Source organism: Emys orbicularis, chromosome 1 (genome assembly GCF_028017835.1).
Source record: "Emys orbicularis isolate rEmyOrb1 chromosome 1, rEmyOrb1.hap1, whole genome shotgun sequence".
NCBI lineage: Eukaryota > Metazoa > Chordata > Testudines > Emydidae > Emys > Emys orbicularis.
This window is the reverse complement of record NC_088683.1, coordinates 208,265,680-208,326,104: the sequence shown is the minus strand read 5'-3', so window position 1 is coordinate 208,326,104 and position 60,425 is coordinate 208,265,680. Positions and strand designations below refer to the sequence as shown.

At 45.9% G+C, this 60,425-nt stretch overlaps 1 protein-coding gene across 1 annotated transcript; it reads left to right on the top strand.

The window, feature by feature from the left end:
• Positions 1–38,023: 38,023 nt before the first annotated feature.
• On the top strand, positions 38,024–58,490 carry LOC135894795 (histone H4 transcription factor-like). Its single transcript, XM_065422930.1, has 9 exons — positions 38,024–38,174; positions 40,175–40,398; positions 47,174–47,288; positions 48,403–48,555; positions 49,546–49,617; positions 50,684–50,804; positions 53,269–53,407; positions 55,428–55,543; positions 57,926–58,490. The coding sequence occupies exons 1-9, from the start codon at positions 38,024–38,026 to the stop codon at positions 58,323–58,325; spliced, it is 1,491 nt and encodes a 496-aa protein (XP_065279002.1). The 3' UTR covers positions 58,326–58,490.
• Positions 58,491–60,425: the final 1,935 nt, after the last annotated feature.

Below are 60,425 nucleotides of genomic sequence, written 5' to 3'. Positions count from 1 at the left end.
GGCAAGCGTCGACATTGGAAGCGGTGCACTGTGGGCAGCTATCCCACAGTTCCCGCAGTCCCCCCCTGCCCATTGGAATTCTGGGTCGAGCCCCAAATGCCTTCTGGGTAAAAAAATGTGTCGAGGGTGCTTTTGGGCGCCTGTCGTCATCCGTCCGTCACTCAAGCCCTCCCTCCCTCCCTCCCTGAAAGCGCCGGCGGGAAATCAGTTCGCGCGCTTTTCTGATTACTGACAGCGCGGACGCCACAGCAGTGCGAGCATGGATCCCGCTGCGACCATCGCTGCAGTTGTGGCAGTTCTCAACGCCTCGCAGCTTCTCCTCCACCTGTACCAGAGGCAGCTGCAGATCAATCATGAGAGGAGGCTACGGCACTACCGTGACGGCATGAAGTCGGACACTAGCTCCGACCTCTCTGAGAACATGAGACCCAGCGCCCAGGACATCTCGCTGTCACTGGGTCTTGTTGATACTGTTGAACGGCGATTCTGGGCCCGTGAAACCAGCACGGAATGGTGGGACCGCATAGTGCTGCAGGTCTGGGATGAATCCCAGTGGCTGCGCAACTTTCGCATGCGGAAGGGGACTTTCCTCGAACTGTGTGAGTTGCTGTCCCCTGCCCTGAAGCGAAAGGACACCCGGATGCGGGCAGCCCTGACTGTCCAGAAGCGAGTGGCCATAGCCCTCTGGAAGCTCGCAACGCCAGACAGCTACCGGTCCGTCGCTAACCAGTTTGGCGTGGGCAAGTCTACCGTGGGGGTTGCTGTTATGCAAGTAGCCAGGGCAATCGTCAAGCTACTGCTATCTAAGGTAGTGACCCTGGGAAACGTGGAGCTCATCAGAGATGGCTTTGCCGAGATGGGATTCCCAAACTGCGGTGGGGCTATAGATGGGACTCACATCCCTATCCTGGCACCGGACCACCAGGCTAGCCAGTACATCAACCGGAAGGGCTACTTTTCCATGGTGCTGCAAGCACTGGTGGACCATCGGGGACGTTTTACCAATATCTACGTTGGATGGCCTGGCAAGGTTCATGACGCTAGGGTGTTCAGGAACTCTGGTCTGTGTAGACGGCTGCAGGAAGGTATTTACTTCCCGGACCACAAAGTAACTGTTGGGGATGTGGAGATGCCTACAGTCATCCTCGGGGACCCTGCATACCCGCTAATGCCCTGGCTCATGAAGCCCTACACTGGCGCACTGGACTCAGGGAAAGAACTATTCAACTACCGGCTCAGCAAGTGCAGAATGGTGGTGGAGTGTGCTTTTGGCCGTCTCAAGGGCAGATGGAGAAGCCTACTCACTCGCTGTGATCTCAGCGAGACCAATATCCCCATTGTGATAGCTGCTTGCTGTGTGCTCCACAATTTGTGTGAGAGCAAGGGGGAGACCTATATGTCGGGGTGGGAGGTTGAGGCAAATAGCCTGGCTTCTGATTACGTCCAGCCAGACAGCAGGGCGATTAGAAGATCACAGCGGGACGCACTGTGCATCAGGGAGGCTTTGAAAGCCAGGTTCCTGACTGAACAGGGTCTCCAGTGACTTTTTACTTTGTGGACAGAGATGCTGAACCTGCCCCCGTTTCTTTACCCAGTTACTGTTGACTATCCTTCCAAGTTACATACCCCCTTCCCCACCTTCCCAACAAATAAAATCTGTTCTGTTCTGTTAATGAAGAAGGTTCTCTTTTTTACTGTTTTCGCGGGAATGTTTTAAACCGGGGACGCAGACTGTGGCGGGGGGCGGGCTTACTGTTTTGATGCAAATGATGCTTCTAAAGTCCGGGAATGACAGGCTCCGCAGTGCTGCATTGGTTGTTTCAACGCAGCCTGCCAGCAGTCCTGGGCGGGACTGGATGTATGTGTCGGCCAAGTGACTTTCTGGCAGGGGGCGGAGGGTAACAGATCCCCTGCTGCGTGGCTCTGTGATCCAGGATAAGGACCGCGGCATAGGATCTCTAACTGCCCTCCCCCGACACAAAGTCACAGATCAATCCCCCTCGCACCCCAGAACAAGAAAACCGCCTCCCAGACTGACCAGGGTAACTGGTGACTGTGCTGTGTATGTGTCCTGATGCTGGACCTGCCCCCGCCTCTGTAGCCTGCTACAGGTGACTGTCCTGTCCAAGTAACAAACCCCTTCCCCCCCTTCAGACAGAATCCCCTCCAAAAGACACTCTCGGAAACAGTACTTAACAGAAACCGATGTTTTATTACGAACCGCACATGAAAAGGGGGGGGGGAAGGAAACTTGGACATGGGCTAGTGTGAGATGGGTAGGAAAGGACTTTTCAAACTTTGTGGAACGAGAGCCTTCCAGTGCTGCAGCAGTGTGCAGGGGCCGACTGAAAGTTTTAACGGCCCTTGCCGCCCCTCCTTCTTTGTACTTTTGGTGAGGGGGGTGTGGGACTTGGTGGCGGGGGAGGGCGGTTAGAGATAGACAGCAGCAGTGCTCTGTCCTCCTGCCTCCGGTCTTGCAGAACATCCACTAGGCGCCGGAGCGTCTCCGTTTGCTCCCTCATTAGTCCAAGCAGGGTTTGAGTAGCCTGCTGGTCCTCCTGGCGCCACCTCTCCTCCCGTTCCATGACTGCTCTGTGCATTTGTGACAAGTTCTCCCTCCACTGTGTCGTCTGGGCTGCCTGCTCTCGTGAGCACTCCATAAGTTCATAAAACATGTCTTCACGAGTTTTTCTCTTCCTTCTTCTAATCTGCGCTAGCCTCTGGGAGTGTGATGCCAGGCTGGGTTGGGAGACAGTCGCAGATGTGTCTGTTGGAATGGGAAAAAGGGAGTAAATTCCTGAGACAGATAAATGAAGTTGCTAACAAAGAGCATAGTCTTTCTCTGTGAACAACACCATGCACTGCACCTTTCACATGCGCACTCAGGACAAGGTCGAATTTTCGGCCCTCGCCTTATGTGTCTGGGGTCCTGCAGTTGCGATCAGAGAAGCGTTGCAAGACACCTCTACTTCTGCTGCGGGAAAACATGGTAAGCCGTAGACTTGTGGCAGCTTAAACATGTAATAGTAGCACTGGGCTCCTTTCGCACTGAATGCAAGGCCACTCTCTGCTGGCAGCAATCAGGGAAGCATGAGCTCTGCCCCTGTCCCACCACCTCGCGGCTGTCCCCGGGAAAGATCCCTGTATGCTGCCCCTCTGCCGCCTCCACCGCGTGGCTGTAAAGCAGTCCAAATACTAACATTCCCCTCCCTAATTTAAAGCAGGGCGTCATGTGTGACATAACCCTCATGAGGCTCTCGGAGACCGAGAGGGGAAGGATGCTGCGTGAATGCATGCAGAGGCCTGGGCCATATGCCGCCATGCTGTGCCGCGCACTGATCCCCGACTACCTCATGGACTCATGGCGTGGGAACGTGTGCTACCACGGGGGACCAAACAAGATTGCCCTGCCGTTGAACCTCGTGCGCATGCTGGAGCGGTACCTCCAGGAGAGCTATGCGGAGCTATCACAGGAGGACTGTCTGTCCATTCCCGGGCACATTGACCGCCTTTTCCTTTAAGTTGAGCATAACGGACTACAGAGTGGAGGGGCCGTGTTGTGGACTAATCATGAATATCCGGACAGTACTTGATTTTCTATACATAGTTAGTAGAAAAAAGTTTACTAAGCCAACTAAATCATGAACAACAAATTACTGATATAGTTATTATTCCTGTTTTGTTATTAATAAAAGTTTCTATGTTTAACTGAGTGACTGAAAAGCCCATTCTTAACAATATAAATATTCCACTTATGTTAAAATGAAATGTTTAGATGTTTAAAGCACTCACTGCTTGATCCTTCCCCTGATTCGGTGTCCGGAGTAAGGGCTGTGGACGGTTGGTAGGGGATCTCGGTAAGGGTGATGAAGAGCTCCTGGCTGTCGTTGAAATCAGCGGTGCAAGCGCTGTCGACTGCCTCGTCCTCCTCATCTCCTTCCTCATCTTCCCCGTCACCTAACATTTCCGAGGAGGAACCGGCCGTGGACAATATCCCATCCTCGGAGTCCACGGTCAGTGGTGGGGTAGTGGTGGCGGCCGCACCTAGGATGGAATGCAGTGCCTCGTAGAAACGTGATGTGTGGGGCTGGGATCCGGAGCGTCGGTTTGCCTCTTTGGTTTTTTGGTAGCCTTGTCTCAGCTCCTTGATTTTCACGCGGCACTGCGTTGCATCCCGGCTGTATCCTCTCTCTGCCATGGCTTTAGAGATCTTCTCATAGATCTTTGCATTCCTTCTTTTGGAGCGCAGCTCTGAAAGCACGGACTCATCGCCCCACACAGCGATGAGATCCAAGACCTCCCGATCAGTCCATGCTGGGGCCCTCTTTCTATTAGATTGCACGGCCAACTCTGCTGGAGAGCTCTGCATCGTTGCTAGTGCTGCTGAGCTCTCCACGCTGTCCAAACAGAAAATGAGATTCAAAGTGGCCAGACAGGAAAAGGAATTCAAATTTTCCCGGGGCTTTTCCTGTGTGGCTGGTCAGAGCATCCGAGCTCAGACTGCTGTCCAGAGCGTCAACAGAGTGGTGCACTGTGGGATAGCTCCCGGAGCTATTACCGTCGATTTCCATCCACACCTAGCCTAATTCGATATTGCCATTTCGAATTTAGCGCTACTCCTCTCGTTTTCGAGGATTACAGAAGTCGAATTTAAAAGAGCTCTATTTCGAACTAAGTAGCTTCCTGGTGTGGACGGGTGCAGGGTTAATTCGATGTAACGGCGCTAAATTCGATATAAGCTCCTAGTGTAGACCAGGCCTTAGGCAAGTGAGGTAAAGTACTCCTGGGGGAATTCTGCACCACTGCGCAAGCACAGAATTAATGACCCCCACAGATTTTTTCCCTCCTGCAGAATAATTGTTTCTGACAGGGAGGTGAAGGGAAGCCGCAAGAGGGGTCACACACCTCTCCTAGGCAGCAGTCCTGAGTGAGTGCGTCGGTTTGGGTGTCCTGAGCAGCCGGGGGAGATATAAATCACTCCCTCTGTTGGGGGGGACGGGGTAGGCGGGGCTGGGTGTGCGTGCGAGACTCTGTCCCTTTTGCTTGCTATCATCAGGGCCGGCCCACAACATTTTGGCACCAGAGGCGAGGAGCTCAAAGGACGCCCCAATCCCCCTTGCTTGGGCCAAAACTTTGAAAGGTCTCAATTCTGCCTTCTTCCTGTTCTACTCCTCTCATGGTACTGCTCTGCTACCTACCCCAATAAAGGAGAACTAACAACTTAAAATGCCTTGTTCAAAAAATTTTAAGTAACACTTAACTTTCAAATGCCTGAACAGCAAATGTAACTTTTCTTGTCTGCATAGTAAACACTGGCATTTTATCTGTTTGAATAATCAAAGTGATGCTTTCCGTGCCTTCTTGGTTGCAAAGCTTTGAACTGCTTCCTGCCGAAGGTCCACAGTCTGGGCCAGCTCATGCTCTACTGAGATGGTTGCAAGGCCGACCAGCCTCTCCTGTGTCATTGTGGAGCGTAGATATGTTTATATTAACTTCTGCTTGGAGAAGCTGCATTCTCCACTGGCAACTGTTACAGAAAGTGTTAGAAATATACACAGAGCAACAAAAGCATTTGGAAAGAGGGTGGTCATCTTATTTGTGCACATATATTCCAGAACAGCCTTTAGAGTTGATCCTGCTCAAATGTATCTTGAAAGGGCTTTCAGTTCATCACCTAAATCACTAGCATCAATATTGCGCATGTCATCATGTGTCAACACTGTCTCTAGTGCCCTGCATTGCTGGTGTAGGTCTTCTTCAGGTATAGTGAGGAGTTTGGGAATATCATACAATATCCCAAATATACTGCTGTGTTCCTTGAGCTGCATGAAACATTCAACTGACTGTATTGCACAATCTAGCACCTGGTTAAAGAATTCAACTTTGAATTGTTGTTTGGGGTCTCTTATGGGATTATCCCGTCTTCTTCTTCGGTGACTCTTGTATTCTTGAATAGGTGGGAAAATAACTTAAGTGTGAAGTTCCTCTGCCAACTTCTGTGTACTCTTCAGAACGTTTTGAAATCCCTCATCTGACCGGTAAGACTGTAGGTATGACTTTGCTTTGTCCAGTTGTTCCATTGCTCCAGATATATCAAGGTCAACACCTTGGAGTCTCTTGCTTACAACATTTATTTCAAACAGTATGTCATGCCACAACACTAAGCCACACAGAAATTTGAAGTTATGTATGTTTCTGGTGATTCCATTTCCCTCTGCCACTGTTCTCCCACGAACAGTTCCTGTCATAGCATTATCCTCCATAATGGCAACTATGGCATCATCTATCTTCCCAATTTGGTGTTTGATAGGCTTTATCGCCTCCATTCGACTTTCCCATCAGTGGTTTCAGTGTCAGAGAGGATGTTCCCAGATGTTGCTTCAAAATTTGCCATTGATGAGTTGATGCAGAGAAAAATACAGAGATGCTTTGAATTACATTAAAAAATTCAGCAGCCTCTCTAGAAGCTGATGCTGCATCACTGACCACCAAGTTCAATGAATGAGAACTGCATGGGACAAAAAAAGCTCAAGGGTTTAATTCTCGGATCCGTGTCTGCACTCCTCTGTTCTTTCCTCTCATGTTGGCACCATTATCATAGCCCTGACCTCTCATGTCAGCTATCGCAATTCCAGTATCTTCCAGCTTTTTAAGAAGCACATTTGTCATACCAGCTCCTGTAGTATCATCAATGTCAATAAATTCTAGAGAATGCTCTCTGACAGTCACCATTGCAGGGACATTTTCACTAGGTTCTGTTGTTGTTACAAAACGCACCATTCAAGTCATTTGTTCCGTATGGCTGATGTCAGGTGTGCAGTCCAGAATAACAGAGTAATAGCTTGCTGACTTCAGATCTGCCACAATCTTCTGTTTGAACGGTATGATCTCATTTTGAATTGTTTTTCCAAGGTCGTGGTGGGTGTACATTTCTTGGGTGGTGACTCTTCTTAGATGCTCCTGGAGTACAGCATCAAACTCAGCAATCAGCTCCACAATTTTAAGGAAGTTTCCATTGTTTGGCACATACAGCTGACTCCATGAGTCAGTATATAATGCCTGCATCTGTAACTTTCACTCTATGCATCTGAAGAAGTGAGGTTTTTACCCACGAAAGCTTATGCCCAAATAAATCTGTTAGTCGTTAAGATGCCACCAGACTCCTTGTTGTTTTTTTAGCTGAGATGAAGTGCCACGCAGTTCTAGGTTTTGGGTAGCAAGCATTCTCACAATGGCAATGAGCCTTTTCAGAACATTTTGCCAGTAAAGAGACTCTGATGCAATCTTCTCTTGATGCTGATCATCTATGGTGGCCTTTAACCTTAGTCTCATCTCAAGCTCTTTCCACCTATGGAATGCTCTCTGGTGATTTGCTGCCTTCTCGTGGCAGGCCAGATTTCTAGCCAGATTTTTCCAGTCCTTTGTTCCTGTAGAACCCAATGTGGCTGGGACATTAGACTGGAAGAGTTTGCAACAAAAACAGTAGGCAGCATTCTGGGTTTTTGAGTACATAAGCCATGGCCTGTCCACTTTATCACCACTGGGGATTTCACACCAGTAATGTGTTGGATGGAAACTTCTATTTTCATTGTCTTTGGGGGACATGAAGTTTTTCACTTGCTGTGGCCCATGCAGTACAAGGAAGTCCCTCAGGCTACTGCTCAAGTGGGTCCACAGTCCTGGATCATCTAGACCAGGGGTCTCCAAACTGCGGCCCGCGGGCCGGATCCGGCCCGAGGCTTCCCTTTGTCCGGCCCTCCAACGAACAGGGTAGAAGCGAACAGCTGAGTAGGCACGCAGAGCAGGCAGGGGGAGGGGCTGCCGGCAGCAGCTCACTCGGGGCGGCAGCACAGCTGAGCTGTGCAGAGAGGTGAGTGCCCCCGGGAGCCAGTGTCCCCCCAAAAAGGGGAGCCAACTTAGGGGAGAGTTGCTGCTGCAGCCGAGCAGGTACAGGGAGAAGCAAACAGGCAGGCTGCAGCTGAGTAGGCACGGGGAGCAGGCAGGGGGAGGGGCTGCCGGCAGCAGCTCGTGCGGGTGGGGGAGATAGCTCAGCTGAGCTGTGCAGAGAGGTGAGTGCCCCCGGGAGCCAGTGTCCCCCCAAAAGGGGAGCCAACTTAGGGGAGAGTTGCTGCTGCAGCCAAGCAGGCACGGACCCCTGCCTTAGAGTAAAAATACAAGCCAGATGCTTAATTACATCTCCAATAAATGGAGTAAAGAAGATGGAAATTAACAATTTCATAATGGTTAAATGTTAACTACAGCACTAATAGAACCAAACAGTATTTGTGTGATACAAATGTGTGAGTTTTTAGAAATAAAATAAAAAAAATTATGTGAAATGATTTTTAATGTATTGACAAATATTTTGTGTGATTTCACAGTACCTGGATCGATTAACTTTTATACCTGATTTAGAATTTAATGCAACACTGACACAGTAGAGTAGTGTTGTTTTTTTAACGATTTTGCATATATTTGCATATATTTAATTTCTTTCACCGTCACTTCGGCCCGCGAAGCCCCTTCAAAAATCTAATATGGCCCTCGTCTCATAACGTTTGGAGACCCCTGATCTAGACTTAAGGAACTAAACTCAGCAGCAGCTGTTTCTTGCCCCTCCACCACACTCTTCTCTGATCTACACTTTTCTTCAGGAATGTGCATGGTTACATCCATTTGAGATGGAGATATGGATGCTGCAGTAGCTGCCAGGTCACCTGCACTCTGACTAATTGGGAGATCAGGCATCTCCTCACCACTCACATCCTCACTGGGGCCGGAAGGCTCACCGTGAACATTTGTGTCTATGTATCTCAGGAGAGCTCCTTCCTGCTTAGACAGAAAAGCTTCCTTTGCTTTCTTTCTTTTTCTGAATGCTGCCCCAAAGGGGCATTTTCTTCTTTCACTCATGACTGCTGTTCTGTGCCAGCTATAGTGGCTCTCAACACTCAATTGAAGGGGACAAATAAGCAGGCTGGTAGCAGGGCCTTAGTGAGAGAAGATATCAGCGTCTTAAGGGCCAGTTTTCAGAGTAGCAGCCGTGTTAGTCTGTATCCGCAAAAATAACAGGAGTACTTGTGGCACCTTAGAGACTAACAAATTTATTAGAGCATAAGCTTTCGTGGAAGAAGTGGGTTGTAGCCCACGAAAGCTTATGCTCTAATAAATTTGTTAGTCTCTAAGGTGCCACAAGTACTCCTGTTATTTTTTAAGGGCCAGTGATTTCCCTACACACCCCCTGAAATCCCCCCCGTCCCCCCAGTTTTGTGAACTAGTTACATGCCAATTTAGTGACTGTTTGGACATTTCAATTGAAATTGAAACATTACTACACACTTTAAAAGCATATACAGTGTATGATAAAATACATGTATCTGAAAAAGTATAATAGATTTGAAAAGTATGAACATAGACTAGCTTCCTTATACAGCTGTTGTTTTTTAGGACAATGTCAGTGCATTCATTTCGGTGATGTTGGCCAACTAATAATTTCAAATGATGATTTGTAAGCAAAGTCTAAATGAGCTCTCCCTGACAGCTAGTGATGAGCTGGGGCTGTGGGGAAAGGCTTCAGGACCGGATTGTATTTACATTCACACCTAATCTACCGAAGTATCCAGCAAACAGAGCTGTGTTGCCCAAGTGATAGATTTTGGCTGGGGTTGGGTTACAAACACTAGAATGCAGGCGGGGGGGATGAAATGTTGTTGTTCTTATTGTATGAGTAAAGGGCAGTAGCACTGTACTTAGCTTGTGCTGATTGAGGGCATCAAGAGAGAGGGTGGGGACCTGTCCCTCTCCACTGTTTAAAGACAGAGCTGATTAGGCTCCATAGATAGTCTTTTGTTCTGTTAAGTGACCACTGGACTGATAATCAGGTCTAAGTGCTTAGTCCTGCTGTGGGGACAGTGTTTCTGTGGAAGAGACGGCCCAGACTGCACTAGCAGCGAGGTTCCCCCACTGAGAGCTCAGCTGAAATCACTGAGAGCTGGGTGGAACCTCAAGAGACCAACTCGCAGAGATCACAGTGGAAGGTGGCAGCAGAAGGTGACTGTGCAGGGCCATTGGCAACAGAGTGATGGAGTGAATGGTGGCACAACGAACAATAGTGGCCAGAGCGAACAGCGAGCAGCTGGAGGAACGAGCAAGGTGCCTTCTTGCCCCCCACCTGGGAGGTGTACTCACGTGAAAGCACCTCTGAACTCTGAGTCTCCACTGACCAAGGACAACACTGGTGAGTGGGGTGCGGTGGAGGGAAAAGTGTTAAATAAACATTTGTTTGTTGGACTATATTTTAGTGACTTTGCTCCAGAATGCTAGATTTGTGACTGGGAATGGAAACTTATATAAATATGTTTCCTAGTAGGCCAAGATTTTTAAAATGCATTATTTGCCAAGGTTGTTATCTCACATCGTTGCTATCTTGAGAGGTCATTATGATGGGGAGTTTCTGTACTAAACATTTTTATTATTATAATTAATTTTTACATAAGAATGGTCATACTGGGTCAGACCAATGGTCCATATAGCTCAGTATCCTGTCTTCCGACAGTGGTCAAGGCCAGGTGCTTCAGAGGGAATGAACAGAACAGGTAATCATCAAGTGATCCATCCCCTGTTGCCCATTCCCAGCTTCTGGCAAACAGGCTAGGGACACTGAGGCCTTGGCTACACTTGCGAGTTGCAGCACTGTAAAGCCGCCCCCAGCACTGTAACTCACTCCCCGTCCACACTGGCAAGGCATTTGCAGCGCTGTATCTCCGTGGTTGCAGCGCTGCATGTACTCCACCTCTCCGAGAGGAATAGCGAGTATTGCGCTGCCACTGCAGCGCTGCGGCGCCAGTGTGGCCGCCCAATGCGCTGTGAATGGCCTCCAGAATTATTCGGCAGTATCCCACAAAGCCTGTTCTAGCCACTCTGGTCATCAGTTCAAACTCTACTGCCCTGGCCTCAGGTAACCAACCATGTGACCCACCCTTTACATTCCCCGGGAATTTTAAAAATCCCCTTCCTGTTTGCTCAGCCCGGCGTGGTGTGGAGTGCTATCAGCGAATCTTTCCAGGTGACCATGCCTCCACGCGCCAAGCGAGCCCCAGCATGGAGCAATGGCGAGTTGCTGGACCTCATCAGTGTTTGGGGGGATGAAGCTGTCCAGTCCCAGCTGCGCTCCAGCCGTAGGAATTACGATACCTTCGTAATTCCTACGGCTGGTATCAAAGGACATGATGGAAAGGAGTCATGACCGGGACTCCCTCCAGTGCAGGATTAAAGTGAAGGACCTGCGGAGTGCCTACCGCAAAGCCCGCGACGCAAACGGCCGCTCGGGTGCTCCCCCCGCAACCTGCCGATTCTACAAAGAGCTGGATGCAATACTTGGGGTTAACCCCACCTTCACTCCGAGCACCACCATGGACACTTCAGAGCCGGTGTGGGGGGGGAAGGAGGAGGAGGAGGAAAACGGGAGAGATGGTGGTGGGCCGGATGGAGACACCCCGGAATCCCTGGAGCCATGCGGCCAGGAGCTCTTCTCGAGCCAGGAGGAAGGTAGCCAGTCGCAGCGGCCGGTACTTGGTGGAGGACAAACAGAAGAGCAGGTTCCCGGTAAGCGTTTTTTTTGGGGGGGGAAGGAATTTTTTCGGTGCGGGCTCTTTGGGAGAGGAGGGTTAGGCATGCATGCCTAGATGCGGAATAGTGCATTGATGTGGTTTATCACATTGCGGTAATCGGCCTCGGTAATCTCCTCGAATGTCTCATCCAGAACGTGTGCAATGCGCTTGCGCAGGTTTATCGGGAGAGCCACTGTGGTCCTTGTCCCAGGCTAACGTGTCTGCGCCACTGTGCCGTGAGGGGCGGGGGGACCATTGCTGCACACAGGCAAGCTGCATATGGGCCAGGGCGGAAGCCGCATTGCAGCAGAAGACCCTCCCTTGCTTCCCAGGTCACCCTCAACAGCGAGATATTGTCCAGGACGAACTCCTGTGGAAAATGTTGGGACAGTGTTCAGTGTAGGTGCCCCCTGAAGCTGTTGGCTCTCCCCAAGGCACAGAAACCCAGAGGACAGTGCAGCCCTGAAACAATCAGTCCCCCTTACTCACCATTTTGAGGCTCCCGTGGGATATGTGTGCTCTGTTTCAGACGGGAAAATTATGCTATTGTGTAGACCCTGTGTGTTTTCTACTCCTTAAGTGCGGGGGGAATCATTACTCTGTCTGCTATAAACAATGCTGCCTCTGTTAAATGTTGCATTTTGTCTGTACAGCTGCATCAACCTTGAGACCTCAGACGTCCCTCTTATCGCCTGCTCAGAGACTGCAAAGACTCAGGAAGAGACCGCGAAAAAGCAAAGAAGACATGCTGCAAGAAGTGATGCGGGAATCTATTAAAGAGAATGAGAAAGCACAGGACTGGAGGGAGAGAGAAAGCAGGATCCGCCAGGAAAACGCAGCGCACCGGCGGCAAAGCACCGCGCACCGGCAGGCTCTGATAGGCTCATAAGCATCCTGGAGCGCCAAGCAGACGCTATCCAGGAGCTGGTAGCCATGCAGAAAGAGGAGCAGTACCGCAAACACCCCCCCCCCTACAGCCCTTGTCCCAAAACTCTTTCTGTTGTGCCCCACTGTCACCTCCAACCCACTTTCCCCAACTTCCGTGTTCTTCACGCCACCCGCTGCCTCCAACACCAGTATCTTCACCACCAGCCCTGAAAACCACAACCCTTACCCTCTGCACTCAACCCCCATCACCATGCAATATAGCTGTCCTGAAGTGCAGCACTCACTGCACAGCACACCAGACAGGACATACGCGAATCTGTGATTGTACCGTTCCCCACTCCACCCCCTTGTTTCTTTTCAATAAATAATTTTTTTTCTTTTCAATAAATGGATTTTTTGGCTTTGAAAACATTCTTTATTATTGCATGAAGTAAAAGACTCCTTAGCCCAGGAAATAAACAGGCACTGCAAGTCTGCTTGTCTGCTTAGCAAACACTGATTCCTAAAGATTGGAACTACTGCACTTCACTCCCGTGCAGGGCACCAGATATCACTGCTGGTTTTCAGCCTCAAATTGCTCCCTCAAGGCATCCCTAATCCTTGCAGCCCCGCGCTGGGTCCCTGTAATAGCCCTGCTCTCTAGCTGTGCAAATTCAGCCTCCAGGTGTTCAACCTCAGAGGTCCATGCCTGAGTGAAGCTTTCATCCTTCCCTTCACAAATATTATGGAGGGCACAGCACACGGATATAACCGCGGGGATGATGTTTTCGGCCAAGTCCAGCTTCCCCTACAGAGATCGCCAGCGGCCCTTTTAACGGCCAAAGGCACACTCCACAGTCATTCAGCACCGGCTCAGCCTGTAGTTGAACCATTCCTTGCTGCTGTCAAGGCTCCCTGTGTAGGGTTTCATGAGCCACGGCATTAACGGGTAAGCGGGATCTCCAAGGATCACAATGGGCATTTCAACTTCCCCTGCCATGATCTTCCGCTCTGGGAAAAAAGTCCCGGCCTGCATCTTTCTGAACAGCCAAGTGTTCCGAAAGATGCGTGCATCATGCACCTTTCCGGGCCAGCCTGTGTTAATGTCAATGAAACGCCCACGGTGATCCACAAGCGCCTGGAGAACCATAGAGAAATACCCCTTCCGATTAACGTACTCGGATCGTAGGTGGGGTGGTGCCAGAATAGGAATGTGCGTCCCATCTATCGCCCCTCCACAGTTAGGGAACCCCATTTGTGCAAAGCCATCCACTATTTCCTGCACGTTACCCAAAGTCACGATTCTTCTGAGTAGGATGCGATTAATGGCCTTGCAAACTTGCATCAACACGATTCCAACGGTTGACTTTCCCATTCCAAACTGGTTTGCGACCGACCGGTAGCTGCCTGGAGTTGCCAGCTTCCAGATTGCAATAGCCACCCGCTTCTCCACTGGCAGGGCAGCTTTCAATCTCATGTCCTTGCGCCGCAGGGTGGGGGCGAGCTCCTCACACAGTCCCATGAAAGTGGCTTTTCTCATCCGAAAGTTCTGCAGCCACTGCTCGTCATCCCAGACTTCCATGACGATGTGATCCCACCACTCGGTGCTTGTTTCCCGAGCCCAAAAGCGGCGTTCCACAGTGCTGAGCATGTCCGTGAATTCCACAAGCAATTTCGTGTCGTACGCGTTACGCGGCTCGATAGCATCGTCGGACTCCTCACTGTCACTTTGGATCTTAAGGAATAGTTCGACAACCAAACGTGACGTGCTGGCGAGATAAGTCAGCATACGCCTCAGCAGTTCGGGCTCCATTTCCCGCAGATAGATCACGCTGCACAGAAACCGTTGAAAGATGGCGCCAAAGGTGAACGGAAACAAAGGGATTTCTGGGATGCGAAGTGATGCATCACGGGGCGTTGGGACAGGACCCAGAATGCCCCGCACCCACGTCCCCTTCCCACAACCCACAGCGCCAGAATGGGAAGAGGTGCTCTGTGGGATAGCTGCCCATAATGCACCGCTCCCAATGGCGCAGCAAATGCTGCAAATGTGGCCACAACAGTGCACTGGGAAGCTGTCAGTGTGGACAGACTGCAGCCCTTTCCCTACTCAGCTGCACGAAGTCAGGTTTAACTCACAGCGCTGTACATCTGCAAGTGTAGCCAAGGCCTCAGAGCATGGTGTTGCATCCCTCCCCATCCTGGCTAATAGCCACTGATGGACCTATTCTCCAGGAATTTATCTAGTTCTTTTTTTAATCCTGTTATAGTTTTGGTCTTCACAGCATCCCCTGGCAAAGAGTTCCACGGGTTGACTTTATGTTGTGTGAAGAAGTACTTCCTTTTGTTTTTTTAAAACCTGCTGCCTATTTATTTCATTGGGTGACTGCTAGTTCTTGTGTTATGTGAAGGATTAAATAACATTTCCTTATTCACTTTCTTCACACCAGTCAAGATTTTATAGATCTCTATCATATCCCCCCTTAGTTGTCTCTTTTCTAAGCTGAAAATTCCCAGTCATTGTAATCTCTCCTCCTGTTTCATACCCCTAATCATTTTAGTTGCCCATCTCTGTCCCTTTTCCAATTCCAATATATCTTTTTGGGGATGGGGTGACCAGATCTGCACACAGTATTCAAAGTGTGCATGTACCATGGATTTATATAGAGGCAATATGATATTTTCTGTCTTATTATCTATCCCTTTCTTAATGATTCCCAACATTCTGTTTGCTTTTTTGACTGCCGCTGCACATTGAGTGGATGTTTTCAGAGAACTATCCACAATGACTCCAAGATCCCTTTCTTGAGTGTTAACAGCTAATTCAGACTCCATCATTTTGTATGTATAGTTGAGATTGTTTTCCAATGTGCATTACTTTGCATTTATCTACATTGAATTTCATCTGCCATTTTGTTGCCCAGTCACCCAGTTATGTGAGATCCCTTTGTAACTCTTCACAGTCTGGCTGGGACTTAACTATCTTGAATAGTTTTGTATCATCTGCAGATTTTGCCACCTCACTGTTTACCCATTTTTCCAGATAATTTATGAATATGTTGAACAGTAATAGTCCCAGTACCAACCCCTCAGGGATACCACTTTTATCTCTCTCCATTCTGAAAACTGATAATTTATTCCTACCCTTTGTTTCCCATCTTTTAACCAGTTACTGATCCATGAGAGGACTTCCCTCTTATCTCATGATGGCTTACTTTTCAAAAGTCAATTTAAATTAAATACATTTTTTTTTTAATTTATATTTTTTTAGAAATCTAGACCTGTTATGTGTTTTGGTGTAACTTGCATTATCCTTAGGTTAAATTTGCATTATCCTAACAAAACATTTACTTTATTCATATCTCTTTTATATGTTGCATGTCACTGTGAAAATGAAAAGACAAAAAACAATACAACAATTTTTTCACTCAAAGGCCTCCGAAACTAACCAAGGTGAAGAACACATCAAGAACCAAGAATATATCAACATGTCATCTGAAGGTTCAAGTGGTATATCTACATCCGACCAGCCCGAAGCACAAATTACAGCTACCTACTGAAGAAACAGTGTCTCCAAAACCTAAAGGCAGTTCCCGATGTTTGTCGGTCAAAGTGCTCCCATTTATTGAAGTTACAAAAGATGGCTACTGTTGCACCTCTTGCAAAAAAGCTTACGAAGAAGGAAAGCTTCCCAATGCTATAACTGGTAAAAGTGGAGGAGCTTGGTTTGCCAAACCGATCAGCAAAGCCAATGCTGACAAACTACGTGAAAAGGCTGCAAAACACCAGGCCTCTGAAGTGCATCAACATGCAGCAAGTCTTATAAGCCCACTTTCAAAGCCAATTTTAGAAGTACTTAATGAGGCTGTTAAGAATGCTGGAGACACAACACAGTTCATGCGAACAAACATGGCTGTGGCATCCTACTTTCTATTTAAGCAAGAGATACCACACACTACAAACTGGAGGCCAATGTTAAGTGCATTGTCACTTGTTCATCCTGAAATTGAACACTGGTTCTGAACAAGACCAGCAAATGCTCACTATCTTTCTGCAAGAAACTCAACTGACTGGCTAGAAGCATGCGGTGCAACAGTGAAAGACTCAACAGTTGAAAAAGTGAAGAACTCTCTCACCACATTCAAAAAATTTGCATACATGACTGATGAATGCACCTTTGCAAAAGACTGAATATCTTGGAAAATATAGAAGATACACTGGGACTGAAATTCAAATTAGTCCAACCTGGGAAAACCTGCTGGTTTTCTCATGAGCGATCCTTGGCTGTTGTCTTAAAATTACTCCAGCCGTTATTACTGGCTTTGGAAAGTATCTACCAAGATGGGATGGATCTAAGTACTGAGGCTGGTGGATTACTTTTGCTACTACGTTCAGAGAAGACTATTGCCATTCTCTCTCTCGTAAGTCTACTGTTGAAACCACTTGGGTCATTAAACAATGCCATCCAGGCATTCTGCTACAACAGTAGTAGATCTTTGTCCAGCAATAGAAGCAACATTTGGATCAATCAGAGAGCTATCCATTGAAAAAGTACTGGAAGAAGCAAAGACTTCAGTCCAGAAGTTGACTAATGAAGGCATTTATATTGAATCCTTAAGTGAAGAAGACAAGAAGTGTTTGTTAAGACAACTGAAAAAGTACACAGACTTGATTCTTAAAAATCTACAACAGCGAGTTCTAGATTCTACTCAACCTCTAAGTAGCTTTTACAGATGCCTGTCCTATAAAACACCAACAGTTGAGTGGAGTGAGGCACTACCAGCAATGGGGCTGCCATGTGATCAGGACAGAATAGAGAATTTGAACACAGAGTGGAATATCATACGACGAATGAATGAAGATTTGACTTCAACTTCTTTTTTATCATCACTAGTGGCTCAACCCGATCTTTGTGTTCTGTTTCCTGGGATGAAAGAAGTAGGAATTCATCTCTTGCTACTCGCAGTCACAACAGCTACAGTTGAGCGTTCTTTTTCATCATTGAATAGAATTTTGTGTTCTGAAAGAAGTTCCCTTCTGCCTGATCATGTGAATGAACAAATGAGCATATCAATTGAAGGAATGGAAGTACTGGACACATGAGAAGCCACCAAAGATGAACGCATTGCATTCAAGAAGTTCATTAACAGAGTTGTGCAAAATTATAACAAGAAACCAAGGATGTAGACGTAGTGCTTCGTAGAACGCTTGAGTAGCCAACTTTAATTTGTGTGATGATTTTAAAACATGAGTTAAATCTAATAAAATGGTCATGAAACATTTTTCAGTTTTTACTATGATGCCATACAGCCCACCTTCACCCTCACAGTCTCACCCATCATCGGCCCTGACACGCACACACCCTGTAAATTCGAAAAAAAACCACCCCCATTTCAATTCCTGGGGAAACCACTGTTAAGGGCCTAACTGGCTCCTACTACTTCAGTTGATTGCCTGTTCTCCTCAAGTGGGTTCAGGGGAGCAGCAGGAAACGGGAAGCTCCCTGAGAAGCTGGTGTTAATCAGTCCAGGCTCCTGGGGGTGCGAGAGAGGTACATAAGAGGCTCCTCCTCCTCTCTCTCCCTGCAGCTCCTGCCGCTTTCTGTTATTCCCTCTCACCTTTTCTCCTGCCTGCCTCTTGTGCCCTCCTTCCTCCAGCACAGCACTCCACCACCTCTATGCATCTAGAGCAGAGAGAATACATATGCACTAGCAGCAGACACAATTTTCTACACTCTGGGTCCTAGTGGCACCTCCCCACCCCCAGTCTGGCATCTGAGGCGGCCGCCTCAGTTCACTTCATGGAAAGATCAGTCCTGGCTATCATGGTGCACCCAGCATGGAAAGGCAGGTTCCAGGTGGTTCTGGGGCAAGTGTGGGGCAGGCCTGGCCCTTGCACTGTGTCAGGGGTGGGTGCAGCCTTGTCACCGAGTCTGTGTCCCAGAAGGTATGGGAAGGGGGCTGCAGGGTGATCCCCCACCTCTGTGCAGCCATAAATAAATTACCAAAATAATTGAAACTGGTGTGATTATATTGTGTTATTTTGACAAATAAAATACAGGATTTTTCAGAATTTTAAAATATTGTGCACAGAATTTTTATTTTTTTGGTGCAGAATTCCCTCAGAAGTAGTAAGGGGAAGGTTAACACAGTTGTAAATGGATTCAGAAGTTGGCTCTTTTTCATTTCACATTATTTTTACTATAAAACCAGAACACAGACACTAAACACATTTAACAAATGTTTCCTGATAAAATAATAACACAAAACTTGCAGAAATTTACAAGTTATATAAGAACATTAATGAAACACAAAACAAAGGCAACTTAAATGTCTTTGAGCATATGCTATACTGGTATAAGCACTTTTATACTGATATAACTATTGTCTACATTAGAGGGTATTGGCCTTCTCCTCACTAAGAAAAAAAAAGGGGGGTGGAGGTGTTCTTAACTTATTAGCTAACTAACATTAACTAACTCGAGGTAAAATCCCAGAGAAGACAAGGCAATTTGCAGTTTTCATACCTGTGTGTGACTCTTGAAATACAAAGTTACTGGTTAAATAAACTACTCCAGTATGCCATGTGATTTTTTGTGCCGTATTTAAAGAGACATATTATACCATTAGATCTATCCAAATAGCTTAATAGATGGTAATTCCCAATGCCCAAATATTATTTGATTTTGCTGTAGAAATTACATACTACCAAAATATGCAGGCAATACTTCCTGATGCAGGCAAAACTCCCTTATTTTTCTAGTGTAGATGGATAAGAGAGACAATCCACTGACTCATTAGAGATACTGAAACTGTGACAAAAATATTCTAAAACTTTTCAAAAGTTAGTTTTTAATACATATTTTTATTGCTGTAACGCCCATGCAGCAAAACATCACAACTAATTCAAAGTACCAGGCCCTGGCATTCATTCCATTCAAGGAAAAGTGTCGGATTTGTATCATTTTCCTCGCTCTCATTTCAAACAGTTTTTTAATACTGACCTATTTATTTGATCTAGCTATTTTGACTTTAAAATGTTTTAAAATAAACTCACAATTTGATAAAGATGGTTTATCTAAACAAATACAAAGAAGAAAAAGTGCAGTATTCACAAGCTGAAGGTTTCCCAAATTTTTGCTTAGAATCGCCTAAATTGAAAGCAGATTTAACTTCCAATTACGCCTAATGTGATCTCCAAGTAGCCTTTGGTTAAACAAAACTTTTACCACAGTGCTGGCATAAAAAATTGTTTTCTGAAGAATAAAATAAGTGAAGAGAGAAAATACTTTGCTGGTAGCATAGAACTGTATGTTGAATGCATTGTGAGGGGCCATACCATATTAAAGACTGTTTTAAACTAAATTTTAGTGTTTATCATTTTCAAACAGTCATTCCTGGAAGGGCTCTTGTTCTGCACTTTGAAAGAGATAAAATTTTATCATGTTTAGTTCAGCAGCAAATTAAAGGTGAAACTTACTTAATGCAAATAAGTTTGAGATGCTAGAATGATAAGGGAATGACGCAGATCCTCATTTTGTCACTTTCTGGGAAGGGCAGCATGCTGCAGAGCTGTTATACATATTGTTTTGTGGATGGTCTCAGAAGAGAACAATTGAGAGATGTGTTTGTTCTTCCTCCCTCATTCACTCAACACCCCTACATATTTAAGGCCCTATTCTGACCTTTCAAAGAAATGCCTGTTTCTGACTTTAGAGAGATAAGGTGGGTGAGGTAATATCTTTTATTGGACCAAATTCTGCTGGTCAGAGACACACGCTTTTGAGCTACATAGAGCTCTTCTTCAGGGCTGAGAAAGTTACTAAGGCCTTGGCTACACTGGCGCTGTACAGCGCTGCAACTTGCTGCGCTCATGGGTGTGAAAACGCCCCCCCCCCCCAGCGCAGTGAGTGCAGCGCTGTACAGCGCCAGTGTAATCAGCGCCTGCAGCGCTGCACGTTCGCTCGCAGCACTGCAAGCTACTCCCCTCGGAGAGGTGGAGTACTTACAGTGCTGCGAGAGAGCTCTCGCAGCGCTGGCGGCGCGACTACACTCGCGCTTCACAGCGCTGCCGCGGCAGCGCTGTGAATTGCCAAGTGTAGCCAAGGCCTTAGAGTGTCATAGCTAAATACAGGATCAAACAGATAGTTTGATATGCTAAACTATCTGTTCGATCTTGTATTTAGCTGTTTTTCTGGTATGTGTGAATAAGTCATAATTAGTCAATTTTTGCCCTAATCCTGCAGGCTTTGCTCAGGCAAAACAAAAGTCTTTGTACATATGCAAGTTAGAACTATTTAACTTGAGTAATCAAAAGAAAAAATTATAAACTTGCTCCTGAGGGAAAATGTATCTTATTTTCATTCACTATCCTCCCCACATTTTCCCATGCAGTACATACAGATCTCAACATGAACTAAGTTTTCCTGTAGGCATACTTTATTTGTGTGGTTAGCTAAGTAAGAAAAATGGTCAAACAGGTGACAAACTCCAGAAACAGGGAGATACATAACGTGCTGCTGGCAGAAAAGATTTTACAAAGCACACCGTATTTATTGCTCTTGCGTTAGAGTAATCCTATCATTCCTGAAAACATGGCTGGCTGGCAAATGGACAGTTATTATTTTCATTTTATAACACATTAAATTACCTTCCTATTTAACATTCTGTTCTCTCATCATAGTCAGTAAACCAAATCAGAAATGGACATCAACCATAAGTGCAAAGACTTCACCAAAATGAACATTGACCTAAAAACTAACTTCAACTGAACACTTACTAGCTGTATTCAGCTGAAGTTTGTAACAATCTAAATTCTGGCTGTTTGATTATCATGCACCTTGGCTTACTGCTCAGGCAACCATCACAGTATACAGCAAAATTAACCAAACATGTGGCTTTGATCTCGCTACAAATAAGGGCCAAGTCCTGTAAACACATACACATCTGTTTAACTTGAAATGTGTGCATAAGTATTTTCAGGATTGGGGCCAAAGAGTGTTGACATTTATTTTATTTTTTTAAGGACTCAGGACTGCAAAATAAGCAACACATTCAATGCAGCCATCCAGTGTAACAGCAATGTTAATGGCCGGCCACAGTGCTGCAGAAAATGCCCTGGGGAACCAATATCAGCTGAGTTAAAATGGAACAAAGTACACATGAAAAAGGAAGAAGGGGCAGAAAAGTCCCACTTCGTTTACAGAGGTTCTCTTTTCTTTGCCGGGAGTAGCAGATGGGAGTAAGGCTTAAATAATCTAAACTCTTTTTTTTTTTTTTTTGCCTCAATCCAAAAAGGTCTCCAAAGAGAGACCAGTTATAATTTATTTTGTAAATCAAGCTGTGACATCCCACGGTACAATCCAGAATAATGAGCAAGTGTGTCACACCTGCCCAGCAACGTTGGGTGCCTTGCAGTGCCTTGCTGAAGTAGCTCTCACCTGGGCTGCTCACAAACAGCCTTCCAGCCTGCAAGCCACACCCTGAGTGTCTGTGTGTAACTGCAGCCTGCCAGCCACTTTGGTTACAGTCTGGCTCTCACCAGCCTTGGTTATACTAACTACAGGGTGACTCCAGTACAAAATATTTTAAGTCCATTATTCTTTAAAGGGAATATGCCATTTTATTATCTCAAATAGTTATCAAACACTTCAATTTAAACACACTGGATTAGATAAAACAGTAAAATAAGCTTATTAACAGCCAAAGTCAGCACTCAGAATAACCTGCTCAGAAAATTGGCTGGTTCAACCTGGGTGCGAGCACCCAGATGCTTAGAACATCAGCCCTTGCCCTCTGCTATTCAACAGCAGAGTAATGTGCTCCTGTCTGATGTTGCTCATCTTCATGGGCAGTGTGTGAAACTTCCTCTGGGGGAGGCAGGCTCCTTGTCCTGCCTCTTCTGCCCACAGCCCCTTCCACACTCCACCCCTGCTCTGCCCCAGGCCCCGCCCCCACCCACCACTGACTCGCCACTCACCTCTTCACCTGCCCCCGAGATTCCCCTTCGCTCACCTCCTTCCCCGCCCACCTGCCGCTCACCTAGTCACCCCCACCCCACCAGACCCTTTCCCAACCCACCATGAGACCCCCACCCGCTGTGCAGCTGGCTCGCCACTCGCCTCCTCACCCTGCTGCTGCCCCCCCACTCTCATGACACCCTGTCCCCTTTTCACCTTAAAGCACTAATAACATTCCCCAAGGGAACGGAACAGGCAACAGGTATAGCACAATTGCCAGACGGATTCTCCTCTGCGTGGCAGGGAGTTGGGTGTATGCTGTATATAGAGAGACGAAAGCCCAATCTCTCCTTTTGAAAAAGTGCTTGTTATTGACAGCCTGCTTTAAAGCAGTAGTTTAATCACTTTTCTTTCACAGAATTCCCTGCCAGACTTGTTTACGTAAACTGGGTTTGAATAAAATGACTAGATCAAGAAAAGTTTCAGAGTAGCAGCCGTGTTAGTCTGTATCCGCAAAAAGAACAGGAGTACTTGTTAGTCTCTCAGGGTATGTCTACACTACAGGATTAATCCGAATTTATATAATTCGAATTTAGGAAACCGATTTTATAAATTCGAATGTATTCGGCCACACTAGGCACCATTAATTCGGTGGTGTGCGTCCAAGCTACCATAGTAGCATCGATTTCCAGAGCGTTGCATTGTGGGTAGCTTTTCCATAGCTATCCCATAGTTCCCGCAGTCTCCACCCCCCTTGGAATTCTGGGTTGAGACCCCAGTGCATGATGGGGCAAAAAACATTGTTGCAGGTAGTTCTGGGTACAGCCTCCCCCTCCCTCCCTGAAAGCAACGGCAGACAACCATTTCGCGCCTTTTTTCCTGAGTGAACTCTGCAGACTCCATTCTGCATCAAGCATGGATCCCGTTGTGCTCCAGAACGCAGTCTTGAACATTATAAACACCTCGCGCTTTCTCGTGGAGTTTATGCTTACACAGGACCAGAAAAAAGAGGCGAGGAGGAGGAGGCGGCGATTGCAGCGCAGCGACCAGCGTGATGAGGACATGGACACGGACACAGAATTCTCTGAGACCGCGGGCCCCGGTGCTTTGGAGATTATGATGTTAATGGGCCAGGTTATAGGCTTGGAACGCCGATTCTGGGCCCGGGAAACAAGCACAGACTGGTGGGACCGCATAGTGTTGCAGGTGTGGGACGATTCCCAGTGGCTGAGAAACTTTCGCATGCGTAAGGGCACTTTCATGGAACTTTGTGACTTGCTTTCCCCTGCCCTGAAGCGCCAGAATACCAAGATGAGAGCAGCCTTCACAGTTGAGAAGCGAGTGGCGATAGCCCTGTGGAAGCTTGCAACACCAGACAGCTACCGGTCAGTCGGGAATCAATTTGGAGTGGGCAAATCTACTGTGGGGGCTGCTGTGATGCAAGTAGCCAAAGCAATCACGGAGGTGCTGCTACGAAAGGTAGTGACTCTGGGAAATGTGCAGGTCATAGTGGATGGCTTTGCTGCAATGGGATTCCCTAACTGTGGTGGGGCAATAGATGGAACCCATATTCCTATCTTGGCACCGGAGCACCAGGGTACCCAGTACATAAACCGCAAGGGGTACTTCTCAATGGTGCTGCAAGCACTTGTGGATCACAAGGGACGTTTCACCAACATCCATGTGGGCTGGCCGGGAAGGGTTCATGACGCTCGCGTCTTCAGGAACACCAATCTGTTTAAACGGCTGCAGCAAGGGACTTACTTTCCGGACCAGAAAATAACCGTGGGGGATGTTGAAATGCCAATTGTTATTCTTGGGGACCCAGCCTACCCCTTAATGCCATGGCTCATGAAGCCATACACAGGCAGCCTGGACAGGAGTCAGGAGTTGTTCAACTATAGGCTGAGCAAGTGCAGAATGGTGGTAGAATGTGCATTTGGCCGTTTAAAAGGTCGCTGGCGATCCTTATTGACTCGCTCAGACCTCAGCCAAACCAATATCCCCATTGTTATTACTGCTTGCTGTGTGCTTCACAATCTCTGTGAGAGCAAGGGGGAGACCTTTATGGCAGGGTGGGAGGCTGAGGCAAATCGCCTGGCTGCTGATTACTCGCAGCCAGACACCAGGGCGATTAGAAGAGCACACGCTGAAGCGCTGCGCATTAGGGAAGCTTTGAAAACCAGTTTCATGACTGGCCAGGCTACAGTGTGAAATTTATGTTTGTTTATCCTTCCTGAAAACCCGCCCCCTTTATTGACTCATTCTCTGTAAGGAACCCACCCTCCCCCTTCCCCCAGCTTGCTTTCAAAGGAAATAAAGTCACCATTGTTTAAAAATCATTTATTCTTTATTAATTGATTATAAAAAGAGGGAGAGAACCTGAGTGGGGTTTGGGAGGAGGATCAGCGGGAAGGAAAAGCCCAGTAAAAAAAGGTTAAGAAAATGGCAGCCTTTTGCTTGGGCTGTCCACTGGGGTGGAATGGGAGGGTGTACGGAGCCTCCCCCCTCCCCCCCCCGTGTTCTTAAACGTCTGGGTGAGGAGGCTATGGAACATGGTGAGGAGGTAGGGGGGTTATACAGGGGCTGTAGCGGCACAGAACCTGAGTGGGGTTTGGGAGGAGGATCTGCGGGAAGGAAAAGCCCAGTAAAAAAAGGTTAAAAAAATGGCAGCCTTTTGCTTGGGCTGTCCACTGGGGTGGAATGGGAGGGTGTACGGAGCCTCCCCCCCCGTGTTCTTACACGTCTGGGTGTGGAGGCTATGGAACATGGTGAGGAGGTAGGGGGGTTATACAGGGGCTGTAGCGGCACTCTGTTCTCCAGCAGCCGTTCCTGAAGCTCCACCAGACGCCGGAGCATGTCTGTTTGCTCACGCAGCAGCCCCAGCGTTGCTTCCCGACTCCTCTGATCTTCCTGCCGCCACCTCTCATCTCGAGCGTCTCTCCTCTCCTCACGTTGGTCCCTTCTGTCCTCACGTTGGTCCCTCATGTCCTCACGTTGGTCCCTCCTGTCCTCACGGTCACTGGCTTCTTTCCTATACTTGCAAACCGTCTCCTTCCACTCATTCAGATGAGCTCTTTCATTCCTGGTGGATTGCATGATTTCGGAAAACATCTCTTCTCTCGTCTTTTTTTTACGACGCCTTATCTGGGATAGCCTTCGGGAAGGAGGAGGGAGGCTTGAAACATTTGCACCTGCTGGAGGGAGTGAAAAAAGGAGAGAATTTTTTTAAAAGATACATTTTTCAGAACAATGCTTATACTCTTTCACGGTGTATACTATTCACATTACATAGCACATGTGATTTCTGTGCAAGGTCGCATTTTGCCTCTTAATATTGAGTGCCTGTGGCTTTGCTGCTAGAGATCACAGACGCAGGTCCGGGCAACAGAATTCACCTTGCATGCTGCCATGGTAAGCCACTGTCTTTAGGCTTCTGCGCCCTGCTTTCCCACATACCAAGCAAAGCCCGTTGTGCTGCAGTTTTCCTGTTAGCTTGTTTTCTGCTGCTGAAGGTTAACACCCCCCCCCCCCATCCAATTCTCTGGGATGAGTGCTTTCTCCCTCCCCCCACCGCGTGGCTGGTATCAGGGAAGATCCCTGCAGGAACCAAACTAACAACACCCCCCCACCACCCGCCATGAATTCTCTGGGATGAGTGCTTTCTCCCTCCCCCCACCGCGTGGCTGGTATCAGGGAAGATCCCTGCAGGAACCAAACTAACAACCCCCCCACCCCCACCCGCCATGAATTCTCTGGGATGAGTGCTTTCTCCCTCCCCCCACCGCGTGGCTGGTATCAGGGAAGATCCCTGCAGGAACCAAACTAACAACACCCCCCCACCACCCGCCATGAATTCTCTGGGATGAGTGCTTTCTCCCTCCCCCCACCGCGTGGCTGGTATCAGGGAAGATCCCTGCAGGAACCAAACTAACAACCCCCCCACCCCCACCCGCCATGAATTCTCTGGGATGAGTGCTTTCTCCCTCCCCCCACCGCGTGGCTGGTATCAGGGAAGATCCCTGCAGGAACCAAACTAACAACACCCCCCCCCCACCCGCCATGAATTCTCTGGGATGAGTGCTTTCTCCCTCCCCCCACTGCGTGGCTGGTATCAGGGAAGATCCCTGCTAGCAAAACGCGAAAAGCTCTGGGCCAATCCTCCCCCCCCCCCCTTTGCACTTGGCTAAATGCAGGGAAGGATTTCTTTTCAGCCACAGGCAAACAGCCCAGTAGGAACGGCCACCTCTGTCCCCTTAATTAAATTCCCTTATTTCAACCAGGTTACCCTAAGCGATATCACTCTCCTGAGGATTACACAGCAAGATAAAGAACGGATGTTGCTTGAATGCCAGCAAACACCGGGACCATACGCTGCCAGGCTCTGTCAGGCAATGATACCAGATTACTTGCTACTAGCATGGCGTGGTCAAGTGTCCTACCATGGAGGACGGAATAAGGCTGCACTGCCCAGAAACCTTGTGGCAAGGCTTTTGGAGTACCTCCAGGAGAGCTTCATGGAGATGTCCCTGGAGGATTTCCGCTCCATCCCCAGACATGTTAACAGACTTTTCCAGTAGCTGTACTGGCTGCGAATGCATCCCAAGTGCTCAGGGCAAATTAATCATTAAAAATGCTTGCTTTTAAACCATGTTTTATATTTTAAAAGGTAAACTCACCTGAGGTCCCTTCCATGGGGTCATGGTCTTGGGTGCTGGCTTGGGAGGCTTGGGAGGGTACTTCAGTCAGGGTGAGAAACAGATCCTGGCTGTTGGGGAGAACGGAGAGCTGGGTGCTCTCTGCCAGCTCGTCCTCCTCCTCCTCCTCTTCCCCTTCCACGGAATCATCAGGTGTACCTGATGAGATTATCCCCAGCTCGGAATCCACAGTCAGAGGTGGGGTAGTGGTGGCGGCCCCCCCTAGAAATGCATTTAGCTCAGCGTAGAAGCGGCATGTCCGCGGCTCTGACCCGGAGCGACCGTTTGCCTCCTTTGCTTTTTGATAGGCTTGTCTGAGCTCCTTGACTTTCACGCGGCACTGATCTGTGTCCCTATTGTGGCCTCTCTCCATCATGCCCTTGGAAATTTTTTCATAAGTTTTGGCATTTCGTCTTTTCGAACGCAGTTCTGCTAGCACTGAATCCTCTCCCCATATAGAGATCAAATCCAGTACCTCCTGTACGGTCCATGCTGGTGCTCTTTTTCGATTATCAGCCTGCATGGTTACCTGTGCTGATGAGCTCTCTGTGGTCACCTGTGCTCTCCACGCTGTGCAAACAGGAAATGAAATTCAAATGTTCCCGGGGCTTTTCCTGTCCACCTGGCCAGTGCATGCGAGTTCAGATTGCTGGCCAGAGCGGTCACAATGGTGCACTGTGGGATAGCTCCTGGAGGCCAATAACATCGAATTGCGGCCACACTAACCTTAATTCGGATTAATAATACCGATTTTGACGCTACTCCTCTCGTCGAGGAGGAGTACAGAAATCGAATTAAAGGGCCCTTTAATTCGAATTAACTGGCTTCGTTGTGTGGACGGGTCAAGCGTTAATTCGAATTAAGGCAGCTAAATCCGAATTAAAGTCGTAGTGTAGACCAGGCCTAAGGTGTCACAAGTACTCCTGTTCTTTTTGTAGATCAAGAAATAAACTCACTGGCTAGGTCAGCTCCTCCTTGAGCCAGGTTAGCAGTTACTTCTGCTGGGTACAGAGAATAACTGAAGGGTCAACATTTGGGAACTGTTTTTAACCCCAATAACACATTTTCCTATGATATAAAAGCCAGCTGAACGTGGTCAAAGGCTTCCTGGGCATTGGCAAATGCCTGTTAAATGGCTTCATTACCACTTTAATGGCTCTTTAACAGTTTCAGTGATCTCTGCTACTAGGGTATCCCCTTCGCTTGCCTCCTCACTCTTCCCCCCCCCCCCGTGAGGAGAGACACAACCAGCAGCTGTGGGGACCTCCGAGGGGGAAAGGGGATGGGGTGGAGGAAAGGAGCGGAGGAAGACTCACCCCAGGCAGCAGCAGCAAGCTGTGGGAGCCTTGGGGAAGGGTCAGAGCAGGGAGGGGAAGAGGTGGGGGGAACCACGGCCCAGATGTTGGGCAGCAGGTACGGCTGTGCTAGGGGAGGCAATGCCTCCCCTTGCCTATTATACTCGCCGCCCATGCTCATCTCGTATGAGGCTGGTCGATGTACAGCTTAACAAAGCTATGTGTATTTTTACCGGGATTTTACAGGCCACTCTGTTGCCCTGGCTACCGATACTTAGTAAGATAGCACTGTTCCATATTCGCCATGAGAAAACCGGTCATGGTGCTGGCCAAGATCCGTGAGAACAGCAACCTGCCTTTGTACGCAGACCTCTTCAACCACCTGCCAACTCGTCTATCTTCTAGACTCCCTTTATGGTCATTTATGCTACAACAGACATGACAGTGGAATCTTCTTGGCACAATGAATGGTCAGCGACGACAGTCATTAATCACTCTCTCGTCACTGACCCAACCATCTGCTCACCAGGTTTTAATCTATCAAGGCACCTGTGGTCATCTCTGAACTGCTTTCGAACAGGGCAGGGCAGCTGTGCAACCAATCTCTTTAAATGGGTTTTTTCTAATGATCTGAGATGCAGCTGCAGTCAACTTCAGACTATGTTGCATATCTTTGATGAGTGCCCACTGACTTATTTTGATGGCGGGCTACCAGCTCTCCACCTGGCTGATGACGATGCCATCAAATGGCTGGGCACATTGTAGTTAATATATCAGGGTATGCACAAAGAGAGGGATTTTAAGTGAGTACAAGTAATGAGGCAGAAAAGTCAGAAATGGTTACAAGAAAAATTAAGATAAGATGTTTACTAATAGCTAATTGGATAAACTATATCACATTCAAGAAATCTACATGCTTTCAGAAGTCTTACTGAACAAGCCATATAGGTCAGGACCCCTCTCCCAGAGTCCAACAAATGCTTCCTTTATCGCTTTGGGGCAGTGAATGCAATAGACAGGGAGAGAGGGAAGGGGATGACTTGGGATGTTTGTCCCTCCTTTTTATAGTTTCTGTCCCTCTCTTGAAAAACATTTCCTGCTGGGCACTAGGAGACAGAATCTACGTGGAAGGATGTTCCCTGCTGGCTTTTTCTCACCTTTGTTTCCCTTCCTGCTCGCCGACTCTGTTCGCTGCGTAAATGCAAATTAAGCAGAGCACACATTCCTTTGTTTAGGACAGACCTGTCTGCTAATCTCAGTTTGGAACACGTTAATAACATGATAAAGGAAATTTTATAACTTTACAATGTTGTTGCGACACATATTTTAGCAGGAAGATACTGTCCAGCAAGTTATGAGTTTTCAAATGATACCTTACAGGACATGCTTTGTACAAAAATTATTACAATAGCAAGTCTATACACTTTCCTCTCAAAAGTAAATTACCTCCCTGTTTTGCATTTACCAGTCTAAAAAAAGCAAATCTATTTTGTCAACTAAAACTAATCCCAGCAATATTTGATTTGTTAACCTACTGGACTCAAACAGAAATAGCTATCAGATACAGGCTAGATTATCAACTCCGTAGTCATGTGAATAGTACATTACAATTTGAGTAATCCCATTGAAACTCAGGCCTTGGCTACACTTGCGAGTTGCAGCGCTGTAAAGCCGCCCCCAGCACTGTAACTCACTCCCCGTCCACACTGGCAAGGCATTTGCAGCGCTGTATCTCCGTGGTTGCAGCGCTGCATGTACTCCACGTCCCCGAGAAGAATAGTGAGTATTGCGCTGCCACTGCAGCACTGCGGCGCCAGTGTGGCCGCCCAATGCGCTGTGACTGGCCTCCAGAAGTATTCGGCAATATCCCACAATGCCTGTTCTAGCCACTCTGGTCATCAGTTCAAACTCTACTGCCCTGGCCTCAGGTAACCAACCATGTGACCCACCCTTTACATTCCCCGGGAATTTTAAAAATCCCCTTCCTGTTTGCTCAGCCCGGCGTGGTGTGGAGTGCTATCAGCGAATCTTTCCAGGTGACCATGCCTCCACGCGCCAAGCAAGCCCCAGCATGGAGCAATGGCGAGTTGCTGGACCTCATCAGTGTTTGGGGGGAGGAAGCTGTCCAGTCCCAGCTGCGCTCCAGCCGTAGGAATTACGATACCTTCGGGAAGGTATCAAAGGACATGATGGAAAGGGGCCATGACCGGGACGCCCTGCAGTGCAGGATTAAAGTGAAGGAGCTGTGGAGTGCCTACCGCAAAGCCCGCGACGCAAACGGCCGCTCGGGTGCTCCCCCCGCAACCTGCCGATTCTACAAAGAGCTGGATGTGATACTTAGGGTTACCCCACCTCCACTCCGAGCACCACCATGGACACTTCAGAGCCGGTGGGGGGGGGAGGAGGAGGAGGAGGAAAACGGGAGTGAGGGTGGTGGGCCGGATGGAGACACCCCGGAATCCCTGGAGCCATGCGGCCAGGAGCTCTTCTCGAGCCAGGAGGAAGGTAGCCAGTCGCAGCGGCCGGTACTTGGTGGAGGACAAACAGAAGAGCAGGTTCCCGGTAAGCGGGGTTTTTTTCGGGAAGGAATTTTTTCGGTGCGGGCTCTTTGGGAGAGGAGGGTTAGGCATGCATGCCTAGATGCAGAATAGTGCATTGATGTGGTTTATCACATCGTGGTAATCGACCTTGGTAATCTCCTCGAATGTCTCATCCAGAACGTGTGCAATGCGCTTGCGCAGGTTTATCGGGAGAGCCACAGTGGTCCTTGTCCCAGCCAGGCTAACGTGTCCGCGCCACTGTGCCGCGAGGGGCGGGGGGGACCATTGCTGCACACAGGCAAGCTGCATATGGGCCAGGGCGGAAGCCGCATTGCAGTAGAAGACCCTCCCTTGCTTCCCAGGTCACCCTCAGCAGCGAGATATCGTCCAGGACGAACTCCTGTGGAAAATGTTGGGACAGTGTTCAGTGTAGGTGCCCCCTGAAGCTGTTGGCTCTCCCCAAGGCACAGAAACCCAGAGGACAGTGCAGCCCTGAAACAATCAGTCCCCCTTACTCACCATTTTGAGGCTCCCGTGGGATATGTGTGCTCTGTTTCGGACGGGAAAATTATGCTATTGTGTAGACCCTGTGTGTGCCCCCCTTAAGTGCGAGGGAAATCATTACTCTGTCTGCTATAAACAATGCTGCCTCTGTTAAATGTTGCATTTTGCCTATACAGCAGCATCAACCTTGAGACCTCAGCCGTCCCTCTTATCGCCTGCTCAGAGACTGCAAAGACTCAGGAAGAGACCGCGAAAAAGCAAAGAAGACATGCTGCAAGAAGTGATGAGGGAATCTATTAAAGAGAATGCGAAAGCACAGAACTGGAGGGAGAGAGAAAGCAGGATCCGCCAGGAAAACGCAGCGCACCGGCGGCAAAGCACGGAGCACCGGCAGCAAAGCACTGACAGGCTCATAAGCATCCTGGAGCGCCAAGCAGACGCTATCCAGGAACTCGTAGCCATGCAGAAAGAGGAGCAGTACCGCAAATGCAAACGCCACCCCCCCTGCAGCACTTGTCCCAAAACTCTTTCCGTTTTGCCCCACTGTCACCTCCAACCCACTTTCCCCAACTTCCGTGTTCTTCACACCACCAGCTGCCTCCAACACCAGTATCTTCACCACCCAGCCCTGAAAACCATGACCCTTACCCTCTGCACTCAACCCCCATCACCATGCAGTATAGCTATCCTGAAGTGCAGCACTCGCTGCACAGCACACCGGACAGGACATACGCGAATCTGTGATTGTACCGTTCCCCACTCCACCCCCTTGTTTCTTTTCAATAATTTTTTTTTCTTTTCAATAAATGGATTTTTTGGCTTTGAAAACATTCTTTATTATTGCATGAAGTAAAAGACTCCTTAGCCCAGGAAATAAACAGGCACTGCAAGTCTGCTTGTCTGCTTAGCAAACACTGATTCCTAAAGATTGGAACTACTGCACTTCACTCCCGTGCAGGGCACCAGATATCACTGCTGGTTTTCAGCCTCAAATTGCTCCCTCAAGGCATCCCTAATCCTTGCAGCCCCACGCTGGGCCCCTGTAATAGCCCTGCTCTCTGGCTGTGTAAATTCAGCCTCCAGGTGTTCAACCTCGGAGGTCCATGCTTGAGTGAAGCTTTCACCCTTCCCTTCACAAATATTATGGAGGGCACAGCACGCGGATATAACCGCAGGGATGCTGTTTTCGGCCAAGTCCAGCTTCCCCTACAGAGATCGCCAGCGGCCCTTTAAACGGCCAAAGGCACACTCCACAGTCATTCGGCACCGGCTCAGCCTGTAGTTGAACCGTTCCTTGCTGCTGTCAAGGCTTCCTGTGTAGGGTTTCATGAGCCACGGCATTAACGGGTAAGCGGGATCTCCAAGGATCACAATGGGCATTTCAACTTCCCCTACCATGATCTTCCGCTCTGGGAAAAAAGTCCCGGCCTGCATCTTCCTGAACAGTCAAGTGTTCCGAAAGATGCATGCGTCACGCACCTTTCCGGGCCAGCCTGTGTTAATGTCAATGAAACGCCCACGGTGATCCACAAGCGCCTGGAGAACCATAGAGAACTACCCCTTCCGATTAACGTACTCGGATCGTAGGTGGGGTGGTGCCAGAATAGGAATGTGCGTCCCATCTATCGCCCCTCCACAGTTAGGGAACCCCATTTGTGCAAAGCCATCCACTATTTCCTGCATGTTACCCAGAGTCACGGTTCTTCTGAGTAGGATGCGATTAATGGTCCTGCAAACTTGCATCAACACGATTCCAACGGTTGACTTTCCCACTCCAAACTGGTTTGCGACCGACGGGTAGCTGTCTGGAGTTACCAGCTTCCAGATTGCAATAGCCACCCGCTTCTCCACTGGCAGGGCAGCTCTCAATCTCGTGTCCTTGCACCGCAGGGTGGGGGCGAGCTCCTCACACAGTCCCATGAAAGTGGCTTTTCTCATCCGAAAGTTCTGCAGCCACTGCTCGTCATCCCAGACTTCCATGACGATGTGATCCCACCACTCGGTGCTTGTTTCCCGAGCCCCAAAGTGGCGTTCCACGGTGCTGAGCATGTCCGTGAATGCCACAAGCAATTTCGTGTCGTACGCGTTACGCGGCTCGATAGCATCGTCGGACTCCTCACTCTCACTGTCACTTTGGATCTTAAGGAATAGTTCGACAGCCAAATGTGACGTGCTGGCGAGATAAGTCATCATACGCCTCAGCAGTTCGGGCTCCATTTCCCGCAGACAACAGATCGCGCTGCACAGAAACCGTTGAAAGATGGCGCCAAAGGTGGACAGAAACAAAGGGATTTCTGGGATGCGAAGCGATGCATCACAGGGCGTTGGGACAGGACCCAGAATGCCCCGCACCCACGTCCCCTTCCCACAACCCACGGCGCTAGAATGGGAAGAGGTGCTCTGTGGGATAGCTGCCCATAATGCACCGCTCCCAATGGCGCAGCAAATGCTGCAAATGTGGCCACAACAGTGCGCTGGGCAGCTGTTAGTGTGGACAGACTGCAGCCCTTTCCCTACTCAGCTGTACGAAGCCAGGTTTAACTCACAGCGCTGTACATTCGCAAGTGTAGCCAAGGCCTTAGTGGGACTAGGTGTGAAGTAAGGCATGTGATCACATCCTCAAAGGAAAACTCCACAACACCTTCAAAAGGCGAGCCTGGGAATTTAAATTCAAAACGCTGCTAGATAACAAAAACCTAACAGGGACAGGGACATTGGTTTTATGGCTCATTACAACTATCTTTAACACACTACCCTGCCTGCTACCCTTAATTGCCCACTTCAAACCCAGTATGCGTAACAATCTAACCCTCAATTGCCCATTTCTAGTAATGGCCTACAACATGCATTACCCCTTATACTTAACAATCGATCCCAAACTGTATTTAGCTCAGACACTGTGATTTCCTTCCCCAGATCTGAAGAAGAGCTCTGTGTAGCTTGAAAGCTTGTACCTTCTAACAACAGAAGTTGGTCCAATAAAAGATTTAAAAAATGTATTAATATGATATTTTTAAAAAAGTGAATGGTACAGAGTTTAAGCATAGAAATTTCTGGTTATCAGGGAATAACGTACAGATTATAATCAATGGGTGCGAAGTTCGGTTTAAGATTGGGTGGTATAAGGAATACATAATCAGCAATATCCCCTATTGGGGGGTAAAAGGTTAACGGGTCAAAGTACAGACATTGAGATATGAGGGTATGTTGTTCATATAATGGCTATGTTCAGGTGTGGAGTATAATGAGTGGGTATGATGATGAGGATGCATTGACCCTCATTTGGTGAGATTTAACGTTCAGTGAGTTTATGGTTCCAGTTCATATGGTCCAACGGAAAAAGTCTCTCAGTCCCTTTCTCGCAGTCGATGCATGATGTCGCTCCAGCTCATGCCTCCTGGTACTGTCGGTGGCCGGTGTAGATGTCCCTGGACCACCGGATGGTGTCGAGACCATGAGGCGCCACATGAGCCGTGCGTAGCGTCGACGGATCCCACAGGTCCGCAGCACACGCTCGTTGCAGGGGTCCCAGGCACCCAGTGCTCCGACGATCAGGGCGTCCATCTGCATATTACCTCACCTACCTGATCTCTTTTTTTCCTTTGTTCCATGCAATACTCTATTTGGCCTAGAAAAAAATTCTATTGAAAACAGGCAAAACAAAGATATATAATGGAAAAATAAAAGTCACAAACAACAATTGCTCAGTAGGCTACCATGAAAATGGAATGACATCAACAACGTATCACATTTATTATGTGTATGTATTATGATAGCACCAGTCAGGACAAGGGCCTTATTGTAATGGAATTATACAGTCACATGGTAAGAGATAGTGCCTGCCCCAAGGTATTTATAATCTAAAGCCCCAATCGCGCAAAGCTTTACATGTTTAACTAAGCACGAGTCAGCCTATAAAGCCCCAATCCTATATATGCTTAACCGCATGAATAACTTTTAAGATCTTGAGTAGTCCTACACTGACTTCAACAAGTCTACACATAAGTAAAATTAAACATTAATGTTACTTAGCACAGCAATGGCTTTCTAGACTGGGCAACACAGCTGACTTAGGCCTAAACCTAGCAGCCCAGGACACTGCTGTTCCTTTTGGAAAACCTGATTCTTACAATCACCCAGTTACCATAGGAACACTGCGTCCACCCTTTCTAGATGAGCGTGGCCATCACTTGCAGGATCAAAGAGGAGTGATTACATTTAACGCAAGTTGCACGCTGCCTTTTTTGTGTCACATACAATGTCACAGCTGATAACTTACAAATCCCACATACAATTTAAAATTTTACCCCATGCAAATCCAAGCAGTCTATGAAGGCCAAGTAGGTGGCATCTGTGGCCCTGTCTACACTAGGGAAATCTGGGCCATGTGTGGGGGGGAAGGGTGGCACTGAGCCAGGAAAGGCCACCACCCTGCCTGTGGGTGATTGGTTTGTATCACACATAGCACAGCAGAAGAAGAGGGGCTTGGGGACTGGGTGACGGCAGCGGGGGGGGGGGCGAGGGGCAGCTCACTGGCACGTGGGGGGGGCTGGGGGAGCGGAGGCGACCCCGCCCCTGGCTTGTTCATTTCATGAGGGGGTGGGGCTGGACTCCTCCATGGCCCCGCCTCCCTCTGGTGCGTGGAAGGGGGCGGGGCCGGTCCCAGAGGGCCCGGGGTGGTTGATCGAGGAGGCGGCGCTCAGTCAAGGCGGGGGGAGGAGATGGAGCGAGGAGCACCGAGTTCATCCGTTGGCGGCGGTTGCGCGTACTCCTCCCCCCACCCGCTGAGGCGAAGGGGCGGCACCGCAGGGGACTCGGTCACTCGGAGTCTCGGCCCCGCCCCCTGGGCTGCTATAAGGAGGAGCCACCTCCGCCCTGATTGGCTGCAGTAGCCCCTCTTCGTCTCACTAGGCACGTGAGTTATCCGGGCAAGGCGGGAGCCTCGATCCCGCTGCCAGAGCGGCTGAGGCGCGGGGGCTCCGGCTGCTCTAAGGTGCTTTCCCGCCCCTGACGTGTGCGTCCGCGCGCGCGGCTCGGCCAGCGCGTGTCTGTGTCCGCCCCTCCCCCTTGCCCCCTGGCTCTGAGCGCCCCCCCGTGTCCGTGGGGCTAACGATGGGGGAGGCGTCTCTTAATGTCAGCGCTCCCCCTGCCTCCGTCCATGAGTCCCTAGAGCGGGGGGTTGGGAGCAGTGACGCGCAAAGGGCATAGTTGGATCGTTGTAACTCAAATGCATTGAGCCGTTCCCGCAGCCGGCACCGCGGCAGCTCTGACGCAGCCCTCCGGAAATGCTGGCCCCGGTCCCGCAGTCCTTTCCGGAGAGTCGGTCTTGCTCTGCCCAGCCTTGTTCCCAGGGGACATTCTGCCCCGCCCCCCTTGGCAGCGTGCTGGCACCTTTTGGGTGCAGATAGGGCGCAATTAAAACAATAACGATCATTTGGTGTTTTTTTGTTAATTATTCCAAATTTGGGTAACTTATTAATTCATTTGAAAATGAAAGATGACATGGGCGGGGGGGATTCAGGACCTGGGTAGGACCAGCACTGCGTTCTGCGCCACAGGTCAGGGAGTCAGTGACACTGACCAGTACGATCCGGTGTAACCGCTGAGATGGCACCGTTACAATTTGTTAGAGGCGCCTTCACAGCCCTGTATAACGTTTTCAGGTATGCCAGCGATTTTGGAAAACGGTGGTTAGTTAATTTCTGTTCCTTTTGCTAGCACTTTCTCTAGTCAGAGTACAGAAATCCTGTCCGCAGATGCACTGAGTACCTATATAATTTCATGATGGTGAAATAGAGAAACTGATTTAGGGCCCATTTCCTCACTCGTCTGCCTAAGGCCTAGTCTTCACACAGATTTTGTATTGGTATTCTGTTGATTGGGGATGAGGTTTTTTTTTACCAATATATAGTTATACCAGTACAAATCCCTAGTATGTTTATGCTGGTATACAGGTGCTTATATCAGTATAGCTTAGGCTAGGTCTACACTACCTGCCTGAATCGGCGGGTAGAAATCGATCTCTCGGGGATCGAATTATCGCATCTCGTCGGGACGCGACAATCGATCCCCGAATCGACGCTCTTACTCCACCAGCGGAGGTGGGAGTAAGCGCCATCGACTGGGAGCCGCGGAGGTCGATTTTGCCGCCGTCCTCACAGCGGGGTAAGTCGGCTCCGATACGCCGAATTCAGCTACACTATTCGCGTAGCTGAATTTGCGTATCTTAAATCGACCCCCCCCCGTAGTGAAGACCTGCCCTTAGTCCCCTTCCTATATGGGAATAAGCTATACTAGTATAAAAAGATTTATATCAGTACGGTGCCCGCACTGTGTGTGTGTACTGCTTGAACTATATCAGTATTGTTAAAGAGGTACAACTTTTGTGTGTGTGCGAGATTAGGCCATAGAGTCTGGAAGATATTATCCACCCAGTTATAAAAAGGTACATATCATAATTTGGGGGGTAAATTATATGATGGTTGTTTTCATATTAGATTTACAGAAATTTCTCTTAACACAGAAAACTACTCTGTACTTTAAAGGATTTTAAGTAATGGCCCCTGGAAACAAATTCAAGAACTCTGAACTGATATTACTGTGTGAATGGGAAGAATGCCTTTTTGTAGGAAAATGTATGGAGGAATTTTGTGACCACATTGCAGAACACTTGAAAGAGTATCGACAACATCCTCTGGAAAGAACAGGTAATATATCTGTCTCATTCACCATACAGATAATATTGCAGTTTTGAAGATTTTTGTAGTTTGTGGCCCTGATCTTGCACTGGCACTTTGCTGGTAAAATGAAGTCAGTAGGACTCTATGTGTGTGCTGGTGACTACACACCAGAGACACTTGCAGGACTGGGGCCTATTTTTGTTTTTTTTATTTGCATCTGATTTTGCTGGTTTTCTCTTTTTCTAAAGATACAGTACTAAAATAGAAATAATGCTAATGTAGCTGAAGTCCTGAATCAGAAGTTTAAACTCAATTTCTTCTTGAATGAGGGCTAAAGTGTGGTGTGTTTTTTTTAAATTGGTAGTCTCAAAAAAGAATTTTTGGATTTCTGGAACTTATGTGTTACTTAAGATTTCTAACTTTAAGGTGGAGGTTGGAGAAATCAACTTAGAGGAAACTTGCCCTTTTGTTGTAACTGTTTTCTGTGAATAAATAAACATTATTTACTTGCTCCTGTTATATATCTTGCATCTTTCTTCTAATGGTATTACAGTTACTTACAAGAAAACCTCAGAAGTTGTATCCCACAGAAAATTGTAAGCAGTCTATGTAGACTGTAATAGCAATAGTGTAGTAGATATTTTTAATATTGCTATTGTAGCTCTTATGAATCCTGACCTTTAGTCTTAACACTATTTTCACATGTTTAATTGCTGGTGTAAATACTAGACCGAGTTTAATTAAAGGTACAGTAAATGGAAAGTAAAATTGAACCAACAACAATATGCACTCAATGCCTCCTCTATCCAGACTGAAGTATTTTAGCTCATATGTAAGTAAAAAGCTAATTTTTACAACATTCTCTATTGGTCCTCCGAAACCACTGGGCTTGTCCTGGGTTGCTTTGGTGCTCCAGAATGAATAATTCTATGAGGTTACAACTGCGTATAACCTACTGGAGTACTGGGCATAAGAGATTCAAGTAATTCCTGTGTTAATTTTTGTTTTGTTGCCTTATTACGTGGGCCCTATCCTGCAATTGAATAGATATGGGCAGATCCTTGCACCCACATGGAGTCCCTTTCAAATTTAGAACCTCTGCCAACTCACTGGATTGAAACAAGTAGGCAGAACAGAGTGATGACCGTGTGAAAGCCTGCAAACTAAAAATGTCAAACAGCCAGTTTCCGTATCAGGTATTCTTAACAATGTCCTTTTGAATTCAAGATTTGCACTGTCAAAAATCAAATATTGTGCAACACTCAAATATCCAAACCAAAATGATCAGAAACTCTTTTATCTGAAATAGAGATATCCTCTTCTTTCTGTGCCTTGGAATTTCCTTTGTGTTTCCATACTTATTCATTGTTCCCATTACATTTGGATAATCCAGTTTGTACTATATAACTAACTACTCAAGTGGGTTCAGGAAAGATTATTGAATAATTAAAAGTTTGGTTGGCTGTTATACAGGCTGGAGTGCAGATTGATTGTAAAATTTGAAAACACAACCAAGATTTTTGGAGCAAGGACTGTCATTTGCTAAAAGTCCAGTGCCTAAGAATCAGGCCTCAAGTCTTTACTATTATCATTTATATTGTGGTAATGTGTGATCAGTTATATGCATTGTTCTTGTAGCCATGTTGGTCCCAGGATATTACACAGACAAGGATATTACTTCGCCCAACTTGTCTTTCTAATAGTAAACAGTAACACTGTACAACCATTCAATAGACCTTACTCAGACATTCTAAGTCCAGTGCTCTCTTTCTGGGGAAAATTCCACTAAAATTATGAGTTTTGAGAAAGTGAAAAATCTTGTTCATTGCTGAGGCTTAAAATCTTTAGATAATTATCTGAACATAGCCGTTATCCGTCACTCTACTTGTTTTACCGATGGTTCAGTAGATCCTCACCTAAAATGTAAGTAATAGTTATCTTCTGGTACCTTCTTGAAGATTGTCTCACACAGTTCCTAACTTAATACAACCATTCCATGAAACATTATTTCTTTTTTTTGTGTTTAGAGCAGTACCATTGTTGGTGGAGAAATTGTGAATTTTTGGCTACGGGTCCCAGGGAGCTGGTAACCCATGTAAATTTTCATAGTTACCACACCAAGTTGAAATTCTTAGGCTCTCAGTTAAGGGCATCACACCAAGATTGGCCAGCATGTTCCCAGAACAGCCATAACCAGAATCAGATACCAAGGATTTCAGAGATGTATGTTTGCCAATGGGAGAATTGTGATGTAAGTGAAATGAATGTTGTTTCCTTTCTTGTCTCCTAACTCTACCTTAACCTTCCCCAGTTCCAGCACCTGGAAAAGAGAGGTTTCACTACAGAATTTTTTTATTATTTATTATTGAGTGTTGGTCCATTCCATCTTCATAAGTAGAAATGGTAATTATTGTGATAGTGTTTGCCAAAGTATATACTGTATATAAACACCATTTATTTTAGCATCTGCAACCAGTTTACTTCAAATCCAAGTATTCTTCCTTTTGTTAGAACTAAAATGACATTTTCCCCACTGCACTGCTTTTTCTGTGTTTTAGAAATATATCATACAAAATTGTAAAGTAACCAGAAATATTCTAAGCTAATGAATATGCCATCAACCTAATTAAGAAACCCACTGTATTTACTTTGACCATTTTCTGGAACAAAAATTAGACAAGAATATCTGATATTTTCTCTCAGATATTTGCAGCCTTTTAATGATTCTGAAATTGGATGGCTCAGAGGATTTGTTAATGAGCCTTTCATCTTTAGGTTACTAATTCAAATCTGACATAGCCTGGGAGCAACTGAAAAATGTCAGCTTCTGACAGCTCTTTGGTGGAATATGTAAAATTAATTAGTGGTCTCCATCCAATTCCTAGTGGACAATGTCTGTATCAAGAGTTGTTTGCAGTGTTGTTGTACCCATGTTGACTGTTGAAGAAGAGCTCTCTGTAAGCTTGAAAGCTTGTCTCTTTCACCAGCAGAAGTTAGTCCGATAAAAGATATCACCTCGTCACTTTGTCTTTCTGTATCAAGAGAACGATTACATTTTACACCAATTAATATCCTCTTTGCCAGTGTTAGCATAGTTGGTAATGACTGAATGGGCTCTGAAACTAAACTACCTTTTGCCCCTTAGAAGTATTCATCCTAGCAGAGTGGGACCATATTGGTAGGGCAGCGTGGGGAAGCATTGTGTCTGTCATCTTTGGCCCCCTAAACTCAGTTCTTGTCAGTGGGCATTCTCTTTGCATCCATTGGGTTGAAGCCCTGCAACTGATGCTCCATCTGGAAGAGACTCCTTAGGCATGCCCTTTAGATTGAGAACACTGAGCAAGGTAGGCTTCAGACAACCTTCCTTCACTACTACCTCTTTTTAAAGGTTGTTGCCCCCCTCCCCCCCAGGTTGGTTTTCATGAAATTTACAAACATCAGTCTTTGACTCAAATAGTTTAATAACAAATAAGTAAATTAAGAATAGAGAGAGAATCAGATTAAAACAAAAGACTTGGCATGCAGAACACAGAAACGCTATGAAACTCACTCTGCAAATCTCATCTAGATAGGTTCACTTCAAGTTTAATTCTACAGAATTAAAAACAAGCAGATGCTTACATTTCAAGAAGAGCTCTCTCTCCCCTTCCCGCCCCCCACTCTTAGCCTTTCAAAGTCACATGGTTTCAGGAGTCTCAAGTATGTTCCCTTCCCCCACCCCCCACCCCCCAGCTTTCAGTTGTTTCTCATTTGTGACCATTTTTCATTTTAAAGGTGTGCCAATTCTGGTTGCGGGTACAAACAATGATCCTGATTCTTCAGTGAAGTCCATGAGATGTACCCCTCATGGACCTCACTGGTGCTCTGCAGAGGCACAAAGGTCTGCCTACATGGAGCTCATTGCTGAATTTAAGTCAGTGTAATGTTTGAAAAAATGTACTATCTTGAGGGAGTGGAATAGTTTCCATTCTCTGTATAATGGCTATTGTCCCATGTTTCTATTAACATTCCCCTTATCTAGCACTGGAGGTATTTCCCAATTTCTTCTCTCAAGATGTAGTATTTCACAAGCCCTTTGATCTTAGTCTGCCTAAAGGGTGACTGGATCCTGGTCTGTCTCGCCTCTGAGATGTTAACCTAGAAAAAAGCTCATTTGTTCCTTTGGCTCTGAATTTAAAGAGACAGTGCTCATATAATTCTTCGATTTCTCTCTTCATGTCAATGCATTTCTACATCAAATAAGAATTATTGACAGATTAGTTTTAATCTGTCACAACAACCTCTACCTGTATAAATAGAGGATTTTAGTCACCAGGGCCTGGATCTACAAAGGTACTTAGGTGCCTAACGCCCAGATTTAGGTGCCTGTATAGCATTTTTAGGCGCCACTGTGATTCACAAAACCCCTGCTTGGCTGCTGCCTAACCCTGTAGGTACCTAAAGTCACTCAGCATCTAAATTTTTGCAGTAAAAGTTACTTAGGTGCCTATGTTTTTGCCTCTGGGCAAGCACATTGCTGCCTCATTGTAGGTGTTCATGTATTCCAAGGCCAGAAGGGATCATTGTGACTATCTAGTCTGAAAATTATTGGTACAAGTCCTTAATGACAATTGAAATCACAAACCCTGGTTTATAAGGCCAGTGCTCTGATCCAGGTGCTAGAGGACCATTATGGTATGGATGCCTTTCTGCCATCTAAGCCTCCACGTGAGTCATGACTTAAGAAGATAGGCATCCCTCTGACTAAATTGCATGTGGTGCTCAATCCAGTAAGCGTGTTCATAGGCCACCTAACTCCACACCAATAATGGGGGGTTGGCAGGTAATGAAGGAACCTTTTATCTTTATCCCAGTGATTAGGGCACTCACCCAGAATACTGGAGGCCAGCAGTTTAAGTCCCTACTGAACTGTAATGATTCTCACTCTTTCTCTGGCCAAATTAATATTCAGTTATTTAAAGTGGAACAGCTTCAAAAGGAAAGAATGAGGGAGATCCACACGAGAATAGTCTAGTGATTAGAACATGCACCTGAGAGGAGGTAGATCCCTTGTTCAAATACCTTTTCACTGGGCAGAGGCAAGACTTGAACTGGGGTTCGCTCCCTCCCACCCACAGTGTTTCTGTGCAGAGTTGGTGGCCTCAGAGCATGTCTGCCAGATCAGGCCCAACGTGTGACTTAAGGCATTCCTCTGCCATCATCTCCTAGTTGTGGATCACAAGCAGAAATAGACACCTCCCTGCAGCACAGAATTAGACACTTATCTTCATGACAAGGGTGAGGCTTGGATCCCCTCTCATTGGCATCTCCCATTGACTAGCTTAAGCAGTTCTGCGCCTAGTGTGCTGAGTTTTGTGGGTGGCCTTAGGCACCTATCTCTCCCCATTCATTGTATAGGAAGCCTTAGATGCTTAACTCAGGGTTTGTGGATCACAGTGTTGTTCTTGTGGTTTTCTAGGCACCTAAGTCCCTTTGTGGATCTGGGCTCAGTGTATGAAATATAGAACCTTTCACAAACATTCATTTCTCTTTAAAATTAAAAACCAAAACAGATATAATTAATTACTGTATCATAAGATAATTGGTTGTATAGCTTGACCTGCAGGTTCCATTTCCATTGAGCCCCATAACTTATGGAGGTTACTTTTCCCACGGTGATTGTTGTTTTTAAAATATAAAGGTTAAAAAAAAAAGTCCTTGTGTATGTACTTACTAGAAGTGATCTTGCATGTTGCTAGGTCTTTAATTTTAAGAAATACCAATAAAACTCAGAGATCTCACATTTTTTCAGGCCAGGAATCAAGAGCCGCCCTGGTTGTGCATGTCAGGAAACCTGTTCTCTTTTGTAGAACATGTATTTAAAAAAACCTTTAACATTTATGGGAGTTGTTCTGATGGGGTAGTAACTTCATTTTCAGTTAGCATATAATCAGTTTTTATGGTAATTGGGGTTTTTTGTATGGTTTTCTTCACTTATTAAGATGAAATATGCCCTTTAATTTTATTTCTTTCTATATGTAGCACTTTGCTAAATATTTCTATACATGTTCCTTCAAGCTTAAACTGCTGTTATGAATTGTATTAATTAAAATAGTGTTTCCCAACCTGGTAGGCAGGCTAGACTAGTCCAGAAAGGTGGGGTAAGATGCAAAACAAAAGAGAGAGAGGGGGCAGGGAAAGCTGCTAACCATTTCCACTCCCATAGCAACGGATAAAGTCCTCCTTGAAAATCACCCATTTTGCTTCCCAGCTTCTGTGGTGGCTCCTAATGTATCAAACTGCAGATCGACTCAATGGTACAAGCCATCTGGCTCAGGCAGCAGCCCTTAAGTTTCTCTCTCTCCTCCACTGCAGCAACACTTAAATCTAAAGTTACTGAGATGATGTGCCACCTATGCCCACTCTGAGCAACCTGCACTCAGGGTCGGCTCCAGGCACCAGCTTGGCAAGCAGGTGCTTGGGGCGGCCACTCCGGAGAGGGGCGGCAGATCCAGCTATTTAGCGGCAATTCGGCGGACGGTCCCTCACTCCCGCTCGGAGCGAACGACCTTCCACCGAATTGCTGCCACAGATCGCGATTGCGATCGCGGATTTTATTTTATTTTATTTTTTTGGCTGCTTGGGGCGGCCAAAACCCTGGAGCCGGCCCTGCCTGCACTAGTAGGTTTCTGGTGAGCGGGAGAGTGTAGGGGGGAAGCAAAAAGACAAGGAAAAAGAGAGAATCTAGGGAAAAAGGAGAGATAGAAAAACAATTTTAAAAAATGAGAATAGGTAAAGAAATATGGAGAGTCAGTGACAACTATACCAGGGCATGGTACGATGGGATGGTGAGGGCTCCTATTTGCTAACCCATCAGAAGAGGGGGCTTCCAACAATAGAAAAGTCGGGAGCCATTGGACTAAAATTGACTGACTGTATCTTTAAGCTACTACAGCAGAGATCAGCAATCTTTGGCACGCGGCCTGTCAGGGAAATCCGCTGGCAGGTCGGGACAGTTTGTTTACCTGCAGCGTCCGCAGGTTCGGCCGATCGCAGCACCCACTGGTCGCGGTTCGCTGTTCCAGGCCAATGGGGGCAGTGGGAAGCAGCGTGGGCCGAGGGATGTGCTGGCTACCGCTTTCCGCAGCCCCCATTGGCTTGGAACAGCGAACTGCGGCCAGTGGGAGCTGCGATTGGCCGAACCTGTGGACGCTGCAGGTAAACAAACCGTCCCAGCCTACCAGCGGATTTCCCTGACGGGCCGCGTGCCAAAGGTTGCCAATCCCTGCACTACAGTTAAGGCCAAATTCAGGATCTGGTATATATGGAAGCAACTCCGGTATGTTCAAAATTAGGGCTGTAAAGCAATTAAAAAAATTAATTGCGATTAATCGCACTGTTAAAGAGTAATAGAATACCATTTATTTAAATATTTGTGGATGTTTTCTACATGTTCAAATATTTTGATTTCAATTACCACAGTGTTCACTTTATATTATTATTTTTAATTACAAATATTTGCACAGTAAACAAAAGAAATAGTATTTTTCAATTCACCTAGTATAAATAATGTAGTGCAATCTCTTTATCATGAAAGTTGAATTTACAAATGTAGAATTATGTACAAAAAATAACTGCACTCAAAAAACAAAACAATGTAAAACTTTAGAGCCTACAAGTCCACTCAGTCCTACTTCTTGTTCAGTCAATCGCTCAGAAAAACAAGTTTGTTTACATTTGCAGGAGATAATGCTGCCCGCTTCTTGTTTACAATGTCACCTGAATGTGACAACAGGTGTTGTAGCCGGTGTCACAAAATATTTACGTGCCAGATCTGCTAAAGATTCATATGTCCCTTCATGCTTCAACCACTATTCCAGAGGACATGCATCCATGCCGATGACAGGTTCTGCTTGATAACAATCCAAAGTAGTGCGGACCGACGCATGTTCATTTTCATCATCTGACTCAGATGCCACTGGCAGAAGGTGGATTTTCTTTTTTTGGTGGTTCAGTTCTGTAGTTTCCGCATTGGAATGTTGCTCTTTTAAGACTTCTGAAAGCATGCTCCACACCTCATCTATCTCAGATTTTGGAAGGCACTTCAGATTCTTAAACCTTGGGTCGAGTGCTGTAGCAGCTATCTTTAGAAATCTCACATTGGTACCTTCTTTGCGTTTTGTCAAATCTGAAGTGAAAGTGTTCTTAAAACGAACATGTGTTGGGTCATCCGGAGACATACAGTTCTCCCCCAAATAGTTCAGTCACAAATTTAATTTACACTTTTTTTTTTTAACTTGTGTCATCAGCATGGAAGCATGTCCTCTGGAATGGTGGCCGAAGCATGAAGGGGCATACGAATGTTTAGCATATCTGGCGTGTAAATACCTAGCAATTCCAGCTACAAAAGTGCCATGCAAATGCCTGTTCTCGCTTTCAGGTGACATTGTAAATAAGAAGTGGGCAGCATTATCTCCTGTAAATGTAAACAAACTTGTTTTTCTGAGCGATTGACTGAACAAGAAGTAGGACTGAGTGGACTTGTAGGTTCTAAAGTTTTACATTGTTTTGTTTTTTGAGTGCAGTTATGTAACAAAAAATCTAAGTTTGTAAGTTGCACTTTCACGATAAAGAGATTGCACTTCAGTACTTGTATGAGGTGAATTGAAAAATACTATTTTTGTTTATCATTTTTCCAGTGCAAATATCTGTAATAAAAATAATATAAAGTGAGCACTATACACTTTGTATTGTGTGTTGTAACTGAAATCAATATATTTGAAAATGTAGAAAAACATCCAAAATATTTAATAAATTTCAATTGGTATTCTATTGTTTAAACGTGCAATTAATTTTTTTAATTGCAATTAATTTTTCGAGTTAATCGCGATTAATCGACTGCCCTATTCAAAATTTCTTCAATAGATGAGGCACCACTTACTCTGTGTAAATTCTCTAGAAATCACTTCTATCAATGTGTTTTGTTTTTGTCATTTGATTTCCTGCCAACACTATCCATCATCTTCATGGTTCCATTTTGTCCTCAGGTTACCTACAACAACCCAGAATGGTTTTATCGGCATGTTGCCATGCATGCATACTCTACTAAGAAAGAAAACATTTCAAGTAACAAGAAAGCTATTTGTTGTTGTAACTGGAAAGGTAGCTCACATTCTATATTTAATTTACAAAATATGGAATATTGCCCTAGTAATTTCACTGCCACTATAAAATTTACTGAGTATTTCATGAAGCACAGGAATATGTTAGATATCTTCATACAGCCTTTTTCCAGCCATCTTAAATAATTAAAGTACTTTACCTACATTGTATGCTCCTGATTAGTTTAAATGGATTGCACTAGCAATGCCAAATCACTTAATTAAAAGCCTAGTATGCCAGAGTCCAATCCTTCAAGGTTCTGAGCACCCTCAATTCCCATTTGACCTCAGTGGGAGTTGAAAACTTTCAGCACCCACAGGCTTGGGGTCCTACACTGAAGGAATGTTTTTGAGCTTAGAGTAGCAATGTTGCTGCCCTAAAACTTTTTCACACCAATGCAAAAACAGTAATTTAATGGGCGTTCTGCACATAACTTCACTGGGAATTTTGCCTAAGACAGTAATCCCCAAACTGTGGGGCACGCCCCACTGGGGGGGCATGGAGGAATGTTTAAGGGGACGCTTGGTGGGGCCCAGGCCAGCCCCCACAGGGTGTGGAGGGAGCACCATCCAGCCCCGCTCTGCCCCCAGCCTAGCTCCAGCCCCAGCTCCGTTCTGCCCTCACTCCAGCTCCAGTCACAGCTCCACTCTGCCCCCAGCCCAGCTCTGCCCTCGTTCTCCCTCTGCCCTGCCTCCAGGCCAGCTCTGCATCTAGCTCCAGCTCTGCCCCCATCCTCAGTTCTGTCCTCAGCTCTGCCATCAGCTCAAGCTCCTCTGCTGAGGAAACCTTGGCTGAGGAGTAATGGAGCGGGGGACGCAGACAGGAAAAGTTTGGGCAATACTGGCCTAAGCCAAAGCCCACTGAAGTCACTGGGAATCATTCCATTGATTTTTAGTAGGCTTTTGAACAGGCCTTGTGTAGCATTTGCAGAACTGAACTCTTTGTAGTGTTTGCAGTAGTAATGTTCTGACTTTTCCTAAAAACATTTTAGTTGTGCTCCTCTAAAAATGTATTGGTGGACTATATATAATACAATTTTTCCTGTTTGTACTCAAGAGAAAATAAAGTGCTCATGTGCAACTGTTCTGTAATCTTATATAGTATGTGTGTTTAGATTGTTCAGGAACATTTAAAGGAAAGCACAAGCTATGGGATCACTTAAGAACCCACACTCAAGAAAGAGTGGTGGCCTGTCCCTCTTGTGGAGCGATGTTCTCCAATAATACCAAGTTTTTTGATCATGCCAAGCGACAGGTTTCAGAGGATCGTAAGTGGATTTGCTCTATTTCTATTTACATTTATTTAGGGATTTACTTTTGAGCTGGTTTATAACAGTACATATATAACACCTATTATTATTTTTCAGAAGTGTCAATTAAATGCAAAATTGACTTTAGGAAGGAAATTATCTTCCTGAAGCATGGAAGTACTTTTGGCTTTGCAATGATTGCTTGATATAAATGATGAATTGGGGTAATGGGGGAAAGAGAGAGAGCACTCAGATGCATATTTAAACATAGTGGCTTTCCACCTGACAGTTGTGGCATTCCATTGTAAAAATAGAGATTGCCTCTGACTCCATGCCCATGGCTTCTCAGGGCAACTGCATTCCATTGGAACAGTGAAACCGATGACCAATAGGAGAAGCTGTTGAATGCCAGAGACAGAACTCTTACAGGAGCTGGACTTAAATTATGGAGTTCACTTCTGAAAGTGATCTGAATGATCATGGAACTAACCACTTTCAGAACTAAATGCAACACTCTCTTGAGCTTAGATTTTACTCAATATGTTCTTCACTGCAGCACATTCTCCTACCACCCTCCCACCCTTTCAACAAACTATAAACTAATCAGGATATTTTTCCTACAGGCCAGGAAGGAAGAGAGAGTTGTTGTTTTTTTCCCCCCCCCAATACTTGGAAAGTGCTCAGGTACTATGGATGCTATGGTAATGGGGTCTATATAAGTACTCAAACCATAAAGCTCAAAAACTTGGCAGGTTAAATCTGTTAATATTTTTTAACAGATTGTTGTCTTGTTAGGAGTAAAATTAATATATTGCTAATTAAAATTCTGCAATTACCCTAAACCAGATTTTTTCTGAAAAACATCTGGAATACAAAATAATACTGAAATTGTCCCACTGCTGTGACAGTTTAGTGATCAAATTGACAACCCTAATCTATGTGTTTTAAAAATAGTTCAATAAATATCAATTGCATCACTGATCAGTTTCCATTAAATTTCAGAACAAGTATTTGTTTGTCAGAATTGTGACAAACACTTTGCCAATGAGAGGTTACTACGGGACCATATGAGAGGACATGGTGAGTCAGAGCTTTTTAAAATAAATGTTCTACTAAACTAGCACAACCATAGATAGATGATAATATTATTAAGATATCTTTTCATATGTCAGCTGAGAGAAGCAGTATACAGACTCAAGGCAATTATGATACAATTGTGGGGAAACAGAAGTCTTACTATCAGATAGATAGTCCATATGAGATGGTTTTCTCCTCTTCGCATGCCCACTTCTTTAGGACTTTCTCCTCTTCGTGTCCTCACTTGACTACAAAGTTTGAATATTACAATTCCCTCTTAGGGTTTGTCTTCATGGGGAGGTTATTCTGGAGTAAGATAGAATATAAATTTAAAGTGCTAAAGCTATTCTGGAATAAGAGTGACTATCTGTAATTTAGTTTAATTAACTTTACAAGTGGATTAAGCTCAATAAGAAAAGGGCACTCTTGCTCCGGGATAAGAGTGTCCATATGTGGAGCTACCTAGCAGTAGCTAATGAGGAATAGCTTATTCTTCAGTTGCTATTCTGGTCTATTTCCCCATCCAGACAAGCGGTTAGCATGAGCACATTATGCCAACCATACATATTTTATATTGGCTGCCCAGAAAGCATCAGATTATAAAATGACACACTTCTTTAAACTCCCCACCAAAATGTAGATCCTGCCTACATTCAGAATTTCCTGTTGCATGCACTCTCACAACATCCACCTTTTACGAATTCCCACCATTGTGCCATAAGCAAGTAGGCAATTAGGCCTTTGTTTTACTAGGCCCTAGAGAGTGAAACAAACTCCCCCTTCCCCTCTGAAATTTGTCTCTCTCTCCATCTACGTTTTGAAAATACCTCAAAATGCTTTTTCACGTGCATGTTTATTGGAATGCCCACTATTTGGCCCATATTTATTACCCCTCTGTTCTTTTTCTTTTCCCCTCTTTTTTTTTCTTATGCATTGTATACCCAAATTAGCGTTAGTTGTTAATTTTAGTGTGAATGGGTTTTTCTAAATGTTTTTATCATATTGCACCACAGACTGAGTGTCTTGGCAAAGGAGTGACATAGAAATAAAAGTATTATTATTTCTCCAGTTACCCATGTTACATGTCCATTTTGTGATATGGTATGTACAAGTGTCTCCTCTCTGAAAGCGCACATCAGATTCCGACACTGTGATGAACGCCCTTTCCACTGTGATCTCTGTGAGAGTAGGTAAGAAGATTTGGAACTCTTAGCTAATCAACAGAAGTGTGGAAATAATTCAGTGTTCAATGAATGTAAGAGGTAACAAAAGTAAGAAAAACATTCAGCCCTTAAAATAGCAACCCTTAGCTCAAAAAAATAAATAAGTAGGTAGACTGATGCATTGGTCTGCTGGAACACATAAAGGCACTTCTTGAACTTATGGTGGAAGTAGGAATGATACTTTGTTTCTAGTGCCAAAAGATGTCTTCCGGGTAAGACTATGCATACTGTAAGAAAAGGTCATCAATGATCAATTTAGGCCATATTTAGCAACTATTTTCCCCCCTTAGTTGGTCAGCTGCAAGGGTTACTGGATATTTCTGTGAGAGTCAGATGCTCCTCTTCTGAATTGTCCTCTTGCCGCTGGATCATTTTACCCATTTCCTCTCAGCTACCTCTATTTTTCCACTCCCCACTTGATTCTCTAACTTCCTGGTGGCTCTCACAACCTTCTTTACTTTTTCCAGTTCAGTCAAAGGGAACACTGACGGTGGCATCACTGATGGAGCAAAGGGAGGAAGACTTAATGATTTAGGACACTTACGTACGTAGGCAGGGGCCGAATTAAATAGGGCCTTGAAAGGGAGGATAAGAAGTTTAAACCTGATGCAGGGATGGATTCCAGGAGAGGTCAGATAAATGGATAACACTTTCATGTGCATGTTTTAGGTAGACTGGAGGGAGTAATATGAATATTTGAGGGACTAGAGCGGAGGAAGTTGCTCTTATTATGACAACATTTGATCAGTGCATGGACAAGAGTTTTAGAGGACAGAGAGGCGTGGATGGATCATTGAAAAGTTATTGTGGAAAAAGTGGCAAGATTTGGACATAGCCTGGATGCCTAGGAAGAAAGTAGAATCAGAGATTACCCCCAAACCATAATAATGAGAATGTGGAAGTATATTCCCCTTTCACAGATTGTGAAATGGACGTAGAAAGGATAAGTGATTTGTACAAGGTCCCCATTGCTCATCATTGTCAGAACCAGGAATAGAACCCAAGAATCTGTGACTCTCACTCCTGTGCTTCAACCACTAGATCAGGGTTTCTCAACTTGTGGGTTGGAACCCAACACTGGGTACCTAGAATGTTTCCAAGGGTCACATGGCAGCTCCTGTCCCATGAGGCTGGCTGGACTCGCCTCCCTGCTCAAGGCACTGCAACCTTTGGGGTCCCAGCACCACTCAGGTTTGGCCCAGCTATCATGACAGGAGTCTGGGTAGACCAAATTTGAGTGAGTGGCACTGCAACCCCATGAGCCAGATCACAACTCCACTCAGACAAATTTGGTCCAATTAGGGGGGCAGGGCCAAACTTGAGTAACGCTGCAATCCCTGAGGTTGCAAAGCCTGGAGCTGAGAGCCAAGCCCAGCAAGCCCCACAGCACAGGTGCTGCCACTGTGAGGTGAGTGCTGGGCAGGACCCAACCCTCCCCTCCCCCAGGTGGGGGGGCAGGATCCAACCAAAACCATCCCAGGGCCTCCACCCTCAGAGTATTTACTGGGTTGCAACAGGCCATCAGAGCCGGTGTAACCACTAAGCGAACTAGGCGGCCGCCTAGGGTGCCAATATTTGGGGGCGCCAAAAAGCAGTGCCCCCAAATTTTTTTTTACACTACAGTGGAGTGACATCTTACACGGGGGTTAGGTTCTAAAGTCAGCGCATAAGAGGAAAATCGCGTATAGTGAAAATTACCATAAAGCACAGTACACGTTAGTCTCTAAGGTGCCACAAGTACTCCTGTTCTTTTTACAGGATACACTGTATACACTAGAACAGGGGTCCTCAACCTACGGCACGTGAGCAGATTTTTTTTTTTTTAATGGCAGGCTGCGGGTCCCTGCCGCCGCTGAACCCGCTGCCAGTCTGAGGTTCCGGCCGCCGGCTCCTGCCAGCCGGGATCCCGGCCGCCAGCCCGCTGCCGGCCCCGCTCAGCCCGCTGCTGGCTGAGTGAACGGAACCCCAGGCCGGCCGCAGGCTCAGCGACGACCGGGACCCGCAGCTTGCCATTTAAAAAAAAATCGGCTCGCCTGCCGTAGGTTGAGGACCCCTGTTCTAGTGTATACAGTGTATCCTGTGTATACTGAGTGTACTGTACTTTATGGTAATTTTCACTATACGCGATTTTCCTCTTACGCGCTGACTTTAGAACCTAACCCCCGTGTAAGATGTGACTCCACTGTATTCATTTTTGAAAGTTTATAATAATAGATGCTCCGGGGGGAGGGCAGGGGGAGCGGGGGCGCAAGGTGGAAGTTTCGCCTAGGGCGCAAAATATCCTTGCACCGGCCCTGCAGGCCATAAACATTTAAAAAGGGGTCCTGAGCCCAAAAAAGTTGAGAACCACTGTACTAGACCACACCCTCTCTGCTATTATTGCTGTTATTTGAACAGTAAAAGTAATTTGTTTCACCTATATGCTCCTCAGTTTTAAGAATGCTTATGATCTTCATAAACATGTTGAAACACACAATGATTCAAATGCCTACAGCTGTGATGTAGAAGGATGTGTTTTTACTTCACGGACTTCACAGATCTTGAGACAGCATTACAAGAGAGCACATATGGTGGGTATTAAAAGAGTAGACGGAAGTATCTTTTAATAGACAATAGGGGCTGATTTTCAAAATGCATGTGTATGTCAAAATACCTGCCTTGTGCTTGCATCTAGGCTATTTGGGTGCATAAATTAACTGTACACAGTTGCATGTTCCCAATCTTGAAAACTGGGCCAATATCATGTTTTTCTTTCCTGTAAATCAACAAGCCATTCCTATCCTGAGAAGCAAAATATTTTGAAGGAATATATTTCTGTGTCAATTTACTGCACTCTGTCCCTAGAACTAGTACAGCACACGATAACAGAACTAGAACTGGTACATATTTATTACGTGGTTTTTGAACTTGTCTGAGTTCTAATCAGGGCCAGGCAAACGGGGCCCAAGCCTGGGGCGCTGTAGCCAGGGGGTTGCCATAAGGGGCTTGGGCTTCCCCTGGCTGGCTGTGGCTGGACTCCTCTCTTCTCCGGTCCCTCCCCTGTGCTGGGCTTCTCCCTGCCCCCTCCCACACTCTCCTCAGCCATGTGGCTGAGGGCCCCAGCTCTGCACCGGCCCTGGGGAGCCCAAAGCAGCGGGGCCCACCACTTGCTGCCCAGAGTGGAGCCAAGTCCCTCCCTGCCTGTGGCCCTGCACCGTTCAGTCTCTGACAGGGCCGGCCAGGCCGGGGCCAGGAGAAGCGAAACTTCCTTGGGGGGAGCTGGGCTGAGCTGGGGGGAGGAGGGACTTAAAGTGACAGTGCGCTCACTGTCTCTCAAACTCCCTAACACACACAGGCTCTCACACCCACATACACTCTGCCTCTCACAGTCCCCCAACACAGATTGTCACACACACACACACTGGCGCTCTCTGTCTCTCTCACACACACTGGCTTTTTCTCTCTCTCTCTCTCTCTCTCTCTCACACACTCACTTACTCTCTCTCTGTCACGCGCACACACACACACACACACACACACACTTGTATTATTGTTGTTATTACTGCTTGGTACTTCCTGTCAAAATGCTTGTGGTGAGCCAAGAGTGGCTAGGGGCTGCAGGAGGGCTGTGGGCTCTGGCAAGTTGCAGTCCCTATGTGACAGCGCGAAGCCTGCCTTGAGCTGCAGGCCAAGCGCCAGGCACCACAAGCCACTGCAGCAGCACAGAAGTAAGTGTGGCAATACACCATATACCATGCCACCTGCGCTTCTGCTGACAGTGACCTAGGAATTTGCTAGTTGTAGCAGTTACTCATTGTGACGTTATCTGATTAAAACATGACCATGCAGATCATTGTTGCAACCACTGTTATATATTTGCAACAAATCTTTTACAAAATGTGGCATGTAAGATGTCTATGAAAAGGTTATGATTTGCTGAATATGTTTATGCTATCTGTATGCGTGTATCATTTTTGTACTTGAAGTTATAAGTATTGACTCTATACCTGTATTTCAAATGTTTGCTCCTGGGGTAACGCCCACAAGATAGTTAGCCAGCACATCTTGAAGGGACTAGTCGAAGTAAGTGGCTCATCAAGGGACACTTAACTCGCAATGGACCATGGGCGATGCCCATCTACATTGAATGGACTTTCCTGTGGACATTCCATATGAAGTATAGGTAATGGCCCAGAGGTTGGGGGGGAGCCCAGGGAGCCTGTAGGAGCCAGGGGTGATGAGGGGAGAGGGAAGGGGGCGCCAAAATACAAGTTCGCCCAGGACACCATTTTCACTAAAGCTGGCCCTGGTTATAATGGCTGATGTATTGCAATCCAGTACTGTCCAGCTGATGTTTGTTTAAGCTGCAGTTGCTTGAGGGGAAGCCATAGACCCTGCTATCAATAAGACTGAGGTATCTGCAGTATAATTTTAGATCAGAAAATTGCAATATTCAGTGGAGGTTATCTATTAAAAATGTGTACTTTGAAAATAATGTAAGTATTACAGGAGTATAACATATAGTTAATATTAATTTTTTCTTACTTTAATTTTACTGTCTGTATTTATCATCAACCTCAATTACTGATTTCCACACCATCTTTTCCTCAGAATAATGGCAATCTAAAATATAAATGTCACATCTGTCAGAAATGTTATTCCTGGTGTTACACATTGACTCTGCATCTTCGCAAGGCGCACAAACTCAGCTGTCATTCTCGCTTCAGGTATGTTATCAATTCTTACCCAAAGCAAAAAATGAAATCATCTTTTTTCCTGGGGGCGGTCTCGTATAAGGGATACAGATATCTGGTTGATTACCAACTAATACTCAATTTAGAGAATGAGGAGCTCTTCTAATAAAATATATTATGAATAGATATCTCTTCTATGCAGGTTCATGTTTCGAGTCGCACAAAGTAGTTAGTGCCATTATGTTTGTTTCTTTGCATAAATTTCGTTTCCTTTAACTACCATTTCATACATTGCAATTTATGATTTGGGTAAGCACCCTGGCGGGCCGGGCCAGTTTATTTACCTGCTGACGCGGCAGGTTAGGCCGATCGCGGCCCCCACTGGCCGCGGTTCGCCGTCCCGGGCCAATGGGGGGGGGGGGGCGGGAAGCTGCGGCCAGCACATCCCTCGCCCGCACCGCTTCCCGCCACCCCCATTGGGACTGTGAACCGCGGCCAGTGCGGGCCGCGATCGGCCGAACCTGCCGCGTCAGCAGGTAAATAAACTGGCCCGGCCCGCCAGGGTGCTTACCCCGGCGAGCCGCATGCCAAACGTTGCCGACCCCTGGTCTAGACCATCCCTGATAGACATTTATCTAACCTACTCTTAAATATCTCCAGAGATGGAAATTCCACAACCTCCCTAGGCAATTTATTCCAGTGTTTAACCACCCTGACAGGAACTTTTTCCTAATGTCCAACCTAAACCTCCCTTGCTGCAGTTTAAGCCCATTGCTTCTTGTTCTACCCTTAGAGGCTAAGGTGAACAAGTTTTCTCCCTCCTCCTTATGACACCCTTTTAGATACCTGAAAACTGCTATCATGTCCCCTCTCAGTCTTCTCTTTTCCAAACTAAACAAACCCAGTTCTTTCAGCCTTCCTTCATAGGTCATGTTCTCAAGACCTTTAATCATTCTTGTTGCTCTTCTCTGGACCCTCTCCAATTTCTCCACATCTTTCTTGAAATGCTGTGCCCAGAACTGGACACAATACTCCAGTTGAGGCCTAACCAGCGCAGAGTAGAGCGGAAGAATGACTTCTCGTGTCTTGCTCACAACGCACCTGTTAATACATCCCAGAATCATGTTTGCTTTTTTTGCAACAGCATCACACTGTTGACTCATATTTAGCTTGTGGTCCACTATAACCCCTAGATTCCTTTCTGCCGTACTCCTTCCTAGACAGTCTCTTCCCATTCTGAATGTGTGAAACTGATTTTTCCTTCCTAAGTGGAGCACTTTGCATTTGTCTTTGTTAAACTTCATCCTGTTTACCTCAGACCATTTCTCCAATTTGTCCAGATCATTTTGAATTATGACCCTGTCCTCCAAAGCAGTTGCAATCCCTCCCAGTTTGGTATCATCTGCAAACTTAATAAGCATACTTTCTATGCCAATATCGAAGTCGTTAATGAAGATATTGAACAGAGCCGGTCCCAAAACAGACCCCTGCGGGACCCCACTTGTTATGCCTTTCAAGCAGGATTGGGAACCATTAATAACAACTCTGAGTACGGTTATCCTGCCAGTTATGCACCCACCTTATAGTAGCCCCATCTAAATTGTATTTGCCTAGTTTATCGATAAGAATATCATGCGAGACCGTATCAAATGCCTTACTAAAGTCTAGGTATACCACATCCACAGCTTCTCCCTTATCCACAAGACTCGTTATCCTATCAAAGAAAGCTATCAGATTGGTTTGACACGATTTGTTCTTTACAAATCCATGCTGGCTATTCCCTATCACCTTACCACCTTCCAAGTGTTTGCAGATGATTTCCTTGATTACTTGCTCCATTGTCTTCCCTGGCACATAAGTTAAACTAACTGGTCTGTAGTTTCCTGGGTTGTTTTTATTTTCCTTTTTATAGATGGGCACTATATTTGCCCTTTTCCAGTCTTCTGGAATCTCTCCCGTCTCCCATGATTTTCCAAAGATAATAGCTAGAGGCTCAGATACCTCCTCGAGTATTCTAGGATGCATTTCATCAGGCCCTGGTGACTTGCAGGCATTTAACTTTTCAAAGTGATTTTTAACTTGTTCTTTTTTTATTTTATCTGCTAAACCTACCCCCTTTCCATTAGCATTCACTATGTTAGGCATTCCTTCAGACTTCTTGGTGAAGACCGAAACAAAGAGGTCATTAAGCATCTCTGTCATTTCCAAGTTTCCTGTTACTGTTTCTCCCTCTTCACTGAGCAGTGGGCCTACCCTGTCTTTGGTCTTCCTCTTGCTTCTAATGTATTGATAAAAAGTCTTCTTGTTTCCCTTTATTCCTGTAGCTAGTTTGAGCTCATTTTGTGCCTTTGCCTTTCTAATCTATATAAAGCTACATTAATTTTTATTTTCATTACTTTAATTTTATTCTCTTAGATACAAAGAAGATGATGATGGGTACTTGAGGCTGAATGTAGCAGTTTATAATGCTGTCATGGGTTTAGATCAGGGTCTTGAGAACAAGATGGCACCAAAGAAGTCTTCAGTAGTTCAAAACAGTACTGGAAAAGACAGCTATGCCTCTTGCAAAAGAAGCCATTCATCAGTGGAACTACATACCACAAGATGTCAGAGATGGTCACAAACTACTGCAGAAAAGGTTATGGTAGAATCAGAGACCTCCATAATGGAGCCAGTGTATTTTGAACTTCAAACTACACCACAGTCATTTGAAAACTCTGCTTCTTCCTCTGAACTTGATGAAGCAATGACATTGAATACAAAGGAAAAATTAATAGAAATTGCAATGGGCTTGGGAATTCAGGTTGCTGTTTAAGAAAAATGCATTTTCTTGGATTTTACCTTGGGACCTATTTAGTACTCCTGGAAGAGTTCATTATTTGAACTAAATATGAAATTTACAAAGAGTCTGCATTGTTTTCACTTGTCAAATTTTGTATGTAGCATTGTGTATATATTTGTTAAATATACTAAATTATTTTATCTGAATAAATGATAGTACACCAGAAAGGTTTTGCTATATATTCAATATGCGATACTTAGATGACTAACTCATCCGACAAGAAGGTATTGGATTTCATTAATCTGTGTGCTCTTCTAGTCTGTCTATACAAAAGAAACAAAGCTATCCCTCAGAGGCAAAATTCTGAGCCAGTACACTAAACAAAGAGTTTGATCTGGTAGATTATGCATTGCATTAGATAAACGTTTATTTTTCATAATGCATCTGGTCTACAATATTTCTAACAAGTGTCTTTGCCTTTAGTTAGTGATGTTAAGTATATTTCAGATATATGCTAGAGTAATTTTAAGTGTCTTTCAAGTAGTTTACTTTGGCTTTAAGCTATGATGTGTTTTGTAAATTAATATAATTTTAAAACCTTTTTCATTGTTTAAAGGTGATTACAATTCAAGAATTATTTGCATTCATAGAAGAGTGAAAAGGATGTTCAGAGAACTGATCTTGGTTTCAGATAGCACTCATTATAATTGAGAGATTACAAAGTATTTCAAAATCATTTGGGCACTAGAAGTGGTGACTGTAGTTTTCAGAAATAATTCTATGCAGCCATGGTTTTTAGAACCTGTTAAATAAAAAATGTTGGCCGTGACTCCAGTATTATTTAGTTTTTTAATTCACTTATAAAGGTGCCAGTAATGAGACAGCTACTGCCATGCAATAAAATACCTTTTTTTAAACCTAAAAAAGAATAAGCTCTCCAACTAAAATGTACAGGGATATACAGTTTCAGAAAAACTGGGACAGGGTCATACCCATTAAAACCTAAAACAAACCTAGTATCCATCAAATCACCCAACCTACAGAGCGATCAGTTCTTGACCAATAAGAAGAGTGGAGAAACAAGAGTAGCAGATATAAAAGCAAGGGGAGGGAGCCCAGACAGCCAAAAATAGGCCAGCTGAAATAAATGAAAACTTGATGTATACCCTAAAGGCAGCTAAGGAGGGGTTTTGGCAGACTTTTTCTGGGAAGGAATTCCACAATAAAGAACCCTCCTTTGAGAAAAATTTGTCCCCATTCCAGTCCTAATTGAATTAGCCACCAAGTTCAGACCTGCCCCTTATCACCTAATTGTTTCAGAAATTGTTATAGGATCTTTTACTTCTAATTAGATGCCTACCAGAGATGGAATCTTTGAGGTATTTAACTAAACAAAAGCCAAAAAAGTTTTTCATTTTTTTGTCAAAATAACGCACTTTTTGACCAAGTTCCAATCTATACATCTGAACCTCCACCACTGCAGCACAGACATCTACCACTTGAGCTACAGTGCCTCTGCATTATGGTTGGAGTCCAGCTTGGCTCGCTCTCTCCTGTCCTAAAAAATCGGGGGAGTACCTGCCCCATGTAGTGCCCCCAGAGGAGGTTTGATTTGATGGGGCCCTATGCTGGGTCAAGAGGGGTTTTTGTGGGAATCCCAGCTTGTCTCTCTCATCCCCCACCCTCCAGGAGTTGGAGGAGCTTGTGATGCATATGGTGCCCCCTGAAGTGGGGTGAGATTGGAGGGATTGATGGGGGGGGCAGCTTGGCTCTCCCCCCTGCAGTTGCTTTGGTAGCTCCCAAATGTTCCCAGCACAGTGTTGGCTGCTGCAGCAGCTTTGATGGCAGCATGGACCAGGGTGTCTAGAATAGTGATTGATTTTGGCAGGCTGCCAATACTTTTCTGTGGAATGCCAGTAAGAAAAAGAAAATTGGGATTGTTTTTCATTTAACACTTTACAACTCACCTAAATCTGAATGGAATTTCACTAGGCAAAAAAAGGCACTTCTGTGGCCTGAGGGATTTCTCCCTGCTGACTATCAAAGGCCTGCTGCAAACAATAGAGCTATTAATGCTTCTCAAAGAAAAGAATCTTTTTTAAAATGGAAAGTGTTAGGCAACCTAAATCAACA

Excerpts from the sequence above, each read along its gene's own strand:
- LOC135894795 (XM_065422930.1), top strand. The coding sequence starts at position 38,024 with ATGGCCCCTGGAAACAAATTCAAGAACTCTGAACTGATATTACTGTGT. Across the intron at positions 40,399-47,173 it reads GCCAATGGGAGAATTGTGAT|GTTACCTACAACAACCCAGA; the intron begins GTAAGTGAAATG and ends TTTTGTCCTCAG. Across the intron at positions 47,289-48,402 it reads TTGTTGTTGTAACTGGAAAG|ATTGTTCAGGAACATTTAAA; the intron begins GTAGCTCACATT and ends ATGTGTGTTTAG.